This window comes from Protomyctophum bolini (assembly GCF_963924005.1).
Source record: "Protomyctophum bolini genome assembly, chromosome: 9".
Taxonomy (NCBI): Eukaryota; Metazoa; Chordata; class Actinopteri; order Myctophiformes; family Myctophidae; genus Protomyctophum; species Protomyctophum bolini.
Genome location: NC_137870.1, coordinates 23858712 through 23919876, shown reverse-complemented (window position 1 = coordinate 23919876; position 61165 = coordinate 23858712). Strand labels below are relative to the sequence as shown.

The 61165-nt window shown below is 41.5% G+C and overlaps 3 protein-coding genes across 5 annotated transcripts; all 3 read right to left on the bottom strand.

Annotated features, from left to right (window-relative positions):
• Positions 1-6186: 6186 nt before the first annotated feature.
• ttc9b (tetratricopeptide repeat domain 9B) lies at positions 6187-32154 on the bottom strand (the record flags this gene model as incomplete). Its single annotated transcript, XM_080772507.1, is given in 5 exon segments — positions 6187-6622; positions 6933-7115; positions 31702-32081; positions 32083-32123; positions 32125-32154. Coding segments are annotated over 5 exon segments (729 nt in total). The 3' UTR covers positions 6187-6527.
• An 883-nt stretch (positions 32155-33037) lies between these two features.
• On the bottom strand, positions 33038-39984 carry cUnh19orf47 (chromosome Un C19orf47 homolog). Of its 2 annotated transcripts, none has more exons than XM_080771718.1 (8): positions 39944-39984; positions 38232-38319; positions 37622-37736; positions 37074-37155; positions 36565-36684; positions 35862-36011; positions 35373-35446; positions 33038-35280 (listed from the first exon to the last, which is right to left on the bottom strand). In XM_080771718.1, the coding sequence occupies exons 1-8, from the start codon at positions 39960-39962 to the stop codon at positions 34699-34701; spliced, it is 1230 nt and encodes a 409-aa protein (XP_080627844.1). In that variant the 5' UTR covers positions 39963-39984; the 3' UTR covers positions 33038-34698. The 2 variants fall into 2 exon arrangements, with proteins under 2 accessions (XP_080627844.1, XP_080627845.1); XM_080771719.1 differs by having other exon boundaries at positions 35937-36011.
• A 3871-nt stretch (positions 39985-43855) lies between these two features.
• Positions 43856-49226, bottom strand: fosb (FBJ murine osteosarcoma viral oncogene homolog B). 2 transcript variants are annotated; one of them, XM_080773162.1, is made up of 6 exons: positions 49016-49226; positions 48562-48749; positions 47216-47596; positions 46908-47015; positions 45505-45843; positions 43856-44516 (listed from the first exon to the last, which is right to left on the bottom strand). In XM_080773162.1, the coding sequence occupies exons 1-6, from the start codon at positions 49077-49079 to the stop codon at positions 44463-44465; spliced, it is 1134 nt and encodes a 377-aa protein (XP_080629288.1). In that variant the 5' UTR covers positions 49080-49226; the 3' UTR covers positions 43856-44462. The 2 variants fall into 2 exon arrangements, with proteins under 2 accessions (XP_080629288.1, XP_080629287.1); XM_080773161.1 differs by having other exon boundaries at positions 43856-45843.
• Positions 49227-61165: the final 11939 nt, after the last annotated feature.

The following is a 61165-nucleotide window of genomic DNA, read 5'->3' as shown; positions in this document are numbered from 1 at the left end:
AACCTTAATCCAGTCGGACTAATGCTATATGTCTAACCAATGCTACTGTATGTCTAACCAAAGTATGCCGTATGTGGCTGCCTTCTCCAAACACCATGAAAAATACTGATTATCCATTTATTCTTAGACAATTTGTTTAATATTTGGCATCGATATATATTAAATAACTAATCAATGCATAATTTTTTTATAACATGTATTTTAATCATTTAATGTATTTTCAAAATGCTAAATACATATGTATCTCAAACAAATTTCCCAGACCAGTATTTTCTATTTATTGTGGATTGTTTTGTGGATTGGTATCAAAATACCGTTTGTTGTATTTTCGTCCATCTCTGCACGCAAGCAGGGTTGTCAGTATAGTGATTGACACGCTATGCCTAAGGGGGTAGTGAGGAGTGACATAATATGCACCATTTTAGCCAGTGGTGGAAGAAGAAGTAGGCTACTCGGATGTTTTGTTACTTTTGTAAAAGTAGCAATGCCATGCACAAATTACTCTTTTACAAGTAAAAGTCCAGTATTAATTTCATTAATGTAAATCTTACATAGGTAATTTACAGGTAAAAAAACAAAAACAAAAAAGTATTGCAATCAAATACTTAAGTACCAGAAGTAAAAGTCCTCACAAGAGATAGCGCCCCAGCCAAAACACATAATATTGTGACAATGGTTGAGGCAAGGATTGCCAAGCAGCGAAAAACAAGGAATGTCACCACAACTCCCCCTGGTGGAGACACAGCGCACCCGGGGGGAGAAAACACAGCGCCCCCTGGTGGAGGAAACCGCACAGAGCGTAGAGCGCCCCCTGGTGGAGGAAAACGCACAGAGCGTAGAGCGCCCCCTGGTGGAGGAAAACGCACAGAGCGTAGAGCGCCCCCTGGAGGAGGAAAACGCACAGAGCGTGGAGTCACAACGCCCCCTGGAGGAGGAAAACTCACAGAGCGTGAAGTCACAGCGCCCCCTGGAGGAGTAAAACTCACAGGGCGTGAAGTCACAGCGCCCCCTGGAGGAGTAAAACTCACAGGGCGTGAAGTCACAGCGCCCCCTGGAAGAGTAAAACTCACAGGGCGTGAAGTCACAGCGCCCCCTGGAGGAGTAAAACTCACAGGGCGTGATGTCACAGCGCCCCCTGGAGGAGTAAAACTCACAGAGCGTGAAGTCACAGCGTCCCCTGGTGGAGAAGAAACATCAGAGCTTGAAGTCACAGCGCCCCTTGGAGGAGAAAAACTCACAGAGCGTGAAGTCACAGCGCCCCCTGGAGGAGTAAAACTCGCAGAGCGTGAAGTCACAGCGCCCCCTGGTGGAGAAGAAATGTTTCCATTTGTCCATTCAAATTGTTTACTTGTAATGGAGTTAAAAAGTACAATATTTGACTCTAAGTTGTTGAAGTAAAGTAGGCTACTAGAAAATGGACATACTGAGGTAAAGTATGAGTACCTCAGAGAAAGTTATTTTCCATCAGTGTAATGTTACAGTGGTGCCACTGTATTGTTCTAACCAAGTCAAAGACCTTGGTATAGTCATGGACTCAGACCTGAATTTAAACAGCAGCATTAACACAATCACAAAGTTGTGTGAGTGTCCATGAGTTCATCTTCAGTAGACTTGACTACTGTCTGTATGTGTTTTTACAGGTCTCCCAAAATAATCTGTCAGACGACTGCAGTTAATTCAGAATGCTGCTGCTCGAGTCCTTACTAATACCAAGAAAGTGGAGCATATCACTCCAGTTTGTACACTCGCTTCCTGTGTTTCAAATAATTGATTTAAAAATACTGCTGCTGGTCTATAAAGCTTCAAATGGTTTAGGGCCATTTCTGAATCTTGTGTGATATCATGAACCATCCAGATGTCTCAGGTCATCTGGAAAATATCTGCTTTCTGTCCCAAAAACCAAAAACTGCAGGTCTACTTCCACTCTAATATATTGCTTTTAAAACACAACTAAAGAGCTTTCTGTTTTCCACTGCCATTGGTTGAGTTAACTCTTTTTTTCTTTTTCTTTCTCTTCTACACTGTAATCTTAAACTAATCATTACTACTTTTGTTTCATGCATTTATAATTGTGTTTCCATGGTGTTGTTTACATTGAATTGCCTTGTTGTTGAAATGTGCTGTACAATTTGCCTTGCCACTGATTTTAGCCCCAGTGATATAGGCTAATACCACCATGAAACTGAAAATGTGTGTAGAGAGAGAGAAGTGAGGTTTTGGTTTCAATGTGTCACAGTTTACTGCACAGGCTCTCTCTATTACAACTCATCCATTCACTCTCCAGCAGTTACCAACAGGATCCTTAAGGCCTGTTCATACTCCAGTTTTAGGTGCTGAGGACTGAAATGGTGGTCACCTTATGAGATCATCACCTAATACTAGAGTATGAATATAGGCCTTTAAACATCACTGTGAACGGGAAGAACCATGACCTCAAACCACACTGTATTAATGTTTGTTTTAAACTTTATTTCATATCTTCATTTACCAAACAATAGTGCATTCCCGGGCTAGCAGTTCAGTCCTCATGATATTTTGGATGCCGAGCATTGAATAAAATGTACTTTTCAGGAGAGGCAAGACAAATCTTCCAGTGGCAAAACTATAGCTATGATGTCTCCAGCTTCAGTCCCTTTCAATACAGGCAAATAAATAAATAAACGAAACCAAATCACATCATGTGGAGTTCTGTGCTGATTCTGCTGAACGTAGTACAGTATGAAGTTTACCAGAGTTCTCCAAATGACCCTTCCACTGGCTTTCCTGCATGTATATAAATGGCCATTGTATTGAGAATAATGTTGAAAGGTCCTTAGAGGGTTTTCAAAGGGCATTGCACAATACATACTCTGAGCAGGTCCTGGATCCCCTAAAACAAGGGACATCATCAGAAACACCATAAATACAGATACAGTCACAAAGCAGCTCTGTCGAGAGCAAATTCTCTTTCCTTTCCCTTGCTTTCATTTTCCATTGATAAATTAAATCAATAAAGTAAAGCTTTTCACAACCATACATTTTCCTATTTTTGTTTCTTTTTTGTACAATTGTGTCATATATTCACAAAAACTACTGACATTTGACAAACATTTACCTCAAATGACATCAAAGGAATGAGCAAAAATACCACAGTCAGTATTTACGGTTCCATCTCTCTTTTTGTTGTGCTTTTGGTGTTTTGTTTTCAAAGCGCTACACTAATGCAGAGATTAGGTGTCTATCCCTATTAGCACAAAGTGTTGTCTTGTCACGTTATGCTCACAACAACAGAATCAGAGTCAGTTATATCGTTTATCACAAACCGTAAGTATGGACACAAAGAGACCTGTGGTGGCCGCCATAAACTGAACCCCGGGATTGTTTCGTGGGCATCTAGTATCACTAGAGAGTAGAGACAGTGGTACATATTGACCTAGAATGACATAGCACATTGAGACAAAAACAAGATGGTGGACTGGTGCCATAGAGACAGGACCATGGGAGGAAACCTATCCCAGAGGGGCCTATGGGTGATTAGACTCAGTCCAAGCAGCCATGGAGACCATCCCTGCAGGTGCCATTCGTCAGTGTTGTTGGTTGATTTAACTGTCCTGGGAGATACCAGAGGCTTGAACCACAGAGAAATAGATGGCGAGATAGACAGACACAGACAGAGAGAGAGAGAGAGAGAGAGAGAGAGAGAGAGAGAGAGAGAGAGAGAGAGAGAGAGAGAGAGAGAGAGAGAGAGGCGGGGGAGGGGGGAATGACGACCATGACTGACAGAGGAGAGAAAAAGAGATGAGAGAAAGAGAAAGAAAGAGAGGGAACCAGGAACACAATGAATATGAAAGAGGGAAAGCATTGAGAGAAGGAAGGATGCTTCAAACAACTGATCTTGATGGCCAATTAAGACGAGCATTCCATAATTACTATTCCAGTGTCTTTACTGTGAGAGCAGCTCCAGCATGCACTACAGCTGTTTTATTGGGGCTGATGATGGCCTACTTCTCTCTATTCACTGGAGCCCCTCTGCATCATACTGGTTTCATCCACACATGGTACCATCTCTCCAGAGTCCCATTGACACACTTAAGTCCCTATTTTCCTCTTATCAGGTCACAGGAGATATTTTAATGCATGTGGTTTTCAGTTCCACTGCTTTGAATCTCTTACGCGGTGGAATTAGGTTTTGTCCCCTACATCGCTCAACTTGGCCAAGGCAGTTACTGCCTTCACTGTATTCTTCTTCTATGAGGACAACTCTGTCGCCATATTCTGTGTTCGCAAAGGGCAGAATGGATTAAAATAAGGGTATGAGAACAGGTTAGTGGCAGCATGCCATGACAGAAAGCAATAGAAAATCCCTTAGATCGGAAATGACTTTCCCTGGAGCCAAGGAACAACGCGTCACATGCAGGGGAAAGAAGAAGGAGGAAACTGGGTTTTGTGACATTACCGATTAGAGGGGGGGGAATTAAGGTCATGCTTTCTTACATTTGTCAACCCAATTACCTTCTTTGCCAAAGGGCAGATATGTAGGTCTATACCAGTGGATCTCAACCTTTTCTGGATCAGGGCCGTGAAGATCTCAAAAGCATTCACTGACCAGTGACCACCCATCTGACCACTTAACAGCATTCTAAAAGCAGACGTTTTGAAGTGGTGTTTTATGTAAGTTGTGTTAAGTGGCATGCTCAGAAAAGTGGCCTTTTTAAAGCATGTTTATTTTATTGATCAATCAATTGATTGGATCAATGAAACTAAGTATTTATCAGTATCACAATGAAAAAACATTTTTCAGAGGGTTAAAGAAAAAATACTTTCATATATATCTTTTTTTTTTTTTACATAATGTATTTTTAATATTAATATTATCATTAAAATCTTGACAATTACTTGGGGGACCACTTGCAATGCCCTCATGGCCCACCCACAGGTTGAGAATCACTGTACCCACGATAATGCTATGAAAAGCAACAGTGTCTATAATATAATCACCAGAAAAAGTTGTGTTTATGTATCACAGCTCTGTTTACAACTATAGCCACACAAACCAATCACTGTGTTGTCTAATGCTAACAATGTGAATATTCTGTCCTCAAATACATTTCAATCTTTTGTAACAATTTAAAATGTCTGAACATTTAAAAAACACAGAAAGATGTCTACCAAACAATACAATAAACATGTATATCTGGAGTCTGGAGTGGCACACTCCTGTTGATCTGCCTTCCCAATGTCCCCTGATATGTTATTATCAATGTCTGGGGGGATTCAACATTAGTGATAATGGGTAGGAAATCTGGCAGAGAGATCCTGGCTTCATAGTTTCCAGCTTAAGAGCAACCCTGGCACAGAATCCAGAACTCAAAGTGGCCAATGGTGGTTGATGGAACTGGCTATTTTCCATTGTGACATCTTTAGCTGGAAAATGGGGGCTGAGGGGGGCTTCGACGGTATGGAGGGGGGCTTTGACGGTCTTGACAACAACAGCACACGTACTGTACTGTACTGTACGTCCCTGGAGGGGTTCTGGACAACAGATTTCGTGATAACACACCTGACAATAGCACAGCAAGTTTGCTGAATAATTTTGTTTGTTTGTTCTGTTCCTCAGCGGGACAATAACATTTGATTACTAATAACTTAATAAGGATGATGAATACCAAAAGCAAACTAAGGACCCCTGGTAAAATCATCAAAGGAGGAGTTACAGACACTTGGAATTAGCCCTTGAATTGAAAACAGTCCTGAAATTGATAGACGTGACAACCAGGACATAAGTCAAATGCAGGAATGATAGAATAATGAGCATTGAGGCAGTTTTTTTTTCAGATGACTATATTGCGGCTAGTCTGTTCCATATCCATAGTTCAGGTAAGAGGCTTTTAGCTGATTGAGCTCTGCTGTGACAGAATGAAGGTAAGATGTACAATCAAATTGGGCTATGGTCTTGATATGTGTCACACACACACACACACACACACACACACACACACACACACACACACACACCTTTGTTATATTACTTTTACACCAAAATTGCCTTCACCCGCCCTGCTCTTTCACCCACTGTCAAGCGAGGCAAAGAAAATGCAAAGAAATGCACATTTTGCTCTAGAAACATTTACTAAATTGCGCAAATGTTCATAAGCCATATGTTGTTTTTTTTCATTCCACCATGTTGACTATTTAGCGTGAGTATAATATAGCATTTTATGTTTTTTATTCATATTTCTTTGTCCGTTGGCTTGACGGTCTGCCTCCAGGGATGAGAAACACAGCACCCAAGGGAGAAAGGGAAAAAAGGCATGAGATAGCAGATTAAGAAGACAAGGTGGGGTTGTGGGTGGGTTGAGGGAATCGTAGTTGCAGACAGAGCTCGATACGCCTCCCATTCTGGTCCATCACTGGTGGGCGCTACGGGTCCGCCTCCTCCACGCGGGCTATGCTGTCAGGGCTCAGGAGGTCAGGAGGCGGAGGGAGGGTCGATGTGGGGCGGGTCGTGGGTCATAGGTCGAAGTGTTAGAAAGGTGAAAGCTCAAGGGTTAGCCCAGGGCCTCTTTGCCACTCTCTCTGTCCCGCTGTCCACACTTACTCATCTTCATCTCTGTGAGCTGGATGTACCGCAGCACGTTGGTGTCTTCATCACAGAAACGGAGGGAAGCAGAGAAGACATGTTTGTTTAGTACTAAGAGGTACTAAAGAGGAACAAGTTTTAATTTAGTCCTTTTGAAAAGATTAATTATACTAATACATTTGTATGGCACTTTTCATGTGAATGCAGCTCACTGTTGCTTCACAATAGATTATTTTCACAGCAGACATTTTGATGGGTTAAACACAACTGAAACGATAACTGTGTGTGTTTGAATTAGGTTGTTAGGTAGGTGTTACTATGTGCTCACATGGACATAGTCAACACTATTTACAACCTAAACGTCACATCTCACCTGTAGGCTCACGGTTCTTGGCATCACGCAGGTAGCGTAGGGCACATTCATAGTCACCCAGGTGGTAGAAGGCAATGCCAGCACGGTACATGGCCTTGAAGTGGTCTCTCTGGTGACTCAGTACCTTCAGACAATACTCTTTCACACGCTCATAGTTCACCAGCTCTGACTGCAATAGGCATGCTGTGGAGATGGAGAAACAGAAACACATGTCCAATTTCCAAGTTAGATTAATATACAAAATTATTGCTAGTGGAGGGTTGTTTGTTTTTGTTTTCTTGAGAGAATTTGTGGTTGATGTTGAACTCACAAAACATTTCGATGATCTATACTCTCAGACTCTCTGTTCAGGGACAAACATTGCATTGCACGGCAATGGTGTCTAAGGCCTGGGCTACACGTATATGGATCTTTTGCAAAACGCTTTTTTTTTTGTGAGTTTGGGCCAAGTTTCAGCCACATGTAAACAGTGTTTTTAGCCACTCAAATGGAGATTTTTGGAACCGGATAAATAAGTGAAGATTTTCCAAAATATCCGGATCAGTGGATCTGTGTATAGTCATGAGAAACGATGACGTCACCTCTCATTAGCGGCGGCGCATATCATTTTTACTATAATTAGGTGAGAAATGGATATCATGGATATCTATCTGATTGTTCATGTTTTTATATCACTGTTAACTGTAAAACTGTGGATATTAACCTACCAATAAGGACCCAGGCCAAATGACATTGCACATAGTACAACAACAAGTCTATGCGTGGTGTGTGAAACTATTCTCGTGCTGTATTTTGCTCTCCGTTTCATGGTCATGGTCATGGAGGGAGAGAGGGCAATCGCATCAAATAGTGTGGTTGGTGAGAAGAAAGTATACAGTATGTCCAGTGCCCTGCAGTCGCAAAATGCGCCATGCCACATCTCTCTCCTGTTTAGGTAATAAAGGGTGCACCCTTGACTGCATTCCATTGTCACTGTGCCTGCATGCCGACCATGTAATATACATTAATTAATATATAATTTACATGTACTGGTATTATATTATGCCGAAATGTAATTTATTGCAAGTTCCCACACAGTGTGCGGGATATCCCTTCTTTTGTCTTATGCACCAGTCACCAACTTTTTTAGGTGTGCTTAGTTGGCCTAACTATTAGCAACAGTAGCTCAGTGCCTCTGCCTTCGGTATGAAGTAAGACATGGAGAAGCTACGGATCAACAGTAGCTCAGTGCCTCTGCCTTCGGCATGAATTAAGACATGGAGAAGCCACAGATCAAACTGGGGACCTTACTGTTGTTCCCAGATGGCTGCTGTACATCCTGAGTCATTGCCTCCTATATCAATAACATAAAAAACCACATACATTAATTTAGCTATATCCTGTGTCTGATTGAATGCATTCTCAATTGCAATCACTTGGTCTAGATTAGAACATCATTGGAAGAAATGACCAAGAGTGAATGTTTTAGCCGACATCCTATTTCCTCAGGATATCAGTGAGCTGTTTATAAATAGCAATGCACAAGAGATAAAAACCATGCAAGCACTTTGTGCCCCATGTGGTACGAGAGTAATTTCCCGACATATGCTATCTAGACAGCCGTAAAAAGTATAGGGAGCAGAGAAAATCGACACACACAGCTGTCACACCTTTAGACTGGTGGAGATGCTTAAGCTTTATTTCCCTGACTTAGCAGGTGTGCGAGAAGTTGTTAAAAGTGGAGAGGAGAGGTGAGGTGAGGTGACTCAGATTATGAAGAAAACTGCCGAAAGAAATGCAGTTTGAATTAAAGAAGGAGTAAGCTATGAATTGAAAGATACCTTATCAACAAAACCGACAGAGCTGAACTGCAAACAGCAGACACACCAGTAGTTAAAAGTACTGCCATGAAGCACAACTCAGTGAGTACTTAGTGTTTCATTACAGTCATCAATCCTGCCTTGCAGTAGCACTTCTCAGCTGCTCTGAGATCAGATTAGGTGCAGATATAACTTCATTAGTACACACACACACACACACACACACACACACACACACACACACACACACACACACACACACACACACACACACATATCTTACAATATCTTCACCACCCATGTCACATTCACATCATATGCGTTTGTCCTCCGATTCTCTCATTCTTCTTTTCTTTATATTACTTCACCAAGCCCATCCTCCATCTTCTGGTCTTTAGTCATCTCTCCACTCTTACAGTGCCATCCCTCCTCCTCCTCCTCCTTGTCTCCAATGACTCTAACACAATCTACCTTCAATTCAATTCAATTCAATTCAATTCAATTCAATTCAATTCAATTCAATTCAATTCAATTCAATTCAATTCAGCTTTACTGGCATGAGAAAACACATTTACACTGAAAACAAATATGAGAAACATACATAAGAAATCTATATAGTTCAGCAACTTAAAAACTATAGCTTACGAATCCATGCACGAATTGTGCATTTGCTGTCAGAAATAGTAACATGTAAGCCAGGTTAACTGGGTATAACGCTTTCCCTCCCTCTCTATAGCGCTGCCCTCAGTGTGTCCTTGACACGCAGACAGCACAGTGAACAGCATGAGTCAGGGTCTATTAGCTGGAAGGCAGGGTGAGTCAGGACTCAGTGAGAGACAGAGGAGGAGGGTGGGGGGAGGAGGGGTGGAACAAGGCTGCAGTGGGAGAAGGGGGGGGGGGGGGGGGGATGGGATTGGGGACATAAAGGTGAATTGAGCTGCGGTGATGGAGGGCTAAACATGAGGTGGGGGAGGGTCCATTAACTGTCACCTTGCCTTATATCTTGAGGTCTGCGTACATGTGTGTGTGTCAGTGTCAGTATGTATGTATGGCTGCAAATTGGATGACAAGCCAATACAGTAAGTGAGAAGGCGTTTTTCCTAAAAATAAGCAAATAATGGAGTTTTGTCAGTTACATGTGGTCATGCCTGTCGACAACAGAGTCCATCACACTGAATAATTTACCACAGATGCCAAGAGACGGACATGCTCAATATACTGATCAATATGTTTTGGTGTTTAGAGGTTGTTGTCTGTGTGACTATTATGTATGCGTGAGTTAGCGACTACTCCTTTATCTTTGTCCATGATAGCAAGACATGTGCACGCACACATGCACGCAGTATGCACACATTCGCACACACACACACACACACACACACACACACACACACACACACACACACACACACACACACACACACACACACACACACACACAGGGCTACAGGCAACAAACCATTGGAGGCTTGAGAACCCTCATATTTTGAGATGAGTCAGCCCATTGATGATAGAGTGAGACGATACGATTGAAGATGAATTACAGTACTCGAGCACTCTCCACACAATAGCTCTACCCCTCCTGTACACCTCTCCATAGACAGCACTTCTATACAATCACAGAGTTGTTGGACTGGGTAGGATCCTACAACTGGGTATCGGCCCCTTCAACGTTGGAGCTATGTTTAGCAGACAACATTTCGGACACATTTCGCCTAAAATCGTTCCTACCTATCGCCTTTGGAATTTGGATAATTTACATTTAATTGTTGTTTTTTGGCCCACATCTGGCGCACTACATGATTACGCAACATTTCTACATGATTATGCAACATCTTGAACTGGAAAGGCTGTGGCAGCAGCAAACATGCGATCTGCCTTTACGGACAGATCGTATACATCGTGTTAGCTCTTTCTGCTAACAGCATTGCCGTTTTTACTGAGTCAATACAACGGAGAACAGCCCAACAGACCCCTGTCTGTGTGTGTGTCCCTCCCCATCTCCTCTGGCATGCGCTGAGCAATGGCAAGGCTGCAGAACATCATCACTAAGATAAATAATATTGGCATTTACCCAAATGAACATAATACCGTATCTTAGATCACATCAGCATAGTAACAAGTAAGACGCCCTGTGGGTAAGATGCGTGCACGCATCCACCTGGGCGAACGCTGGTGCTTTGGAATGGGGGGTCAAATCAACATATGGAATGAATTCTGTACTAGCCTTATATGGAGCGAGCGTGTCTTGAGTTTTCAGGGTTTGATGAGCATTATGGATCAACATATGGAATGTCAGAACAGGTCAGCTCCATATATGGAGATCTAAGGGTGGCAGCAGGGGCAGTGTCTTGAGTGTACAGGGTTTGATGAGGGCCCAGGTAGGGCCGGGTCTTAATTTCCGGGCCTGTTGAGAACTCTAGTTTTCGCCGGCTGCCGAGTGCGGCTGTACTAATAACTTTGGGGCGGGCCCGTCTAGAGTTTGAATGGACAGTCAGGTATCAGTCAAAAGGAAGACATCGAAGAGGAAGGACGGGTGGGGATGGATCAACATAATTATGGAATGTCAGAACAGGTAAGCTCCATATATGGAGATTTAAGGGTTTGAGGTTTGAGGTCAGACGTAGACTTTCTGGCCGGCTCCATATATGCAGATCTAGGTGATGATCCAGTCGGCTATCCAGGGTTTTCAAGTACCTGGCACAAACCCAATGATGACCAACCAGGCCAATGCAGAGCAAGCCACCCTGGAGCCCTGTACCTTAGGAATAATATTATATAGCCTATAACAGGCTACTAGATGTGAGGGTCGCATAGCGGCCCGTTTTTATAACCACACTGCTGTGGCACAAGCCTCTCCTCTCCTCTCCTCTGACACAGCTTTCAAGGGATCTGGTTACAGCCTATATTTGATGCAGCTGGAGAGTTCACTTACACAAGATACACAACCACACACGCTGGGACATACATTCTGCATTATGCAGCTCCCAAAAGCATAATGTGACTGCAAACAAGAGTCAACAACAATACACACACACACACACACACACACACACACACACACACACACACACACACACACACACACACACACACACACACACACACACACACACACACACACACACACACACACACACACACACACACACACACACACACACACACACACACACACACACACACACACACACACACACTTTACCCGAGTGAGTGTCCAGCCACACCCTGCTGAGCCATTAGGCAGACGGATGGCATGCCAGAGGAAATGGTGATGTGGTGAGATGCATTAATGATGTGATAATGTCAGGATCATCAGGAGCCAGTCAGAGATATTAGAGACACCCTACTACTGTACAACACAGATACAGCTTGAACCACATAAACATTACAAACATACTATTTTTCAACTTTACTTTTTTCCCCCCAAATTATGCATTTATTTACATTATCCGCATAGCCATTAAAATGTCACCAACCTTGCCTGAATATCAGTGTTGGCTACGCATGATTATAGAGTCCTGGATGATTTATGTTCAATGTTTTCTCTAGGGACAATTTTTTTGCTAAAACTTTCAAATTAATGAGTCTTTAAAATCATTAAAATGCAATGATAATAACCCCACAAAGAAAGCTAGTGTCAAGCTAATTTTAGGCAAGAATAGCTGCAAGCTCACCAACTTAGTGTTGATAGAAAAAAGCAGTCTATAAGTACAGTTGCAAGGGAGGTAGAATGAGGCCAAGAGACAGAGACACTAGAGACCAAGAGACAGAGACAGACAGACAAACAAACAAACAGAGAAAGAGACATACAGAGAGAGAGTGAGAGAGACAGAGAGAGAGTGAGAGAGAGAGAGAGAGAGAGAGAGAGAGAGAGAGAGAGACTGTCGTGCTGAAACTTGAAAGCTATATCATAACTGCACTTGAGTGTCTCTGACCACTGGGCAGACAGGACGGCTAACAAGACAACATACTGGAGGAAAAATGTCTAAATTTACCCGCTTGTGATCATGCCTTTCAGGAGAAACCCAAACAGGTGTAATAGCAGCTGTGGACGTGTGTGTGCAAGTGTGAGAGGCTCGTGTGGCTGTGCGTGCATGCGTGTGCGTGTGAGTGCATGTGCGTGTGTGTGCCTGCATGCGTGAGTGAGTGAGTGTGTGTATGCTCAGGAATCCCACCAGCTTTGAGCTTACCCAAGGGGTTTATTTTCAGAGTCTGCAAAGAGTCAGGCCTTTCATGTATCTGCAACAGTCAAAGCCAAGGGAAAAAGTAGGAACCAAAACGAGCACAAGAAAGAAATGGTAAGAGTATAGAGATGAGACACACAGAGGGCAAGGGAGGACAGAAAAAATGTGCAGCGCGCGTGCCAAACAATCCAGAGACAGACGGCAGAGAGAAAAGATAACAAGAGCTTCTGTGTACAAAAAATAATAATTGTTGGTCAGTGTTTCATTGTGGTCATTGCACGCAGTACCACGCCGCCCCCACCTAAGATTTTTCAGGAGTACACATGCACGCACATGAATCGATTAAAAACAACCTTAAGTTCACACAAACCGAGTTTACAAAGGCAGCTGAGTGCCAAGTGTCACACCAGCAGTGTGAGTGAACATAGGAATAAGCCTGAATAAGCCTATTGTGTGGCCTGCTAACTCCTGTAGTGTAGGTGTTAAGCGACGTGCGATTGATGTCATTAACATAGCGTCCATGCACCCAAAGATAAAATCACCAATGCAACACTGGTGTTGGTGAAACATACAGTAAGTGCAGAGGCAATTATAAGTGTTCACTAGATCCTGTTTCCGTGGTTAGGGAGGCCATATGTAGCACTGTTCTCGTCCACAGTGATCTCGACAGGTCAATAGACCAATAAGCCCAATAAACAGAAAAAAAGACCTAAACAACTCTGAATCATTCTTTCATGCTCTGTACCATGCAGGGAAGGTTTTAAGAAGGATAACCGAGATGGCATTTTCATATACACATAAATTGGATGCAAGACCCTATTTTGATTGATTTAATTTGGGGAATTTGTGTGTGTACACGTGTGCTGCATGTCTCTCTCTCTTTCTCCCCATGTCTCTCTCCATATCCTGTCAATCTTCACTTAAACATCTGTCAATCTTCACTTAAACATCTATCAATAAAGGCAGAATTAAATCATAATATTCATAAAATATGAAGATTGACAGGATAGAGGGAGAGATATGGGGAGAGAGAGACACGCAGCAAAGGTCGTCGGGGAACGGGATCCGAACCTGTGACACGCTGCCACGCCACCCCAGAGCCCAGGAGCCATGCCAGCGGCCCGGGACATATGTGTTTTTTTCTGTTCTTTTCTTCCCATTGGTTAAAAACTTGAAATACTAGATTATAAAATTAGAGAGAGATGAGCTTTTGGATGATTCAGAAAAACCCAAATCAAGAACTACGGTATTACTGCTTAAGGAGCTGTGTCCATAGAAAGCATTCTTTGGGCTGCCAGCACCTTTCTGCCAAGCATCGTGTTTCAGCCACCTCTGCGTCTATCGTTGTTTGGCCACTTCAAGTAGTCAGTAGAATATAATAATATCTGGGACTTATATCGCTTTTCATGGTACTCCAAGATGTGTGGAGGCCAGACGAGGGAAAAGTATAATAAAAGTAGTTAAACTTTTCCATCAACATCACAATTGATGGACACGGTACTTAAAATATCAGTGTAATTTGGGAAAGAGTCTTAGCTCATGTGAGACATAGCAGTGGGAATGGTACAAGTTGGTAAGGTAGTATTTGACAGTAAAGTACGAGGAGAAGGGGTTTACTAGGCCCCCCTCCTTGTTTCCCTCTACAACAAATCAATTTGCTGAAAATAGTAGATCTACAAGCTTTGCTACAAGCAATGTTTTGGAGAATTAACACATATACGCTAAAGAAATCCTCTACTATGAACTTTTAACAGGAGGCTGAAGGAGCAATACTCTTCTGAGGCAAGAGCAGAATACATACCAAAAAATATAGCGGAAGCTTTCAGAGTTTTTCATAGAGATTTATATGCAGACTTAGACACCACTTAAGTAAATAATCAAATCAAAGACTTATTTTCTAAAATACATTGCCCATCACCAACAGAGGAGGAGGCACTTGAAATGATAAAATCAATAACACAACAGGAAGTTTTGAAAACCATCATATCACCAGGAACAGATGGATTTCCTGGAGAATTTTATGGAGTCTTTGCAGAACAGGGTCTGAAGCTATTATCTCTGTGTTACATAAAGAGGGAAGGGCCTAAACTACTGTAAATTTGAGGAATGTAGACCAAGAGCATGTTATACAATGACTTATATTTTACCAATATTTGACAAAGCATCTTTGTCAAATCTGTCATTTGGATCAAACATCCAATAGACCAGCAACCCTTCTTCTGTTGATCTACTGGCCACATAACACCCAATAACCAAGAGCTATGGAAAAATCACAAAACTAAAACCAATTTAAACAGAAATAAAATGCCAAAGGAGCCAGATTTGGCATAACCTGTGGAAACTGCCCTACGACACAACCACACAGGCCTATGTTTGTACGTTTAACCCATTTTGGGGCGGGAACCCCTTTTGGTGTTAGCATTATGTTATGCTTTAGCTATTGAGAAATAGCAGATCTTCAAGCGCATAGCGCGCCACCGAGTGGCGTGCTATGAGCTTGTAGGTCTGCTATTTTTGAAAAATCTAAGAACGACTGACATAGAAACAGCTTTTTCAGAAAACTGTCAGGATGTAGAAGACATTTTTAGAATCTGATCTCAGGTCAAAATGGGATAAAGAAAATGGTCATAGTTACCACTGAGATCTGGAGTCTGACCCTCTTTCTGTCTCTCTCTAGCCTATCTCTAGCCCTCTCCTCTCCTAACCCTTCCATCATCCCCCAGCTAATTTAAAGCCGCTGGTAATCAGTCTGCTGCTCATCACCCTGTAATTAGTTCTGGAGGAGTATAACAGCAGATGGAGGGGAAATCATCATTCTCCATGATCTTTCTCTCTCAGCCACACGCACCCTCATTCCCTCACATATTCCCTTGAGCTGTCTCACATCCTACATTAATCTCTGTCCTCATCCTTCACTTGCAGCTTCCATCTCATTCACCTCAAGATCGGCCTTTTCAGCTCAAACCACCCGCCGGGCCGCCGGTCCCCTTTCTGTCTTTCCCTGCCCCACACTGCTATCACACTCTCTCTCACACACACACACACACACACACACACACACACACACACACACACACACACACACTAGCACAATTGTAGCACACTCCTATATCCGTAGAAACTGCTAGGCCCAAACCGCACCAATGCAAGTCCTTGCAACAAAACTGTCTCAGGACACTATAGTGTAACTCCTTAATTGCAACTGCCACTGGGGATAATGGTTTCATGCTACTAGATGCAACTACTACATGCAAGGAGCTTCTTGGCGAATCATCCATGGTAAGAAAAACAAAACAAAAAGGGGTGTGTCCAGGCCAATATTGCTAGTTAAGCACAGTGGTGGAAAGTAACAAAGTACATTTACTAGTACAAGTACTTGTCAGTGACAAGTTGTCACGGTTTGCAGTGAGGTGTTAGGACCCAAGTACAGGAACTGAAACTCAGAACAAAGGCAGGAGAAGAAGATCCCATAAACTTGACTTTACTTAGTAAATTACATAGGAGCTCATCACCCAACCTGGCTCAGCTGGTCCCTACAGGTGATGGCAATCAGACTATCAGAGTCAGAGGAGAGTCTGGCGTGGGTTAGCCTCGAGATACTCGTTAGCTTAGGCTAGGCGTGGGTCATTACAGAGACATGTCAACACGGAGCAGAGGGCACATGATGGTCATCAAGGGAAAGAGGACTTCAGGGCAATATTATTACAAAACATACATTAACCACTACAACCCTATAGATTTCGGACATTTGAAAATAGCCTATCTACAAGCTCACAATGCGTCATGATGCGATGCATTGTGAGCTTGTAGATTTTCATACATTTGAAAACATTCTGCATAATACTTGTATACTTTTACTTTTGGTACTTGCATGATGCCAAATTGCCAATACTTATTTGTACTTCCGGACTTCTACTTGTAACAGAGAATTTCCATATTGCAGGATTGATACTTTTACTTAATTAAACAATGTGAGTATTTTTTCCACCACTGGTTACGCAGCAGGTTATCTGGTCACAAACTACAGCGCACTGCGGCTTGTAAGCCTCTGAATTAGTCATGGGTGTCAACTGCTGTCCATTGCTGTCAACTGAGTCTGAGTATGCTACTAATTGAAATAAATTGATTTGTATCCCCTTCTCTCTCCTCAATGCTCGTGTGCATGCAAAGAAACTCATGTCCTGCCTAACTTACGCTCTACCTCGCTACAAGCATTGTTCTATTCACCCCAAATAGTTTCTGACTCAACTTAAATTCTCAGCTGTGTGTGTGTGTGTGTGTGTGTGTGTGTGTGTGTGTGTGTGTGTGTGATTATCAAATCATACTTCTCATAATCTCCTTGCCTTCTGAATGTATTGTTTTCCTGGGTCTTTTGAGTTGAAACAGACATTCAGATGGATAGTGAGTTGAGTGAAATAAAACACATAACATACTTATTTTTTATTGAGATTATATCTGCAATTGTACTCCAAGCCACAGACATAATTCTGTTGTGGCGCTCAGAGGCCATTAGCAGGCTGGTGATGTCATCTGTGGAAACAGGGCAGATGCTCGCCTGCAGCTCTGCAGGTCAAAACATCTATTATAAATAAAGCAATTGCCTTCCACCACAGATCAGAGACCATCTATGAATAACTTTTTAAAATCCCACATTTTACTGGCAAAAATGAAGTGGGCTTGGCAGGCTTGCCAGCATTGATTCATGACTCCTGGGTATAGCGAATACTTGCTTACTTTATCTTTTGAAAGCCAGTGTTATGGACAGTTTTGTCCATCTAGTTGGTACAAGACAGATGCGAGTGCCTCACTGCCTCTGCAGAGGTCAATGGAGAACACTGCCAAGTGGTTTGGCGTGGAATCTCATGAGACTGTAATCTGATTACAAGCTGTAAATGTGTTCCGAATAAGTACCCAGTTAATGGCTGAGGCGTGAACTCTCAAAATTTCCCAAAATGGCAAAGATCAGCAACAGCAACCAACCAGTTCTGCTTTAGGAACAGACACATGCCTGTACATTATACATCACATACAGGCGACCACAAACACACGTCATCACACCTACTCTCTCACACACACTCAATGTAGCAGTAGGCTATTTGTATTGCACTTGGTGGTTACAGAACGGAATTCAGTCCCTAATCAAGTTGGGTGTTGGAGAGACAATGAGCTGCTCTCCAGTCTCCACAGCTCCTCTTTATAGCCTGCTACTAATCACTCAACAAGGAACAGCTGACACAGGGTGTGGCAGCCAAGTGATTGACAGGTGAGTCTCTAGAGTCTAGACCAGCAGCATAGATCATAGCAGCATAGATAGGCACTACAACAGAAGAAAGACAACATGTGAACCGACAGATAAACAAATGATAGAGTCTGATTAGAGTGTATAGTGTGCCACTGCCCGCACAGAACACCATGCGTTGATGCCATGTGCATATGTGCAAGCACCTAACATATGCCAATTATGAAAATTGCTCAACATATGCAAGTTAGCATCCGGCAGTTTCAACAAGCTGGGGACCCATACTCAACATTTCTAACATAAAATCTTGGTCTACTCAACAGGCCTGTTCACATTCTGGCAAGTGGACTAATGGGTCAAATGAGAAAGATTAATTTCCTCAAGGAAATATCCTAACTATGTGAAGCAGTGGGCAGCTACTGAAAACTGCCCAGCAACCAGCTCCAGGCGTCCAGCTCTTGAAAGAGAACGATTCTAAGTTTACACAGTAGGGCTCATACCGTTTTAATCTTCACATCGTGGTAATAATCTTTCCTTATCAGGTCATCATTTTCATTTCCTTCTGCTCTTCTAGAGTGCTTGTTTCAACTGTGGAAAATAACTGGTGCAGTGTCGGTACTGGTGCTAACTCAATGTAAAATTGGCCCAGTGAGGCTCATATACTGTACTGTAGCAACAGAATCCATCAGTGCTGGTTCAGCAAAATGCAGCCGACACAACCTTTACATTTCAATGACAACACAGCCAGGGTGTAACAGGGATAAGCCTATAAGCAGCCCATGTAAACGAAGCATTCAATGTTAAGCCAGAGCTAGCAGGGGAACGCTCAGATATGAAATATGGCTTTTTTTAATCAACAGCTTTTGGGTGGAATATATAAATAGCCAAAATGTTTACTCTGTAACCATCATGATAGCACTATTGGTTCAGTACTGATGAATATTTCACTTTGTCTCTCTCTCTCTCTCTGTGTGGATGTCAGAAAGGACATGTTCCTGAACTTCCTGTGACCTGATGGTGTGACTTTCGAACACGTCTTTTTTACTCAGTCCAATTTCTCTCTCTCTCTCTCTCTCTGTCAGTCATCCTCAACCAACACCCCCCCACCCACCCATAGTTGAGTGGATCTTATTTACTAATGTGACTGTGACGATAGTCGTGCAGGCCTGCCATGGCCGTGATGTCATCATTTAGCTGTGGAGGAATTATCAGGATTGGTCTTGTCCTCCCGGCAAAAAACGCTACACAGTAAAATCCCTAGTGTTCATTTAACATAGAAGAGTGTGCAGATGGAAGTTCATGGAACCAAATGGACCGTTTTGGTTCAATTTGAGTTCCATTTATATTAAGGACTTTACTGTGCAAATGCACCCCAGCATAAACTCAACAACAACCTCCTCTAGTCGCTTACATCCCCTGCCTGTCACTCTACTGTTATCTCCCTCGCCCGACTACTGTACATAATCGGCTCCTATTAAACCGTCCTCCGTCCAGTTTCTCTCGCTCCTCTCCATCTTCACCCCCTCCGCCTCATTTCCTTCATGGCACCCCCTTTAGCCTCAGCAGCGACTCACAAAGTCCACCATCCTCAGTTTGTGCTCCAAAATCCCCCGTCCCTCTCCCACACCATCTGCAGACCTGGCACACCTCCCATTCTGCTACCCCCACACATAGAGTAGTGTGGTGGTGGTACAGTAGTGATGTAAAGACTAAAGAGTAGTGTGGTGGTGGTACAGTAGTGATGTAAAGAGTAGTGTGGTGGTGGTACAGTAGTGATGTAAAGAGTAGTGTGGTGGTGGTACAGTAGTGATGTAAAGAGTAGTGTGGTGGTGGTACAGTAGTGATGTAAAGAGTAGTGTGGTGGTGGTACAGTAGTGATGTAAAGAGTAGTGTGGTGGTGGTACAGTAGTGATGTAAAGAGTAGTGTGGTGGTGGTACAGTAGTGATGTAAAGAGTAGTGTGGTGGTGGTACAGTAGTGATGTAAAGAGTAGTGTGGTGGTGGTACAGTAGTGATGTAAAGACTAAAGAGTAGTGTGGTGGTGGTACAGTAGTGAGGTAAAGAGTAGTGTGGTGGTGGATGGTACAGTAGTGATGTAAAGAGTAGTGTGGTGGTGTTGGTACAGTAGTGATGTAAAGACTAAAGAGTAGTGTGGTGGTGGTACAGTAGTGATGTAAAGAGTAGTGTGGTGGTGGTGGTACAGTAGTGATGTAAAGAGTAGTGTGGTGGTGGTACAGGAGTGATGTAAAGAGTAGTGTGGTGGTGGTACAGTAGTGATGTAAAGAGTAGTGTGGTGGTGGTACAGTAGTGATGTAAAGAGTAGTGTGGTGGTGGTACAGTAGTGATGTAAAGAGTAGTGTGGTGGTGGTACAGTAGTGATGTAAAGAGTAGTGTGGTGGTGGTACAGTAGTGATGTAAAGAGTAGTGTGGTGGTGGTACAGTAGTGATGTAAAGAGTAGTGTGGTGGTGGTACAGTAGTGATGTAAAGAGTAGTGTGGTGGTGGTACAGTAGTGATGTAAAGAGTAGTGTGGTGGTGGTACAGTAGTGATGTAAAGAGTAGTGTGGTGGTGGTACAGTAGTGATGTAAAGAGTAGTGTGGTGGTGGTGGTACAGTAGTGATGTAAAGAGTAGTGTGGTGGTGATACAGTAGTGATGTAAAGAGTAGTGTGGTGGTGGTACAGTAGAGTGAGCACCCAGCTGTGTGCTCCACAGACCATCTGCAGACCTGGCACACCTCCCATTCTGCTATACCCACACATACAGTACTCTGACACCCTCCATTCTAGTATTACTTAGCCCTAGTCTTATCGCCCTCTCCACCCGTCTCCCTCCCCTCCAAAGCATCTCCCTCTGTGACGTAGCTTGGCAGGAGATGAAAGGGAGGAGCTTTATTCTTCTTTATTCTCTGCTTTTGCAAAGCCACTGGTGCACCGTACAGTAACAAGGGGCTTCTGTTCTCCTTTAAGCCTGATTTCGTATCCGTATGACGGTGTCCCACACCGTGACGTAAATGTGACGCATTGTGAGCGTGTGTGTGTGTGTGTGTGTGTGTGTGTGTGTGTGTGTGTGTGTGTGTGTGCGTGTGTGTGTGCTCGTGTATTAATTTTCTTCAGTCACATTCTGTGGTGAACATTCTGTGAAATTAGCAGATCTATAAGCTCACCGTGCGCTGCAACGCATTGGGAGACTGTAGATTGTAGATGTAGATAGAGTTTGAGGGAAATAGCGTTCGGGACCCCAGGATATTAAATGTATAGGATTACGTGGTTGGGAGTGTAAGCATTGACCCAAGATGAACCCGTCCGTTTTTACGTCTGTGAGACTGGGCATAGGCCTACACTCACACACTGCCATACTCACACGCATACATATACATACACACACAAATTCAAAACTAGTTTATGACACAGGTTTGCTTTTAGGCTCGAGTAGTTTCCGGATGAACCTCATTCTGTGGCAGTGATCCATTATCCTATGGCTCCACAGTCAGCTACTTTATACATTAGCCCTGTGCCCTGCCATCAGTGCCATGTCAAGGCCCCATATGCTGATTCATGTCTGAGTCTGTGAGTGCAGAGCCAACACGGTCAAAGCTGCAGTGTCCATTTTTGCACTTAAGAGTTATATTAACACATTGCTAAATCATCACACTGAGTAGATCAACGGAGAGCTGCGGAGGCGCCTGAATAGCAAAAAGGTGTTTACTTTGATGTGATGATGAAACAAAATAATCCATTTGTCCTCTCTCTCTCTCATTGACACAGATTGAGCAAATAACAAAGACCAAAGCAGGAGAACTCAGGAGGAGATTAGAGTGGGTGCCAATAGAGATCGGCTCATTCACAGCAACAGAAGCATATTAATTATCCAATTCATTTTTCTTTTCCATTTTGTTATTTTTTCTTCAACTATCACGTTAGATGCTTTTTAAACTGCATATATGGTAACGGTATACCTCTGCAGTCGGGAAGAAACGACTTAACTCCAAAATGATACTGCCTCATCAACGTTGGTGTTGTGACTTTATATCCTACTATAAATGTGCCGCGTCTCTGTGTGCGTGTACGGTTGTAATGCATGTAACTCGAGAACCGTTTGACGCACCGACTTCAAATTCGACACACACGTTCCACACCCCCACAGGGAGTGCAGTGCCACGTATCGGTCGGACCCACGGCTCTCCAGAACCACCACAAAAAGTTCTGGTCAGGCTCTGCCAGTGGGCCTAATGGCCAACTCCCCCCCCCCCCCCCCCCCCCCCCCGTCTATTTCCGCCTTTTTGGGCGCACTTCCGGGTCCCACTTTTGTGTCGCCCATAGAGTTATACTGTGTCCCTCCGTCGGACTAAATCTGAGACGAAAACAACCACAACAACAAAGCTACTGGTCTCCCAAATCTGGCTGTGACAGGCCGTCTGCCCCACACTGAATACTACCGCATTTTTTGGTGGTCCAATGCGGAAGTGCAACCGAGCGCTCAATGTTAAAGCCCAGCTGCACGGGGTTTCCTCGTCATGACTCCACGGGTCCGCCTGCAGTCCCTCCTCTTACCGCTAGGGCCCATGCAGTGCTTCAACGTTGGAAAGCCTCACTGGCCCCTTGGCCTAATGAGGCCAACTCCTTTCACCTATGCAATTTCCAGCCTCTGCCTCAGCCAATTGAGGCTCAACCAATCAGGTTCTGCCTGTGGGCCGAATTGATTGCCAAGTACACTTTTCACAGTCAGTTTGCAGTCTTCAGACACAGGCACACAGGCTGACACATAGACTGGCTCACAGTTAAAACGGGTGCTATGACAATGTATATCATTAGGTTCCCAAGTTGCATCGTTCCCAAGCAGGCCGGTGGCCGACTGCGACTGGCACGTACAAGTCTAGTATAGTAGACAGTTTGAGGGTCCAATGGAGTTAAGAGGTTTTGTCCAAAGCGCTTTTTGCTTTTCATTGGTTAAATATGTTCGAAACAACACAGACATAAAGGGTGTTCAAAATAAAATGAATGAATAATGCACTACAATGACCCCCCACTGTGCCAATGTGCCAGGGACGGACCCTATATGTCCAGATCTGTCCCTCAAGGACCCCACTTTGAGAACCAGTGCAGTACATGGTCCCTCCCTATGTGTCACAAGTAACCCCACTGTTGGTTCCAGACTCCCATGGGACGGTGTAGACACCACGGTCTCCTCCAATACAGGAGTCAACAGCTTCTTCTTTTCAGCAGACATGGAAGAGTTTCACTATCATCACCATTTTCACTTTCACCATCTCTCCTAGCTCTGCTTCCTGCTGAACATATTATTGTGTTAATGTTGTATACTATGTTGAATGCTATGCTATGTTGAATTTAATACATAGGAGCACAAGGAAAACAAGTCTGCAGGACATTTTCGTGTTCTCCTTTTATCTTTAATGTCTTACCGCGGTTTACATTTCTGTCTAATAAAGTAATCAATCAATCAATCAAAAGACAGACGTGTAATCCAAACCAACCAGTAGGAGGGATACAGGATGCTAAAATTGTATTCATAGGCGACCATTTCCAAGGGTGCGCTCGTTTTACCCCGCCGGCTACTACTAGTAGCCAAGGAAAGCACCGCCCGCACGTGTGGAGCTTCACCATCTAATACAAACACAAAACCCTATTCTGCCAGGCGCCAGCTGTCTTGCTAGTCTAGTAGACTACTATGCTGATTTGCAATCCATGCTTCACGTGTTCAAATCTCGCTGCCACAACTATTACAACTATAACTATAACAACTGCAGACTTTTTAATAGTTTTTGGATTAAGGTTGGTGAGGGATGCGTTAATAGTTTTTGGATTAAGGTTGGTGAGGGGTGCGTTAATAGTTTTAAGGTTGGTGAGGGGTGCGTTAATAGTTTTTGCATTAAGGTTGGTGAGGGGTGCATTAATAGTTTTAAGGTTGGTGAGGGGTGCATTAATAGTTTTAAGGTTGGTGAGGGATGCATTAATAGTTTTAAGGTTGGTGAGGGATGCGTTAATAGTTTTAAGGTTGGTGAGGGGTGCGTTAATAGTTTTAAGGTTGGTGAGGGATGCGTTAATAGTTTTAAGGTTGGTGAGGGATGCGTTAATAGTTTTAAGGTTGGTGAGGGATGCGTTAATAGTTTTAAGGTTGGTGAGGGGTGCGTTAATAGTTTTAAGGTTGGTGAGGGGTGCGTTAATAGTTTTTGCATTAAGGTTGGTGAGGGATGCGTTAATAGTTTTTGCATTAAGGTTGGTGAGGGATGCGTTAATAGTTTTTGCATTAAGGTTGGTGAGGGGTACGTTAATAGTTTTAAGGTTGATGAGGGGTGCGTTAATAGTTTTAAGGTTGGTGAGGGATGCGTTAATAGTTTTAAGGTTGGTGAGGGATGCGTTAATAGTTTTAAGGTTGGTGAGGGATGCGTTAATAGTTTTTGCATTAAGGTTGGTGAGGGATGCGTTAATAGTTTTTGCATTAAGGTTGGTGAGGGATGCGTTAATAGTTTTAAGGTTGGTGAGGGATGCGTTAATAGTTTTAAGGTTGGTGAGGGATGCGTTAATAGTTTTAAGGTTGGTGAGGGGTGCGTTAATAGTTTTAAGGTTGGTGAGGGATGCGTTAATAGTTTTTGCATTAAGGTTGGTGAGGGATGCGTTAATAGTTTTTGCATTAAGGTTGGTGAGGGATGCGTTAATAGTTTTTGCATTAAGGTTGGTGAGGGGTACGTTAATAGTTTTTGGATTAAGGTTGGTGAGGGGTGCATTAATAGTTTTTGGATTAAGGTTGGTGAGGGGTGCATTAATAGTTTTTGGATTAAGGTTGGTGAGGGGTGCGTTAATAGTTTTTGCATTAAGGTTGGTGAGGGGTGCGTTAATAGTTTTTGCATTAAGGTTGGTGAGGGGTGCGTTAATAGTTTTAAGGTTGATGAGGGGTGCGTTAATAGTTTTAAGGTTGATGAGGGATGCGTTAATAGTTTTAAGGTTGGTGAGGGGTGCGTTAATAGTTTTAAGGTTGGTGAGGGATGCGTTAATAGTTTTTGGATTAAGGTTGGTGAGGGGTGCGTTAATAGTTTTAAGGTTGGTGAGGGATGCGTTAATAGTTTTTGGATTAAGGTTGGTGAGGGGTGCATTAAAAAGACTGGATAAGGTTGGTGAGGGGTGCATTAAAAAGACTGGATAAGGTTGGTGAGGGGTGCATTAAAAAGACTGGATTAAGGTTGGTAAGGGATGTGTTGCTCCCCTGCTTGCGGTTATGTTTAGGTTAGAGTTAGAGATAGGGAGGGGTCAGATAGAACCTCCAACACAGGGACAATGGGAGGAGTTGATTCAGGAGATACGGTATATCTCATGGAGAAACTGACACACCGCCTGAGACTGCAGGAAGAACAAATGGAGGACAAAATGGTCCAAAGGGACAACATTTAAAACGGAACAGAAAGAATAAGGGTATGGGGGAATGAGAAACAACAGTAAATGCCTAGGAATATGTGATGTAACATGCAAGGTTTGAAACGCAATGTCGATTTTATTTTATTTTTAGTTTGTACTGTATGTGTTTATTTCTTTTGCTATTGTTCATAAATTAATAACAATGTAAGTGACAAAAATATATATATACAGGATGGGATACAATCCCCTAGCCTAGCACACAGGTTCCCAAACACTGGGTTGGAAACCCATCTGTGGGTCGTGGACACATGTTTAATAGGTCCCTTCATTTATATTTTTTTCTTATTTCGAAACATTTTCATACAACCTTTCCAGTAATAATCAACAGTTTTCCATTTGATAATTTCTTCTATCTTGTTCTTTCACGGTTAATGCCCTTTTGTGTTCAGTCCTCTGACCATCTTGTGTTTCAAATTTCAAAGAAGTACTGAGCTGACAACAGAATATAGAAACTTGCGACTCTCACTTTCTGTTGAGAGGCCATGTCATTAAAAAAATTGCTGTGACTGGCACAAGACACACTAGAAAAATGACAAAAGAAAAATGACCTTGTCAAGAAGAAAATCACACACACACACACACACACACACACACACACACACACTTTTATGTGCTCACATGCAATATATACCCATTCAGTCAAACTCAGCAATGTCAGCATGGGTACAACAACAATGGCAGGACGACCAGCACTGTGAATACCCCCACCCCCCCCCTCCTCTCTCACACACACACACACACACACACACACACACACACACACACACACACACACACACACACACACACACACACACACACACACACACACACACACACACACACACACACACACACACTGTGTTGCTGGTGGTAGTGCTGCTCTTGTATCATGCATCAGAGCGTGAGACACTGACCAATCAAATGGCAGCTGTTAACCACAGGGGCCACCGTCTGTCCGGCGCTGGTAACAAGATGCAGGGCAGGAATCGTAGAATTTACAGCCGGGATTATGAAGCAGAAACCCTAAATTCATTGCCTGATGGAGGTTTTATTCATCGTTAGAATTCTAAATATTGAATATTGTTTAAACTTTTTGTTTTCTTTGGTAGTGGCTCCTGAACTGCCAGTACCATGGTGTATTGCGATAATAGCCAGATGCCGAACGGAGAATAACGCTAAAAAGGATAGCATATACAGGTACTGTAACTGTTGTTATCAGGCGTTAGGTTGAAGTTTAGGTTTACATACTCAGCATTAAAGGGTTGGATTGGGGGGTCAAATCTACTAATCAAATGATTCCCGAGCGCGGCGCACACTGCAGCTCCTTGGCTGTGGCTCACCACTCCAAGAGATGGGTCAAATGCGGAGAACAAATTTCACTGCGGTAACGTGTGTGACAAATCGTACGACTTTGATACCGTATGCGATTAAAATTTGGTTGCGTTTAGGCACTAGTTAGACTCGGCACCCAGGCTTTTATTTTCGTTCGCATTCGATAGGTGTTCTATAGGTGATAATCCAGTCTTCTCCATGTATGGCTATGAGGTCAGTGTTGTGATCTTCATATATGGAGACGGCCATATATGGACCGTGTTATGAGGCGTGACAGACTTATGGTCATATATGATGTCATGACAGAGTCACTGACTGAATGACTGACAGGTTTTGCAGGTTGTCATAGTAATCTGCGACCTAACCCATAGAGTTATACTGTGTCCCTCCGTCGGACTAAATCTGAGACGAAAACAACCACGAAAATCTCATTTTACCGCTTTCCTTGCAACAACAAAGCTACTGGTCTCCCAAATCTGGCTGTGACAGACCGTCTGCCCCACACTGAATACTATCGCCATTTTATTTCATTGTGTCAACTAAATCCTCATTAATGCAAACTAGATTCAACATACTCAACCCTGCACACATTCTAAATATGCCCCCGAAATATTGTACTGAGCAGATGGACTGTTACCACCTTCAATAATAATGATAACTAGAACTGCACTCTGTCGAGTGCCTACTTGCTTGTTGCACCCAAGTAGGCCATAAATGGCCTACTAGTGCGCAAGCAGAGCGTGCAAGTACTGTCGACCGCTACAAACTTTCAAATCTCAGCCTCTCTGTGAAAGAACCTTTGCAATATTGAATTATTAGGTTTAGCTATTTCCTACGTACCTAGTGTTTGGAGGTAAAAAAGTAATATTTTGAAGTATGGTAAAAGCTTCTATAAAATAAATACAGTCCCATAGATTTAGAAGTGTCACATACATGTATACATAGGATTACATACATGTATACGATTTAGAAGTGTCACATACATGTATACATAGGATTACATACATGTATACATAGGGGCATTACCTTTAGTCCAACCGACACTGAAACATGTCATCGTTACTGTAAAGTTGGTCGAGTGGCCAAGGCTCCAAAAAGTGACAGAATTGTATTTTTCCCCGCTGCAGTAGTATTTACAGTGGAAGGCCTAACAAACAAAAAAACACTGAAGACTAAACTCACAAAAAGACAGATGAAACTTAGCTTGAAAGCAAATTAGGAAACAAAAACCCAGAACGTAAGAAACTGTATTAGGCTATAAACCCTTCCAAAAAGGGACCCTTAGCAGATCTCCCTGGATGTTACCTGCTTGTTGCCCAAGCCACTACTGAACCTCTGCATCCTGCAGCCTCGCTTTTATACTGGGTGAGACCATACCAAGACACAGACCTAATTGGTAAACACTTAACTCCAAAAAGGCAAACTATGGCCCATTTACACAATTATATACGGTTTTACTAAACCTATTCCAAATACATGAAAACATTTCAGGCGCCACATTATTCACATAAGAGAACATAAAACACAAGAGCTCTTGAAACATAAGACAGACACCCCTCCTGCTCTGTAGCACTTGGTACCTTCCCCCACTCAATCAAGAGGATCACCAGGCAGTACTGCAGGAGAGCCAGGTGCCACACAATTCCCAATCAACAGAAATGCTGTTAAAACCCATGCACCATCTTTGTGTCCTTTTATAATTCATGTTTGTACAAATAATAAAATAAGAATAACATGCAACACTAATGTCCAGTCACACAGTCCTCCAAGCCGGCTTGCTGTTAAATGGAAGCAGCTGTGTAGGAGTATATGCCTGTTTGTTCCTCTTTAGTCTATAGGGCACGGGCTGCCCCGTGACAGTTACGTCACCATCGATAACCAATTATACCCTGGCATTGGTACATATCTTCATCACGTCATATGCTCATATGTCTATGTATATGTAATGTGTGAGTTGATTAGTGGTATACTGTGTCGGGTGGTTTGATGCGTATGTCCCTTTAATCCTCCCGACACTGAAACATATCATAATTACGTCACCATCGTAAACCAATTATACACTGGCATTAGTACATATCTTCATCACGTCATGGGACATACACTTCGTAGCATGACGGAAAACATACCTGCACGGTCTGCTTCCGTATGTCCCATGCCAGCATATGACGTCATATGTTGCTAAGGGACATACGCATTGTAGCACCTGACTAATAACATTACGCTCTGCTTGCGCAAGTAATAATAGTCTTTATTGTCTCCACATCATATATTTTCTTTGTCATAGACACTTGTACAGAACATTGTTGGAAGCATTAAGACACATGTTAACCCTCAATGGCTTCCTTTCTGAAAAATAACATAATTGTGAAAAGATTCACGCGTTTTATTCTATTTACAATGACATGCGGACGGGAGATGGTGCCACTTGGACCCGGACGTAACGTGGGACTAAAAAATGACGTCGGACTTAAATACAGAATGTTTAGAGTACCAACAAAGTGGCGCTGTTGAGCTTCACACTGTGCACAGGTGCATGATGGGAAGTTGAGTAACACCAGTAGTTCTTAGAGTAACACCAACACAGAGCTGCAGTACAAAGACTACGGTGTAGCACATGCACACACAGGTGCATGATGAGAGGCAGTACATTACAATACAGTACAGACTACATAGTCCGACAACCAATAGTCCGACAGCCAATAGTCCGACAACCAATAGTCCGACAACCAATAGTCTGACACTCCAACAGTTCAGACGGGTCTGTTTTTATTTCATTTGTTGCTTTCTTTCGTTACATCTGGCCACAGTAGTTGTTTTCCGTGTGTCTGAATGAACAACCGAGTACTAGGGGGCTGCCGTACTGTGTCGTAGGCTCAATATGTCACCCCCCCTTCCCATTCAATAGAATTCTATGATCTTTTGTTGCCAGATGTAATTTCCTGGGGTCTAGTATAGGACTACAGAAAATAAAATAATAGTAAAGAAATCGACGCCCCCCTGTCAAAAATAGCTAAAATCGCTAAACTAAAGAAAGTAGCAATTATTAGTATAATAATAATAATAATAATAATAATAATGATAACTTCGTTGAAAAAACCCAAAGTTGTAAAATCATATAAACATAATTGTCCCGGTGAAAATCACACGGATCACTTGGGTTTTGTGTTCTAGCAGTGTTTCTCTCTCTCACAACATTAATTTCTGTTTTAAGGTGTATATATGTATTGTTTTTATATGACATAAGGGTTAAGTGTGTGAGACTTCACTGCGCACTCATGTCGTCCACATGTTGGTATGTGACAGAAACAGAAAGGATCTGTTTGAGTTATTACAACAGAGAAAAGGACGTCTGGCGGTTGCCATAGCAATTATGGCGCCCATCGTGTGCTAGCAGTCCATTCACTTCTTTCATTCCCCTCTGCTTCAGTCTCTATTTCTCTCAAAGGTTGCCTCCTTAACGGCTTAACCAACCAAGACCCATTTCAAATATAGCAAAACAGATGATCTACAAGTTAACAACACGTCACAATGTGTCGAGCTTGTAGATCTGCTATTTTTTTGATTTATTTTTTAATAATTTAAGAAATTTGCCCATCTACCCGCATGCCCAATAGGGACTCCAGGTTCAAAGTGGTTAACAAAGGGGCTAATATCAACCCATGCCATGCAAACAACAACAACTAGTCAACTACTATAATGCTCCCATTGGTCGGCTGCTCCTTTCCAGCATGAAAATATTTGCTTAATTGGACGGATATATTTCAACACCTGACCATTTATTTACCAATTTACCAATTACCAATTAGTTATTTAGCACACAAGGCCTATTTCATAAATAGACGGTTACCCTCTAAGAGACAGTGAATTGTTTTTCTTATAACAAGCCTGGATGTAGTACTGGGGTTTTTGTTGTGGTATAGTTGCCAAAGTGGGGTCCGGGGACCCCCAGGGATCCTTGAGGGAGTTCCAGGGGGTCCCCATGGCTAAATGATAGTTTGGAACCAAATGGACCCTTATGGGTCTGTAACTCTGAGAGTGTACAAATGTTTGTGTACAAAAACATTTGTACACTCTCTGAGTTAAATTAACAATTATAAATTGGTGGTCCCAGAGATAGAAATGCCATTAAATGGGGGTCCATAGACTAATGCGTGTCAACCTGGGGGTCCTTGAAATTAAACGGGTTGAGAATCTCTGCTAGAGCATTAAATATCTTCTCTTATGGGGGTCCCTGCATGGCAAATCTTTTCAAATGGGGGTCCGTGGGATAATTTGGGGGTCCTTGACATGAAAAGGTTTGGGAACCACTGCCCTAATAGAGTGAGGGGAATTTGCTACATTGATCATAATAATTAAGGACCATATAGGCTACTATATATATACAGTATACACAGCAAACTGACTGCAGCACTATAATTTAGGAATTAACCTGTTAAATTGCACAATAGTGAAGGGGAAAAAATATAAATATATTCCGTAATCGCCATTCGCCATTAGGTTAAATCATTCACTATAAGTTATAGGATAATACCGCAGTACAACGTAGCCTATATTATTGTTGGCCTATCGCGGCTTCTAATACGACAAACAACACTTTGCTTTCTAGCTATAAAGACCATTCTTTCTGTGAACCCTATGAACCGGAACGAACAATGGTGGCAGAAATATGGGTTATAGCAACGATCTTTCAGGTTCCAGAACTCCAGCTTTCTGTCGAAGCAGACCGACACTATATAGGCTACTACTATATGGATATGGACCAGAGGCTCCAGAGCTAATCGACACCGTGACCGGGTAGCTCACCTGTCAGGCTGTCATAGCACTCGATCTCCGTGATTTCCACGGCTCTACGCTGTTCCTCCGTCAGTTTGGTCGCTGCTTGGTTGAGGAGGTTGACCTCGGAGCCCGTGGTACCGTCGATAACATGCACCCCCTTGAGCTGCAGCAGAGCCCGGTGGTACTTGCCGATCGCCTCCCGGAATTTCTTCTCCTTGTAGCAGCGGTGGCCCTCCACCTTGAAGTCGATGGCTTTCTGGATCTTTGCTTCCATGTCCATTTCAGCCGAGCCGGGTCGGTGCCCACCACCGCTGCCGTCTCCGCCCGCTGCCACAGCTAAACTCCGGCCACCCGTTTCTGGGTAGCTTTTGAGGCTCTTTATCTGATGCTGTTTGGCTTCCATGTCTCAGTGGGTGCAGGTGGAGCGGGCCATGCTGTGTTTTCTGTCGGAGGAGAGGACTGGAGCAGCGTGCTGGGCATAAAGGAGGGAGATGGAACGACAGGGCTCCAAAAAATGCCTCCGGTTTAAATCATCTACTTACACCTTTAAAACAAACATTAACATCTATGATAATGGTGCATTAAGTTTAAAAACAGGTGAATGGTTGGCCATAGCAATTACTGCCCGACTGCCCGTCTTCCTAGGTTATTTCAACGTCTCTCGATAGGATGCTCAGGTCGTGAGGAGCAGCTTCAGGCACGCGCGCAGCTTCAGCACCATGGACAGCGCACACTAGCCAATTCCGGTGCATTGTGGGGGAAAAGAAGAGTCGACTCGTCGTGAGGCGCGCGCGTACTGCATCACGGAATACAAAACGGTTCAAAACCTGAACATAATTAATTACCCTCCCGAAAAACACAGCATCTGCTGCATACGGGAATATAGCGTGGTGGTGGTGATGGTAGAAACGTTTAAAATGTAAAGAGGTTCTGCATTGAATAGGCTAGACAAAACATTTGGTCTATTAATCCACTTTTTGAAACTGTAATAGGCTAATAGAGGATAGAATCACTCTTTCCATTAGCCTATATTAGGCTACATTTTAATTCAGACTGATATTGAAGATGTATAGATCATGGAGGGATGTATAATATGGATGGAAGGTGCTAGTGATTGGTGGAGATGGAGAAGGGAGACAGCGACCTCCAGCGGGTGGTTTTGGCAGTTACATTGATTTGTGATGGGAATACTTGAGTAGGCCTATATGCTATATAAACTATAATGCCTGTTATAACCTATAGGCGCCATATACAAGAACACAACATGACTGCACTCATACACTTACACATTACAGCATTTTCATTTTGGGGAGACAATAGTTGGGAAATGAAAACTTCTGAGATCTTTCACCCTGTTCTTATTTATTTTTTAATTACAATATCAAGTTCTCAAACAATGGAGCTTGTGTTCCATAATATCTTAAAAATTGCAATAAGATATTTGTTTGCATTCTCAAAATCTGTAGTGTAACAAAGTTCAGGTGTGAAGATTCATAGACAAAAATAATACCAAAGTGTATTAGTGTCTTATTATATTGGGTAACAGATGCCATCTACTGCACAGTGATATCCATTTTGAACACATTGACATTTCAATGTTTCTTGATATGGGTGAAAAATAGGATGTCCAGTTAAAAATATATGGAAGATAGCAGGTATTTAGCTCTGAAAAGTCTACCAAATCTATAATTTCCATTTCAATATAATCTATAATCCAATATGATTTAGCCTTTAGGTATAGTAGCACAAAACCTTCACTATGTAGAAAAATTAGAATGATCAAGTTCAATTTCAATTCGACACAGTAATACCTATATTCGTATTCTGTATTCATGTAGTGCGTAATATTTTAAAATGGACCCTCAAAATCCATACTTTCAGAGTTAAATTATCACTGGACGTTACTCGTCTGCATGCCTATACAGTGAGGCGCTTTAGATTGATGCAAGTGAATTGTGAGAGGTTGCTTAAATTGTGACTGCATCATTTCATATTTTCAAGTCCACAGTTGAAATCCAAGAGCCTTTTGGTCAGTCTCACCATATTTATCTTTGACCTCAGTCAGAGGATGGATTTTGAGATGTTAGGGTGAAGACTTAACATTGAACCTGTATAAAATCTCTAAGAGTGCACTGGTAGACCACTGACCTGTGCAAATTACATCAGCCAAGCGATAATGAACAAAAACTCATTGAGGCCTTGTGGTCAGGACTGGAGATATAACCCCAAAGATTTTAAATCTAATTTCTTAAAAAAAATAAAAAATAAAAAAAATGTTTTTCGCGTGATCACAAACACTACAGCTTCATGCATTCTGAGGGTCACATAAATCTCTCCTACACATTTTACATTTTGGAGGACAGTGAATACGGGAAGAATAAAGTGTCATAAAAAGACAACCCTCAATTAAGGAAATTAGATCATACTAAAATATTAAACTTGGTGGGTTGATGAATGCCATGCCCATGCTTTAACAATACTTTGACAATGAAATGACAAAATACAAACAATATTGTGGATGAAATAAACAGAGTTAAGTTTTTTCTTTTAATCTATTCAATTAATCCAGAGACCATAACCCATTAAGGACGGTAAGCCCTTTTGTGGTTTTCACCTTTTCAAGATGGGAACTCATTTTTGGGTTGTTGTTGCCATGTACAATATATAGCAACATCTTTTTTTGTAATTTTTTAATAAATATTTGAAGTTTTTCAGAAAACTTAAGTCACAATTTCCACTGTGTTTTTAGAACCGGCCTCAGGTCTGACAAGCTTGGCTGCCACAGAGAGCTAACACTACACTTGGCAGTCTAATTTCATTCCAGTAATTATTTGAACTGCAATTATTCTAAAAATCATAATATGGCACTGACTTTACACTAAAACAGATTGCAGTTTCGTACATACAAACGCTTCAGGTAAATTGAACAATGTATTGAAGATAGATAAAATGATAAAAGAAAATACAAAATAAAAACACAGAAACAACTCAAAGCAGAGGGAAATCACACAACAAAAACATGTGTTAGGTACTCTTACTGCCCAGTCTCTTGAAGACGCTGACGGACCCAATGTCCATCTGGGCTCCCTGGCTCTCCCCAGCTCCTGCTCCTGTCCCAGTACTGCTGCTGACCTTGGAGCTGGCTACTGCCAGTCTGGCCTTGACTTTTGGCCTGGTGCTGGTCACCCTGTTGTCCTGTGTGTCTGCTGGCAGGTCTGGGGAATTGGTGCCCGTGTGCGTGGCAGGGAGTTTGCCCAGTCTCTGAAGCACACTAAGCTTGGCAGGGGGGATGCCTTCGGGTGCAGAAGGCGATGAGGAGGTGGGAGCATCAGAGGAGGGTAGCTTGTATTTGCCTCCCAGGCGACGGAGCGTGGTGGGTGCTGGTTTAAGGCGATGGAGTATGGTGGGTTTGGGGGCGGTCTCTTTCTTTTTGGAAGCAGCTGGCTTCTTGAGGACACCAGAATACTTGAGGACACCAGCATACTGGAGTACAGAGCCATCTCCATCACTGTCATCTTCTTCCTCCACATCCATATGCAACTTGCCTGCCTTCAACACATCTTCCTGTTCATCCGCTCTGCCTAGACGACTGAACACACCCGTAGGCTAGAGGGAGAAAAAGAAGAGAAAAAGTTATGAATAAAGATCAACCTGTGCACAATGTATGTCTGGCTGTTAAATATAACTGAAAGTCTTACTTTGCTGTTGCTTGTCGTCATTTCAACCTGCGATTCATCACCAAGTCTCTCAAACACAGATGTCCGCTTCCCACCTTTTTAATGGAAAAAAGTTGATAAACATTTAGAAAGATAAAACTTTATACGCTTCAAAAAAGGGCTGAAGAATATATTGTTAGCGTTATCTAGATGAGGTATGCAACCTAACAGTTTGCCCCAAAATTATGGTTAACTGGAGTTACCACCTTGGTCTGAACCATTTTGAACCAGGACAAATCCTGGCGATATTCAAATGCGGAAAAGACACCGACAGATTGAGAGGAAGCACTTGTAAGGGACAATGGATAAAATTACCCCATTGCAAGGAGGGAAGATACTCAAGCAGCCCCTGGTTTGCAGTTTGTATTCTGTTCAGTTAGCAGAAAGTTGAACCATGTTAGTGTGCATTAAGTTTGTTAGGGAAAACGTTTAGGGAGCTTGCATTTAAGAGCCCAGGGCCAATGGGCGTACCTTTGCTGGCCTGCTGGGCCAGGATGCGGCGTGTGCGTGCCGTGGTGCCTTTGGGCATGTTGACGATGTACTTGCCTTCCATCTCTGCTGTCACACGACGACGCTTCACCATGGGTAAACCATTCCCCTCGTCTGCTGGTCGAGTCACCACTGAAACCATGAATGAATGATGTAAGCATGTCAGACTGAACTTATAAAAACAAAGAAATGTTAAGGGTTAGGGATAAAAAATGCCATATCGGTATCGGAATGGTCTCAATCTGCATTTAATTTGTGTACTCATCTCATTCAGTAGTGAAAACAGACACTTGGACAAGAGTATAGGCTATTTATTGATTGAATACTTTTAACAGGATTTGGGCCAAGCCCCTATAGGGCCTAGGCTTGTTTCCATTGTTGGCCTCTGTATAATATTTGCAGATACCCTGCAAATAATCGGAGATCGGATATAATTTCATAATCGTGCACCCCTTTAGGACCGAGGTCGGTTCTAAAAACGCCTTCTAAATACTGAACTTACTGAAGTTTTCAGAATTCTTTCAAATATTAATTAAAATAAAATAAAAATGTTAAGCTGCTAATATACTGTAGATAGCAACAAAAACACAAAAGGGGTTCCCATCCAGAAGGGGTAAAACACCAAAAGGGGTTCCCGTCCTGAATGGGTTTAATATAAAAGATCAAAAACACTTATGTTATATACCTGCTTTGCCATTCTTGCTTGCCTGTTTGTTGGACACAGTGACAGAGAGGTCTTGGCGGCGGGCTGGAGTGCTTGGTGGGGAGTCGCTGCTCAAGGCGTTGGCAATCATACGAGTGGCGGCTAAGACGGAAAATAAATACATTATTTGTCTCAACTTACTAGTTGTATTGAAATGTTTACATTTGCTCTAATTTGGCATGAGATAGTGAATTCCAACATAGTGCATATGGTGTGTGAAATAATATTAACACAATAATCATTGTTTAGTTAACATCATTGACTATGAAAAAGCCAAGTGGAATTTCTTAAGTGTCCTATTACTAATTATTTCTAGGATTGAGGACTTGTGATACCAACAGGTAACATTCAATTGAATACTGCATATATACACTGTATACACAAACATACTTAGTATAAAAACAATACTTGCAGCTCTAATGGAAACGGCATCAAAATAAAAACTATCGACGATGAAAATAATTCTTAACAGAAATTAATTAGATACTCACGGGTACTGGCAGTTCGTCTTAGCTCAGCCTGAACACTGGTCTGTCCTAAGACGATGGCCTCAGTAGCCATTTTGCACATATCCTGCAATTAGAGTTACAAATGTTACAGACAGAACAACAAGGTTATTCATAGGAGAATGAATTATATTACTGGGGGAAATAAATGTGCATATTTCATTATTAAATAGAAAGACCAACAGAGAACAAAAAGTGTCATAAACAAGTATAACGTGACTTAAAGTTAGTGTGAAGTGCAACAGAAAACAAGTTGTGTTATATGACAATCACACTTCAAGACAATTTTGTAAATAAACACAAGGCACTGTTCTACTGATTAAAAGTCAATTTACATACATATCTGGCCACAATACTTTATTCCATTATAAAAAGCTAGTTGAAGAATAGCTTCATGAAGAAGAGAAAACGATTGCAATAATTAAAACTAAAATAATAATAACTGAAATTAATTGTACTTCTCCCTCCAAAAGAAATTGACAAACACCCAAATCAAATGTAGATGTTAACATTGTTCCCTCATCAGTCCTCACCTGTCTGTAAACCTTCTTGCCATGTTTGAGGATGGCAATGATGTCACCTATTACAGTGATGCCCAGGTCCATCATGAGTTCCTTACTGAGGTCCATCAACATGTTCTTCTGGATTCTACAGTGAGACAAAGAGAGTTATCTATCAACCAACTTTCTTTTACAACACAACTTTACAAATTCAGTTTTGCATCAATTTCTTTAAATGCTCAACATTATTTGACAGTTACCTGTAGGCCTGTCACAATTATTACATAATCGTCTAATAGCAATTATTTTAGATAATCGCAATTGTTTTTGCAAAATCGTTTCCATGTTGAAATTGTTTCAAACATTTTCAAAAAGTAGTGAAAATAGCAGATCTACATGCTCACAATGAATGTAGGTTGTGAGCTTGTAGATCGGCCATTTCCACTATTAATGTTTTCTTTGAATATTTAGGTTATTTGTCATATCTGCCCTGTGTAACTTCAAAGCCCAAAAGACAAACAGAAATGTAATTTGTATTCATGAGCCTGTGTTCAACAACAAAAACACAATTAAATTGTTAGTGGCAATTAATTGTGCGACAATGAATCGTCACATACAGTTCATAGTTACAATTTATAGTTACCTGTTGTCCACAAAGGAAACAGCATAGGTCACAGCTAGGCCGGCAGGGATTCCACAATCCTTGAAGAACTGAATCCATTCTGATGTGGCTGAAGAGGAATAAGGGATAGAGGGAGTGTGATAGACATAATAAATTAAAATGGCTAGTCCCCTGCAGAGCCACACTCTGCACACACCTGTTATACAGGTTTGGACTGTACTGAATAGAGCTGGGTGTGATCCTATTTACATGTGTGTCATTAGGCTCTGAAAGAGAGAGATTTTCTGGGATATCGACAGATGGCCTACCCACAACAACTCTGACCCCATGATACCGCAGAATAAATACAAGTAGTGTAACACAGAGGCAGGGTTTTCTGCAAAGGAACTTAAGGAAGTGACACTAAAGCCAAGCTACACTCACCCTTTCCTTTGAACTCCCCTCAAAACCTGATCATTGTCATGGCTTTGGCACCAATTTAAAGCCTGGGATTCAAACCAAGTTCTCCCGGACAGGAAGGGCGCTAAAGCCAAACATGTTAACCACTAGTCAAAGAGGGAAATCCTCGTGGGAGTCGTGGCCATGGGCGATATTAGCCTTTTGGTCTTCAGGCATAGGTTCTGAACCACAATCATACAGTTCAGTTGTTAAAGGGTAGCAAAAGTGTCAGTAAGAGGTCATTTTATTTTGCAGTATAATTTTTCTAGTCATTAATTTAATATAATATACATTTACTTCCGAGGTGAAGCCACACAAATATTTCTGCTGTAACAGTTAGGCTGGGTCCAACAAGCTGAAGTCACATAACACATGCTGAAAGTGACCAGCTGCATGTTATTTTTAAAAACATGATGTAGCACCTTATGGTGGGGGTAGAATTAAGCAGGGCTCGGCCTCTGAGGTCACAAGCTCACAGTCAATGCTAACATACAAGTACAAACTGGGAATCCAATGATAGCAAACATCATATTGGTTTAAGAACGAATGTTAAAAAGGGGTGACATCTTGTTTATTTCATTGCACGAGAGTGCCTCAAATGTAATGTGATGTATGCTACTCTTCTGGCCTATTCTCCACACAGACTTGAACATGAAGCACATTAAAAGGGCGAATATAGGGCCAGATGAATAAATGGTCAATTAACTGCATGATGTCAAATTTCTGATTCCATTATAAACAGTGAAATGACTTAAAATGGCCAAACATGGCAATGTCGCATCGACAAATATACGTTAGCAAAGTAAAACCATGGTAATTGATCTGCCATCTGTTATAGTTGTGACAGTGTTACGAATATAGATGTATCAACAATCTCAAAGGATATGATTTTATTTGTTAGTTTTCTTAGCTAAAATAACATCCATTAGATACACAGATCGCACATTATGGCTAAATACAAAACCCATGGGTAATATAAGTGTATTAATGTTGAAAACTTAATTCTCATAATGCGTTAAAACAAGAACAGCGCCTCATCTCAAAGCTATTTAAAGTAGGTGGCTAACATTAGCGTAATAATTTAATGTTGGTTTCAGATAGAGCCTAGTAGCTAACTGTTAGCTCTGCTATTGCGGGTGCTATCGACTCCAGTACATGTATAAACACTCTTTGAGCAAAAATAATAATACTACCGACATCGTCTTTATGTGATTGACTGTCTAAAACAAACGACGGCGAACTATTCACGCAAATCGCCAAAAATAATCACAATGTATGGGCCCTTGTTTTCTTACCTGTTGTCACGGACGCCATGTTTTTTGCAATGTACTGTGTGTGCGTGTGTGGTCGGTGATCTGCTGCGGCTGTGCGCGCGCCGCGTTCAGCTCAGCTGCATCCGGTGACTGTCGTTGTGCTCAGGTTCGAGTTGCGATATTGAGGGGGCAGAAAACAGCCCAGTCACGTGGTTCATGTACTCGCCGCACAAAGCATTCCGTAAACTTCCGGTTGTCCCCTTTCAATACTTTCGGTTGTCCCCATTCAATAGTAGTCTATGTAGAAGAGCCGCCATTGGACTGGCCCGACTGTGGCCCCATGAAGTGAACGGAGTTTGCGTACCTTTGTCTTCTCTACGGCTCTGAGGTTCAGCATTGAGGGGACAGAAAACTGAGCACGCCGCTCGAGCGCTGATCATGCAGCCTGGAGAAAGTGGAGAGTGACAAGCTGGAGTTTTACATTGTTTTCAAGTACCGGTATTTCAACAATAGTACAGTACATAGGCCAGATGCCTCCTCCTCATTATCGGATATCGTTGCCATAAAAAGGGACAATGTGATTTTTGTATTGCTAGTTGCTACATATCTGTAGTTTATGAAACAATGTGATAGCAATGTCAAAATGGCAGCTGATTACGTTTTCGGCCCTTTTATCTGATGTGCCTGTTTTGTGGGTGTCTCTATATTGCCCGTAGGTGTGCACTATATGCACATTTTCAGTGCAAAAACTCCTCTAGTTACGTGGATTACAACCGTACACACAGACAGACAGAGACGGGGTGCATTTATAGTTATTTTATTTTATTTTATTTTATTTTATTTTATTTTATTTTATTTTATTTTATTTTATTTTATTTTATTTTATTTTATTTTATTTTATTTTATTTTATTTTATTTTATTTTATTTTATTTTATTTTATTTTATTTTATTTTATTTTATTTTATTTTATTTTATTTTATTTTTAAATCACAATGTAACAATATATGTAAAAATGAAAAAGACAAAAACCTTGACAATATGTTGTTTAATTACTTTTTTCACAATTAAGAATTGAATGGTTAGAGGTTTAACCATCATTAAAGGGGATAGCTCACTCAGCCTTCACAGTCCATATACAGTGAGAAAGGAATCTAAAAGAGGGTAAGAGAGCAAGAATAAGAGAAAGGGGAGAAATTAAATAGAAATGTAAAAAATAAAAATAATAATACTATAGTATATTTGCTTTATTTGGTCCTCTCAGAGTGTGGTAAAACCATGTAAGTGAGAACTTTTTAAGAGAAAGGTAGTATTGTATAAGCAACTGCAGCGAACTATTGAGATACATTAGTTAGTACTAATGTACATTAGTACATTAGTTAGTACTTCAGCGTGATAATGTAATTTCTATATCCTCCAGGACAAGCTTCAGTCCTTGGCTGTTTAAATCTGTGTTAAGTGTTAAAAAATACATAATTTGATTCACAGAGAGCATTTTTTAAATCTACAGTTAAAAATGTGATGCAGCTTAGGTTGAGCATTGAATGGAGAAAAACAATAGCACATTTGAGAGAGAGACAACCTCATGTAACGTCATAAAAAAGAAAACGTCTCTAAAATTATAAACAAAAGTAAACTTTTCACAAGAATCAAGTCTGGTCAAAGGGACATAAAACTAAATGATACAATAACATTTAAGTGATATTTTAACAGAGATTGACGATCAAAGCCATATTTAATTGCACTGAACACAGTAGCAGATTGAGATTGAGCTGCAAATTATTTGCTACATCATAATTCATCTAAGAGGATAATAAGTATTGCCTTTCATAAACTGTAAAAGAAAAAAAATAGTCCTAACATTGTGAAATAAACGATAACATCCTAGAGAAAAAATAATCAGACTTACATGTTGGATAACTTGGATATTGCCAGGTAGAGGTACAGTATACAGTATGAGTTCAATGGGACAAACACTTTAATAACTTTTACCGTCATTTTACAATTCCAACCTTTATTTTTCCCTTTTGGTTTATTCTCCTGATTCATTAGCAAGTGATAATTTGAATTCAGAAAGATTTTGAGTGTAGTTGGAAAACATTAATTCATTGTAAATATCTGCAGTGTAGTGTGGTAGAGTGAAAAGGCCATATAAGATCAATATGCAACATATTAACAACCTCATCGACAATTGATTATTATACTTATATTCAATGAGCAACCTCTGCATTTGGGAATACATCCAAAAGAAAAGAAAAGCTGCTCATCAGCTTCCTTTAAAATGTAAAATTGCTTCAATTTTACCAATTCATATTGTGTGGAATAGATAGCACCACAGAATCTATGTACATGAGAACCAATGGATATGCTTTATGCTTATTCTGAGAGCAGAACATCATCATTTCACATTCACATTGTTATTGTTCTTAGATGGAGAAAAGCATCTTCAACATTAAGTATGTTAAATATAGGTCTAACAAAGAAAAAACATAAAAAGATCTGTCCCATTTCTGACTACCTAAGGCCACACTAGACATAATATTATTTATGTTTTAATTAAATTAATACTTAAGTATTAGCATTTAATACTATATACTCAGAATGAAAATCCTTATGCTACAAAGGCAGTTGATTAGACTGATTGAGGTGTTTTATTAGCAATGGATTAACATGCTTTGTGAAAACTGCACACAAATAACCAATCCTTAAAACAATTATGACATTATGTTACAGTTTACACAATGTTTAAATACTTCTCATATTGTTTATTTCTTCGTCTTGGAACTGGTGAGTATCAAGGACCATTTAAGCCTAATATATATGCTTCATCGCACAACAGTGTGTCACTGCATAAATTAGGGTGTCAGGAGGCATTGGGACAGACCTCGCTAACAAAAACAAACCAACAAAGGCAAAAGCACTAATTTGTTAACTTGCATCATAGACACAATACATTTAATACATCTTCCTGGATAATGTGTTTTATATCTAAAACATATAAATACACATAGACAGCGACAGAGAGATTGAGTTCATGTTGATGGACCGGGGATAACTGTGGGTTTTATTATTATTATAGTTTTTGTTCGTTTAGAAAAATATCCATTTTAAAACTAGTCGCAACAACATCACCCTGTTTTTCTTCATTGACAAAAATATTCCATTTAGATCTGAAAACATTCATACTTTACAATCATGGTCCATACACTTAAATATACATGTTTCCTGTATATATGTAACTGCATATAGGCTTACAATTAGAACTTTTGACACAGAAAATACTTTCATAGTGCACAACATGCCTCTGAAGTTGCCAAATGAAAATATAATAAAAAGAATGATATAATACATGGTAATAATAATAGTAACAATAATGATGGAATGTCAAAACACACACACACACACACACACACACACACACACACACACACACACACACACACACACACACACACACACACACACACACACACACACACACACACAACAAACACACACACACACACACCCACAAAACAGACTTTGGCAGCAACAGTACAATTAAGAGCAGAGGACAAAGCAAACAAAAATAAAACAAAAATATATAACAATTCTCACTCAAACATATAGGAAAATAAATTGTACAAATTCACAGGCAAATAAAGAACGCTAACTCTGAAACGTCACCTCGCATTTTCTCCCCTCCATTTCCGGGTTTTGTTTTGGGCACACATTAACCTCAATAAAGAAAGAAATAAATGGGCTAAGTGGCTCTGAGTGGACACACTCACAATGAATGTACCCCAAAATACAGAGAACACTGAACCCAATGCTTAGAGGTTGTCCAAAATCACTCAAAACAGAAGTCTCCTCAGAATAAAGGCATCGGTTATCATCTGGACAATAACATAGAGCTGACAGACTGAACAAGAAAATCTCAGAAACGCTCCTTGTCAAAGAACTGTCAAATGACCACATTAAAATAACCACATCATGTATACATTTTCTCAACTCTGAATAAATAAGTCTGTGACAATAGGACAATTCAGAGACTTGATAGCAGTCGTATGAATGTGTGTGTGGGCCGAGGGTGGGTTAGGCTTTGTGGTATAGAGGTGGAATTATGAAGGGTAAGAGTAAGAACTAAGAGGTCACCCTTCCACACAGATGATAAGAGATGGATTTTCCTTTTTTGCTTTGTTTTCCTCATTTTCCTCATTGATTGTCAAAGGGAATGAGTATCCTTTGTAATCAATTCTCTATGATATGACCTTTACATTGGATCAAACTTCTTTCTTTCCCTATAATTCTCCCTTTGTCCTCATTCAACCACCATCACACCACATGAACACAAATCATTTGTACGTCCAATGGCTCAGCAGAAGACAGTGGCATCCCTCTTGCATTTTGTGTTCTTCGTTTTAAATTATTTTGTCCATGTGCAATGTGCAAGTGTGAATATATTTGATTTCGAAGCTGTAATGGTCTGCATGGAGATATACACTCCAAAAACAAAACAATCTTCTGTAGGGGCTTGCATCCATGTGGGGTAGTGCATGGGGGGCGTGTTAGGTTGATCGGTGCTCACTCGAGGTCCCAAGGGTTGGATGGGGTCTTCGGGCTCTCATGGGTTGAAGACTTCAGAGAGAGGGACATACACAGAAACAGGAGGAGAAATATAGATGTGGAGATGGCACGGTGGCAGTTTGGCAGGGAGGCAGGTAGGTGGCAGAAGTTTAAAAAAAGACAGGAAAGAGCAAAAAAGACAGAGGAGGCTGTTTGATTTCAGATCCCCAACTTTGCCACGTCCCAGCTAATGAAGAAGCAGAGAAACCGAAAAATGGAAAAATAGATGGCAGCGGGAACACTGGGGGAGGGGGTGACCAATGAGGGCTGGGTGGAGGGAGGTCATGGGTGGCTTGTGGGATTGCAAGGTGAGCTTGTGGTATTTTTGTCATTGCACTGTACATGTAACATAATGAAAGTATTCATTATTTGTAAGCCAGGCATTTTTAGAGCACTTGCCAGTAAGTGGCAACGTCGATAGCACATGTTTCATGACACAACTCGTATTTGCGTATTGTGTCCAGGTACATTTAATCTAATCTCGACATAAGGATAACAATTAATGTGATTGTTGTCATGTCAGATTGTATGCTTATTATGTATTAAGTATTGATATGATTTAATACATGTCTGATGTGTGTCAATGTGCTTTGTATGGCTCTTGTTTTAGGATACGTGTTGGAATGTCTAAATATGAATCCAATTTATTGTGTTTTTTGTTTTTTGAGTTGGAAGTATGCAATGCCAATATGTACATGTTGATATGTGTCGGCGTGTCTGTCTGTCTGTCAGTCGGTCAGAGCGCCAGCAGCGATGGCGAGTTCAAGGAATCGGATGACTGCTCGCTACTGCTGTTCCGCTGGTTTGCACTGACCCCGCAGGTACCCTCTGGGTAGGTGAACACAAATGAAGATGTGTATGAGGGGTTGTAGCTGACAGCGGACATGCCGTCGTAGTTATCACCACCACCACCGCTGCCGCCACTGTCACTGGCCATCAGGCATGGTGGACCAGCCATCAGTGGCTCATTTGAGCAATAGAAAGAACTAGAAAATGCTACCTCCTGCATCATCCCTGGCTGAGGCTGCTGCTGTTGTTGTCGCGGAACCACCGGCTGGGACTGTGTGGAGGCCGGGTGAGTCGTGTAGGCAGGAGGCAGGTAGAAAGCGTCTTCCTTCACAGTCAAGCCCACGATGGAGACAGGTGGCAGGTGCTGGGGAGCGAGCTGGGCCTGGGCCGGCGGGAGCTGCACAGAGATAGAGCTCAGCTGGTCCTGGTATGGGATCTTACAACCCGGTTGGTGGGCTACCAGAACAAACTCCAAACGTTCCTTCTCCTTCTGCAACTCAGATATCTCTGACTCCAGCTCTGCCTTCTCCTCTTCCAGGATGTCTGTCTCCTGCAGGCAGAAGAGAGGAGGACAAGAGGAGAAAGGAAAATAAAATGAAGGGGAGCAGAGAGGTGGATGGGTGACGGAGATTGAGTGAAGAATATGCAGGTTTGAAGACAATGTATTTGTCTGATTATCTGTGGAGGAAGCTGCACTCCCCCTTAGTAATACCAATACCATCATAGAAACGTATCCCTTACAACTTACATTATGCTACAGTGTGGTCATAAGTACTGCATAGCTGAACATAGCCTTACTACTGCATTCATTAACATCAACGACCATGGGCACCAATGCACCATGGGTAACAGCAGGTCATATTTAATTATCATGACAAGCTCTTCTTTTCTTTTCTTAATTGTTTATATTTTTGTGCCCTCATATATATGTCATTGTTCCACTAAAGTGAAAGTGTCCTTGTTCAAGGCATATTGCACACCGCTTTATACTGCACACCTGTGGTCATGTTATAAAACATCTAGCATGCACAGGTCAAGTTGCATATAATGATGCCATGAGAATACTTCTTAAACAACCCAGAGGGGGCAGTGCTAGCCAGATGTTTGTCACTGCTGGAGTGAGGACTTTTAAAGCACTTCTAAGAAATCTAATGTTTAAGTTTATGAAAAGGCTGGATGTGTCGACAAACAGTGTCATTGTAGCGCTTTCAAGCCCCTCAGTGAGCTGTTCACATTACACATCAAGATTAAGGGTACACTGGCTAAAATGCCTATATGTTCTGCCTGTGGGTTAAGTTATGTAAGTTATGTATTTGTTTTACATTCTTTTATGATTTTTATTCCCTGTTGTATCTTGTATGTTAAGTTAACCCCGTGTATGTATCTCTATGGACCCGAGTCTGCTAATAAAGTTGAATTGAATTGAATTGAATAGGGCAAATGCAAAGACGAATGGGAATATCATTTGGAGCAGCTCCATGCATCATTCCGTCTTTGCCACTGGCTTCCATTGACAATCAATGGTAGACTTCTTTCTCTGATTTTATTACATGTTTATTTGTATCTGTTAAAATGCTAATAAGGTGTTGATCATAATTATCATGACAAACTCACCGACTGCAGTCTGTCAGTGAGCTCTCGCCGTCTGTTCCGACATTTGGCAGCAGCCAACTTGTTCCTCTCACGTCTGACACGCCTCTTCTCCTCCTCCTCAGGAGTTAGCTGGATAGAGAAAGCAAGAGGGATTTAGGAAGGCTAAATATTTAGCTTTCATTCTACTTTACAATGAGCTTTCATTGTGTCCCTCACCATTAAGCGATTAAATGTTTTTAAACTCCTCAATCACTAACATCTAAGTATTATATATATGGTGATTTAATAATTACACAACCAAATGAGAAACCACACAAGCACACACTTACTAACACACCAACATCTCCATCGTCACTCACAGACTCCAATCGAGTGCGGCGACGGGTTCGGGACTGACGGATGGGACCCGAGGCCGGGGTCTCTGAACCTGCCGGGGTGAACTCAGATGGGGAAGAGTAGCTGGGACCTGGTATGTCATATGGGTCAACCAGAGACACAGGCTGGGTCATGGTGGAGGTCCCAGCGGTGCCGCTGTTCTGTCCAGAAGCCTGGGAGGAGCTGAGGGTCGGTTGCACCATCCACTGCAGGTCCTGGCTGCTGGTGATGGCCGTGACAGTGGGCACAAAGGTACCAGGCATCTCCACCGCTCCAGTGCTGCCCCCAGGATCGTTATCCACACTGCCTAACCCACCTCCTGCTGATACACACTCCTATAGGAGGGAACATGGAGAATGTCAGTGAAGTCAATGAATACTGAGTAGCCTATGTCAGTGAGTCAAAACTAGTATGTCAGTAACATCAACACAGCAACACAGACACTCTTTTTAACCGACTATAATATTTATTAGCCTATATTAATAATAATAGCAAACAGTACTAATTGCACTGCATATGACAATGGTAGGCCTATTATACATGAGGAAATGTTTTCTAATTCAAATCCATTTTTCACTTTAGTAAAATAGGCTAAGATTATGTTCAGCCCAAATGTGTCATTGATCTTTTATGTTTAATTTATTTACACGCTCCATTGATGCCAAAAGGAGTTCAAACTTGCATTAATATTCATACAAACAACGAGTATCCGAGCAGTCACCTAAACCAATCACATCTCTCCAATGCGTCTCCCCTCCTCTTTCCTCTCCTCCCCGTCACACCCCCATGTGTTCCCCTTAGCAACGCGACGTAACACTCCAAAATAGAACGCATTTACGTCACCGCAGAAGAGAGCGTGGAGAGAAGCAAGCGAAGGTGGAGCTTCAGTACATACGTATGAGAGTCATCCGTTCTGCTGCGGCATGCTATGCTGCTGCTGCTGTAAACCTAGAACCTACCACGTTGTCACACAGCAGGATGGATGCTGTGCTGTGTTTGCCTATGTTTATCTATCAACTACAGTGACAATAGGCATTCAAATAAACACTACACTACACAGTCAAAGCCAGGCATAATAGTGCCAATCACACCACATTTTTGCTGATATAAAGATTTAATTTTAGCCTAGATACATTTGGAAGGACTGCGCAGGCTTATATACACAAATAAATAATATATTATACCAGTAAGACGCGTGACAGTTATCGCCGCGAGTTTGTTTAATAATAACCCATTATTTTAATTACTGACTGACCTATGGTGTGTTTATTTTTAACATATACCTATAGTTAGAAGTTACCTGTGGTGCACTGGTAGTCGGTGGGCTCCCGAAGGAGTCCACGGAAGACAGGTACTGGGACTCTATGGATGGAGATGAACTTCCACGGGAACCGCTATCGAGGTCGCCGGGGAACCCTTGGAACATTTCCCCGGAGGGAGCGAGGTTGAATGTGAAACCTACAGTTCCCGGAGAAAGTGCGATATCACCTGCAGTAGTGGATTAACGATAAGTAGGGGTTAAACTGCTGAAAGACATTATAGGCAATGCTATCCATATAGCTGCTTCCATGTTGCCAAAGATTTGCTCCACAATAACCGATACTTATATACTGGCTTCATATTCGCCAGTCGCCGCTGTCCCGTTATCATGTCATATTACACTAGTGTTTCATAGAGCGGTAGCTTACAAATTCACATATACTTTTGTGATTGCATTTGCGTTAAATGACAGATGAAGCAAAGACTGACTTTACCGAAGTTGAACTTTTTGGTAGAATCTTGTAAGATGTTCTTGGTTTCTTTCCAAAGAAGTTGCATGAAGAACAGTAATCCAGCTTCCTCGGAAGGGAAGTAACTCCAGATGTTGCAAACTGCTTTAAATCCAAGAAATATGCACTTATAGATCCATGTAAAGTCTGCTATGTGTAAACTGCACTCTGATGAACGGTATAGTCCAGGTTTCACGGTAGCTCAAGTCTTATGAATGAAATCCCCATCGCATAAAACCATTTCAAGCAAACTAAGGTACCGCCTTCGGTGTTCCGCTGACGTACGTGCCCATATATGGACTGAGTTCGGCTGTTTGTTGTGTATCCTTGGTGACGTGAGGGAATCCCTCTCCCACTGAAATAGACTACTAGCGTGCCTCGCGGACAATAATAGATTTTTTTTACTATCACAACCACGAGATATTTCTCACCGTCTAACAATTTCTAAATGCGAATAGACCTTTTGTGGAATTGTGTTGCTAGGGAACAGCTTGGGTCCAAGTTTATTTCCTGTCAGCTATCGACAAACACTGCAACAGGAAATAAACTTGATTGATTGATTGATTGATTGATTGATTGACAGTTTGCAAAGACAAGAAAGCGTATAGTTCAATACAAGGTCACTCTTTTAATAGGATTTTAAATCCAAGAAAGTACTATACATTGCTTTTCCATTTTCATCACATGTTTATGGTGTGAAAATGTCTATCAAGAAACATTGATCTGTTTACAAATGCTGACAAATACTTGTGTAAAATCTAATATTATCAAGGGTGATTTCATAATTTCATAATTTTGCCTGGAAAAAAAGAAGAAAAGAGACAATCCGGGCACAAAAAGAAAAAAATTGAATAGCCTTTAAAGCAACTGCGCCAACATGTTTCGACCATAACATGGTCATCAGGGCAGTATCAATAACTTAGCCTATATAGCCTACTGTAAATTCTGGTCCATTTTAATTAAATGTCTAGCATTTAGGTTAAAGGTTATGTTTCCTGAATCGAAGTGACGTTGTGCAATAGTTCCGTTGAGCCATCCCATCCCATTCCCTTGACCGATATATTATGCAAGGAAGCAGGGCTGAGCTCGCTCGAGGAAGGAATCCCGTCAAAGGAGGGGATATCCCCTTGTAAAGTTTCTCACGGCACGCCCTCGGGAGCTCCCCAAGCTCTCCAAACTTGAAGAATGAGAGGGTGGGTATGGCCTGTGCTGGGCCATAATAGGCCAATAATAATAATAATAAGTATATCAAACTTGCAACTATAAGGCGACTATACTGAATGAAAACTTAGAATAGGCTACATGTTGAATTATCCTACAATAATTCGTGAATTTTGGTATAACCACTGCATGGCCTTATTCATGTCAGTAAGTCAGTTTTTCTTTTTTCTTTTTACCAGAAAATATTCCTACATGAAGTGGGCAGCAGCAGTGACGAAAATCAGCACCATACACACTGTCATTGCAGACATCATCACGCAGTCGAACAGAAAATGATTCATTGTTAGCCTACACTGCGCAGCATGCCACTGGGAATGTGGCAGGTGGGAGTTGGGGGGGGCTAAAACAGGCACGTGCGGGAAAAAGATGAATGAAAAATCTGAAATGGGCGTTGGGCCTACGTTTATTTGTTATTTTGTGATGTCGCAAAATGCGAAAGAGGAGGAAGAGTTGGAGGGATAACAAAATTAGTCAGCGGCACACGTCACAGCGAGGGTCTGGATTAGCCCACATTTTTAGATTCTCGTAGAAATTTGGGCTAGGTCTGGATAATCAATGTTGTAGCCTACCCCTGACTCAAGTAAAAAATAAGTAGGCCTATACATTTTGTATGATGGTTATCATGGTTTGCACTGTTTCAGTATAGGCCTTATGGGCCTACCAACATTATTAAACGCTTCTGTGGGAAAAAAGGGGGGGGGGAGCATAATAATAAAAGAAAATATTACAGGCCAATATAGGCCAATTCCTCAGAATTCACCTACATTTTAGTTACAACAATTCTAAATATTTTGTATTTTATATTTTTCAAGAGATGAGATTGGTGTAGCAGCATAGCGCATAGTATACATGTATAAGATCGTACAGGGCAAGCCAATTAAGGCACACACAAAAGTATGAGCCATCAGCCATGTGCTTTTTTTCTCTCTCTCTCTTCTTTTTTTCTCACCACGAGTCTTCTGCATGTGTGTACAGCGTTCTGTTACCTTGGATACGCCGTTCCATCTGACGTAGAGACGCAGCCTAAGGTCTTTTTTTGTTATGCCGCCTAGCAACTAGTTTCCGTGGCAACAGGTTGTGAGTGACAGGCAAAGGCAGAGTGGAGACTCAGCGTTAGCGTACAACATGGCGCCCTGCTTCTGCGCATAGCTGGCGCATAGCGATTTTGTGGTTATAATGCCATTTTTTATGCAGTCTTTAAAAAATACTCTCACTTCTATGCCGTTTTTCTGCTCTGGATAACTTCAGACGAGCTCTGCAAAACGTTAGAATGCGCTGCGGCATGCCATATCCACACGTGATAGCTAGCTAACCGTTCGTATACTGCAGTGTTTCACACAGCATGCTTGCTTCATATAACATTGTAATACGCACTGTGATAACTTCTTCAGTTCTTTCGATGTTTTATTTGCACATTTGCACAAGTTGTTGCCCGTGCCACAATTAGATAGGCTACACAAAAATAATATACCTTTACTTTTTACAACATGAAATTATCTTAATATTTATCCTAAAACATTAAACAACCATTAGTATATATAGTTTACTAGTTTGGTGTGTGGATTTTCATTTGATTCTACTTGGTCTCCTGTTACATTCTGTCTGGCTGACTGGGGACTCCGACTCAGTGGGCACATTATTTCTAGACAGGAAAGCCATGTCTCGAGTGTGTCTATTAGGCCTACCCCGTGCTTTGTTTTTCTTGCCCCCGTCTCTATGCATGCTTTCGGGAAGCTGCTAACTTATCACTCTACTCAGGCCAGGCCCTGTTTCCCTCTGGGAGGCGGGACATGTTTGCCCTGTCTTCCTGCCCAAAATATTAGTTACCAGGCAACGGTCAGGCCTGCCCCATTTCAGAGTGTTGTTTACACCCATTCTGGCTTCTCTCGCCCCAACAACATTACATAACTTTCACTGCAGGGCTTTCCCAACCTCTTCTCTGAGAGAAATTTGACCTGTATTTTTACCCCTAGGCTACCGCACATACCCAAGTAAACCCTTCTTTCTTAATCAGTTCTATTCTCTGTCTTTGCTTTTTCTTTTTAATAAATAAAAGAATGTTCACCATTTCAGGCACTGAGAGAACATAATGCTTATCAAAAGAGGTCATGACATTCGTATGAAGCAGAATGTTATAGTGGATGAGTTATGCTTGGCCTGATTATTTCTTTTCTTTTCAGCAACCATTTAGAATTCCTCTGTTGTCAGCATTAATAACTTCGTTTTTTATTGGTGAAATGTATTGTGAATTATTAGGCTATCTGTATAGGTTTTGGACTCAAAATGGTCTAGCTTACTTCAAGTTAGCCTGTGTATTATTATGCGAAATAAACACAGAAGTACACTAATATCTATGCAAAAGTATGTCCTGCTTTTCTGTACTTTTGTGAGTTTGATCCTCTTAAATTGTATTTAGTTAGAGAAAATTAGCTAAATGTGTGGCAAATCTGCAAAAAAAATGCTTACCACTAGCTTTCTTCACAAATGTGTGTTCATAAAGGTGCATGGCTACTATAACATTTGTTCCAACCCAACTCCCTTGGGAAACTTTGTGGCAGCTGCTGAAAGTTGGGGTACCATTAACAACCAATATATGGCAAATTCCCCAAATTTCATTCTGCTTTAAGTATTATGTCAAACTAGGGGATTTTCATGATGCTGAATCCATTCCAAGCATTAGTTTAGCACGAAAACTGTCCTTGGACTAAATTCGGCCCTAGCCACTTGCCCAAATGTGCCCAAATGTGCTGACCTCATCATATTTGTGATGAAGGCTATGGCCAATTTTAGGCGAAGGAGTGTTTTTTGTTGAAAACGAATGCTTGCAATGGATTCAGAATCATGGAACATCAGGGAACGACAGTTTTCTACCTCTGGTCTGCTTTGAGGCAGGACTCCAGAGAAGAAGGGAAGATATAACCTCATTGTCAGCTCTGTATAGCAGTGGCCGGCAAACTGTGTTCATCTGGATCGGACTAGTGAAGAAACATGGGGAAGGTTGCCGTATATTAGATTAGTCGATGGGTGATGTACTGTAACATGTGATTCATAGAATTAAAAGGCCACTTCACCCCTTTTGCACCCAGATCTTATTTTAATGATTTTTGGGAGACACACTTTCCTGTGGTTCTTATGTGGGTAATTTGTGTTTTTAGATATTTCAGTATTTCAAGGTGTTCATGGGCTACAGTTGGTCCAAGGGGACCAACTGTGCATTTTGCCCTGGAATGAGTGGCTTGGTGAAGAGGAACAATTAAAATGCTGCTACTTTGCCTGGATATCAGTATCACCACTGAACGACCACCCTTGTTTTGGGTTATGTTAATGATTCATTAAAGTTAAAGTTCACCGTTTTAATATTTGTGTGAGGACTCATGTGTTGAGTCCTCACTAAATGTACTGTTACCTTCTTTTAGGCCTGGTGCTGTGGACCCAAATTGGGAACAGCATTGCCCCCCCCCCCCCCCCATTGGAGCACATGTATAAACAGGCATTATTACAATATATTGCATTGTTCATCCATGATGGTAATTGATAATGTTTATGCAATCCCTTTTATTAGTGATATTTGCTTGTTGACTAAAATGTTTGGTTAAAATAAAGCTTTACTTTGGTTTACTTTAGTTTACCGAGTTCCCCAAACTATAGCCTATAGGCACAATCCCCTAGGTGGCGTAGTCACATTTTACACATGCTTGACCTAATTTGGACCTTGACTGCACAGATATGCCTGTAAACTGGATGCATGTCATGAGCCGAGAACATGTGTGCTTAAGAAGATGTGGCTGCTAATCAGAGGTATGTGCATGAGCTACAGTATGTGCAATATGGTAATATTTTGCACAGTTCTGATGTGAGTTAAGTTAAACCGTTGTCTATTTCCATCTATGCATCATTGTCAGAGGTCTGAGTCTGTTGTGGTCTGTAAGAGAGCTTGACTGAGTAAAGCACTTGGAATGACTCCAAAGGATCTATAATTACAGACTCCGTCAAGATGTGATGTCAACTCCGTTTCTTATTCCGTCTTATTCTGTTTCTATACACGTCAGCATTGAAGCACAGAATTTGGAACGTATCGTTCTAATGTATCATTCACTGCATGGGAGCTCTCTGTGACTCAGACAGAGTCACGTCAATCCTTGCCTATACTTTTAGCATCTTGAAAATGTTTTGAATCATTTTGCCCTCCTTGATTACACACACACACACACACACACACACACACACACTTTCTTTTACATAAAGACACTAATTTTACAAGGACCACTTAGACTTAGAGGTAGGAATAAAGTGGGAGGGTAGATGAAAGAAAGGGATTGAGTGGTGGATGGATCAAATGACAGAGATAAAGACATATGGAGGTCCATGTGCATGCCTGCACCTGTCATCCCCTTCTCCTTCGTCACTGACCTACTTCATGCACCCACACAGTCTGCTTCTATGCCTCAACCCTTCTCTCTCCACATCAGGCACGTGCAGAGGGGGGGCTAGGGGGGCTTGAGCCTCTGCCCTTTTGCAGAAAGTGCCCTTTCCCTCCCTTTTTCCCTTTTTTTTGAGGGAAAGGGCAAAAAAAAGTTTTTTAAAAATTGGCCACATAAGGGCATGTGGGGGGCCAATACGAGCTTATGTGGGGGCCAATACGAGCTTATGTGGGGGCCAATACGAGCTTATGTGGGGGCCAATAAGGGCTTGTGGGGGGACAATAAGGGCTTGTGTGGGGGACACACCCAGGTTCATTTGTTGACCCTATTTTGGGCATGGCATTGTAGGCGATACATTATATTGCAACGCAGGTGATCCATTGCAGAATCACCAAATTGACATAACATGACAACTGGTATGTAATATTCATTATAGCTTACATATTATGCTGGCAGTGGTAGCCAGATATGAGCCAAATGCTGGACTTAAATTAAGAAGCACCACACAATTATTTTTATTTTTCTCAGCTGTTCTTTGGGGTAGTTATGGTTATGGTGCGAAAATTCTCTACAAAGAACTATAGTAAAGGCCCTGTATGGTTCTTTTGGGCTTCGCTACTGGTTCTTAGGCTTAGTTTTAGGCATTTCTAATGGTTCTATTTAGCACCAAAAGGTGTTATAATAGCACCTTTAAGATAAGTGCTATAGGTTCCTCTATGAACCAATTACAGTGCTATTTAGCACCATTTGGTTTTACAGGTGACCTTATTAGCATCAGCACTAAGTCTCAGATCAATAACTATCTTAATGAGAATAGTTTCTGTACTATGATTAGCTCTGAAATCTGACTGAAATTTCTCTAGAAGTTCATTCTCTTCTAGAGATATGGGTCTGTGATGTCTTCCAACTACAATCGAAATTAAGCTTCTTCACTAGTGATTTGACAACCGCAGTTTTTAAGGCATCGAGAAAAACTCCAGTTACAAGGAATGTATTAATCATAATTTTATGGCCATGATTGAAGCAAAAGTTCAGATGCTAGTAAGTTTCTCATTGCTGCCTGCCTTGCACAAGGTTGCCTGCAGAGGTCACCAGCAGTTGAAATATACTGTAAATGTATGGTAAATAACTTTCTCTCATGAGGCATGTGATTATTAAACTGATGTGATGATGTGATATACAATGATGTGATTATTAAACAATTTATAACATCAATATTCACCTTTTCATGTGGATGATCTCACACAGGATATCAGCTGGCTGGTCCCTGCAGTTCAGAATCACACCTGTATGATGATTATGGTGCCTTGAATAGATGTGTCATGGTGTCTAACGCAATAACCTGTGCGCACATGTGGGAGCAGGGGGGCTATAACCAACTGCATTTTGTGACATATCTGCACACATGTTACTATTATATCCAGACATGTGAGTAATTTCTTAATGATCTATAATAATTATCAGTTTATTATTGTCAGCCCCATGACAGAAAAAAGGGAGAAGGTGGTCTGAGCTCCACTCATGCCACCTGAAAATATCAGCCATTTCTCAACCAATAAATTCAAACATAAATGAGCATATTTATTGTTGTGTAAAATTAACCAAATCAAAGCTAAGTGATTAGTGATTATGGTGTGTCTTCTCTAATAATGCCAGCCGGTGGTCAGAGGCTCCAAGGAGTAGACAGGTACACAAACACGTTTCAGGCATTTTATATTGACCTCCAAAAGTGTCTTTAGACAGTGCAAATACAAAGATAAATAATAACTACTGGCCAAAATAACCTTCCACAAACAGGAAACAACATTAACAGTTAATAAAAGAACAAACAGTAACTGTTACAGGCTTAAATGCATACCTCCTGCGATGAGGCCCTGGCTCACAGTTCTAACCTGTTGCTCTTTCACGACTAGCCTCAAGTGAGACTGAACTGCCTCCACCTGCAGCAATCCTGCTCTTAAACAGGTGGGGCAAACCATCCTCTAATCAGTAAATGATAATTAACTCACCACACGGCTAACTAAAGCCTACGAGTATTCTTTTACACTACTATATTTTAGAGGAATATACAATCAACTACATTTTACACATTTCATTTACAAAGACAACATAATGCAACATAAAAGGAACAAACACCCCTCCTCCTCCACAGTACTTGGCACCCTCCAATCTAGAGAGGAGTGCCAGCCCTGCAGAGGGGAGACAGGTGACAAATAATGCAACCTCAGTGTCAACACAAATATAAACATATTTAAACCTCTTGCAATCATTGTGTGGAATAATAACAATGTAATTTGTACAATATATATATATGGCACGGGCTGCCCCGTGAAACTAAGCAAGACTTTTTAGCATTTTCACTGGAATCTGCAGCATATTCGTGGAAATTGTCAGTACAGCCGTTCAGTTGATGGTACAGTATTTTGGTATGTGGTCAGGTTTAGGCCTGCCATGCATAGTCCACCATGTGCACCGTTGCAGGTGCGATAGTCCTAGCAAGAAGACCATCCTTAAGTATGAAATAATGCCCAAAGTCTCTTGGGTTGCACCATCCAATGAATATAAAATAGTGATCATTCATATACACTTAGTTACTGCTTTAGTTTTATATAGCCTAGAAGACGGCTATAAGTTCTCATCATTGATACAAAATGTCATGACAATTGCACAAACATTAATGGCATTAAGAATCACATGGTGTGCAATATCCTTTCCCAATGTCCACTGTTTAATATTGAGAACATTTATTTGGCCTTGAACATTATGTCAGTCTAATAATGTTCTCAATTTCGTGGAGACAACTCTGTGGGAGTGGGAGAAAATAGCTGCTTTTGTAAAGACACAAAATCTAGAAATTAATAAAGTTTATTTGATAAATAAATCTATAGAGTTATAATTCAGTTATATGCGCACACACACACACACACACACACACACACACACACACACACACACACACACACACACACACACACACACACACACACACACACACACACACACACACACACACACACACACACACACACACACACACTTTCTTTTACATAAAGACACTAATTTTACAAGGACCACTTAGACTTAGAGGTAGGAATAAAGTGGGAGGGTAGATGAAAGAAAGGGATTGAGTGGTGGATGGATCAAATGACAGAGATAAAGACATATGGAGGTCCATGTGCATGCCTGCACCTGTCATCCCCTTCTCCTTCGTCACTGACCTACTTCATGCACCCACACAGTCTGCTTCTATGCCTCAACCCTTCTCTCTCCACATCAGGCACGTGCAGAGGGGGGGCAAGGGGGGCTTGAGCCTCTGCCCTTTTGCAGAAAGTGCCCTTTCCCTCCCTTTTTTCCACTTTTTTTGAGGGAAAGGGCAAAAAAAAAGTTAAAAAACAATTGGCCACATAAGGGCATGTGGGGGGCCAATACGAGCTTATGTGGGGGCCAATACGAGCTTATGTGGGGGCCAATAAGGGCTTGTGGGGGGGACACACCCAGGTTCATTTGTTGACCCTATTTTGGGCATGGCATTGTAGGCGATACATTATATTGCAACGCAGGTGATCCATTGCAGAATCACCAAATTGACATAACATGACAACTGGTATGTAATATTCATTATAGCTTACATATTATGCTGGCAGTGGTAGCCAGATATGAGCCAAATGCTGGACTTAAATTAAGAAGCACCACACAATTATTTCTATTTTTCTCAGCTGTTCTTTGGGGTAGTTATGGTTATGGTGCGATATTGCTCTACAAAGAACTATAGTAAAGGCCCTGTGTGGTTCTTTTGGGCTTCGCTACTGGTTCTTAGGCTTAGTTTTAGGCATTTCTAATGGTTCTATTTAGCACCAAAAGGTGTTATAATAGCACCTTTAAGATAAGTGCTATAGGTTCCTCTATGAACCAATTACAGTGCTATTTAGCGCCATTTGGTTTTACAGGTGACCTTATTAGCATCAGCACTAAGTCTCAGATCAATAACTATCTTAATGAGAATAGTTTCTGTACTATGATTAGCTCTGAAATCTGACTGAAATTTCTCTAGAAGTTCATTCTCTTCTAGAGATATGGGTCTGTGATGTCTTCCAACAATTGAAATTAAGCTTCTTCACTAGTGATTTGACAACCGCAGTTTTTAAGGCATCGAGAAAAACTCCAGTTACAAGGAATGTATTAATCATAATTTTATGGCCATGATTGAAGCAAAAGTTAAGATGCTAGTAAGTTTCTCATTGCTGCCTGCCTTGCACAAGGTTGCCTGCAGAGGTCACCAGCAGTTGTAATATACTGTAAATGTATGGTAAATAACTTGCTCTCATGAGGCATGTGATTATTAAACTGATGTGATGATGTGATATACAATGATGTGATTATTAAACAATTTATAACATCAATATTCACCTTTTCATGTGGATGATCTCACATAGGATATCAGCTGGCTGGTCCCTGCAGTTCAGAATCACACCTGTATGATGATTATGGTGCCTTGAATAGATGTGTCATGGTGTCTGACGCAATAACCTGTGCGCACATGTGGGAGCAGGGGGGCTATAACCAACTGCATTTTGTGACATATCTGCACACATGTTACTATTATATCCAGACATGTGAGTAATTTCTTAATGATCTATAATAATTATCAGTTTATTATTGTCAGCCCCATGACAGAAAAAAGGGAGAAGGTGGTCTGAGCTCCACTCATGCCACCTGAAAATATCAGCCATTTCTCAACCAATAAATTCAAACATAAATGAGCATATTTATTGTGTAAAATTAACCAAATCAAAGCTAATTGATTAGTGATTATGGTGTGTCTTCTCTAATAATGCCATCCGGTGGTCAGAGGCTCCAAGGAGTAGACAGGTACACAAACACGTTTCAGGCATTTTATATTGACCTCCAAAAGTGTCTTTAGACAGTGCAAATACAAAGATAAATAATAACTACTGGCCAAAATAACCTTCCACAAACAGGAAACAACATTAACAGTTAATAAAATAACAAACAGTAACTGTTACAGGCTTAAATGCATACCTCCTGTGATGAGGCCCTGGCTCACAGTTCTAACCTGTTGCTCTTTCACGACTAGCCTCAAGTGAGACTGAACTGCCTCCACCTGCAGCAATCCTGCTCTTAAACAGGTGGGGCAAACCATCCTCTAATGAGTAAATGATAATTAACTCACCACACGGCTAACTAAAGCCTACGAGTATTCTTTCACACTACTATATTTTAGAGGAATATACAATCAACTACATTTTACACATTTCATTTACTAAGACAACATAATGCAACATAAAAGGAACAAACACCCCTCCTCCTCCACAGTACTTGGCACCCTCCAATCTAGAGAGGAGTGCCAGCCCTGCCAGCCCTAAGCAAGACTTTTTAGCATTTTCACTGGATTCTGCAGCATATTCGTGGAAATTGTCAGTACAGCCGTTCAGTTGATGGTACAGTATTTTGGTATGTGGTCAGGTTTAGGCCTGCCATGCATAGTCCACCATGGGCACCGTTGCAGGTGCGATAGTCCTAGCAAGAAGAAATAATGCCCAAAGTCTCTTGGGTTGCACCATCCAATGAATATAAAATAGTGATCATTCATATACACTTAGTTACTGCTTTAGTTTTATATAGCCTAGAAGACGGCTATAAGTTCTCATCATTGATACAAAATGTCATGACAATTGCACAAACATTAATGGCATTAAGAATCACATGGTGTGCAATATCCTTTCCCAATGTCCACTGTTTAATATTGAGAACATTTATTTGGCCTTGAACATTATGTCAGTCTAATAATGTTCTCAATTTCGTGGAGACAACTTTGTGGGAGTGGGAGAAAATAGCTGCTTTTGTAAAGACACAAAATCTAGAAATTAATAAAGTTTATTTGATAAAAAAATCTATAGAGCTATAATTCAGTTATATGTATATACACACACACACGCTCAAACGCACGCACGCACGCACACACGCACACACACACACACACACACACACACACACACACACACACACACACACACACACACACACACACACACACACACACACACACACACACACACACACACACACACACACACACATATTCAAATGGATGGAAAGCAGAGGCAACCTTGCCTCAAGGTCACTACTGTCACCATGCCAGGAGGAGCGCTAGCAGGAACCTTCCAGCTCCCACACAACCTGAGCCACTGATGCCAGTGGTCCAGAAAAGTCTTACTGGCTGCCTCATTAGTGATGTGACAAAGACGGAACGGATACCAATGGATGAATGATTGATTGATTGAAGTATTTATTAACAGTTTGCAGAATTACAGTACATTTCAAGCACAACTCAATACAAAAACTGTTAACTGTGAGTGGACACCATGAAGCATTACACTTGTTTACAAGAGAGTCCACCGTTTTCAATTCATCATAACATTTAGAGACGTACAAATACCGGTATACACTTCTATATAGCCAAAAACAGGAAATC

What these genes read in the sequence shown, in the direction of transcription:
- fosb (XM_080773161.1), bottom strand. Translation starts at nt 49,079, where the DNA reads ATGCAACTTCTTTGGAAAGAAACCAAGAACATCTTACAAGATTCTACC. An exon ending in TACCAAAAAGTTCAACTTCG is followed by an intron (nt 48,750 to 49,015) that starts GTAAAGTCAGTC and finishes CCACTACTGCAG; the next exon opens with GTGATATCGCACTTTCTCCG. An exon ending in ATGGAGATGTTGGTGTGTTA is followed by an intron (nt 47,016 to 47,215) that starts GTAAGTGTGTGC and finishes TTCTCTATCCAG; the next exon opens with CTAACTCCTGAGGAGGAGGA.
- cUnh19orf47 (XM_080771718.1), bottom strand. An exon ending in GTTTCCTTTGTGGACAACAG is followed by an intron (nt 37,737 to 38,231) that starts GTAACTATAAAT and finishes GTCTCACTGTAG; the next exon opens with AATCCAGAAGAACATGTTGA. An exon ending in GGCCCAGCAGGCCAGCAAAG is followed by an intron (nt 35,447 to 35,861) that starts GTACGCCCATTG and finishes TCCATTAAAAAG; the next exon opens with GTGGGAAGCGGACATCTGTG.